Genomic DNA, 72,089 nt, shown 5'->3' with positions numbered 1-72,089 from the left:
TTAACTTGTAACTTAGTCCAGTTTTTGTACGAGAAGCACTCATCAAGAAGGTTGCTAGGTATCGGGTTGCAAGCTGGATCCGGAGAGGGGCTTATTAACTGCAAGGTGCTGAAATCTCAAGTCTTGATCAGAACCTGGCTTTGGCAGTGTGGGTGTCATTGGCACAAAGGGCTGGTTGATGATCAGAACTTCACTTTGGCTGGAATTGCAGGGTGGTTTTGGTCAACTCAGAGAGCTCCAGGTGGTGAAGTTGGGGGTCGGTGTCCAGGATGGTGGCATCAGCAAATGAGTGCAGGTTCCGTATTGACCTCATTGAAGTCCACTCACTTTTGCATAGGGACTGGAGATGAGTGTTTTGTTACATAGGGAGCCCAGAACCTCTTGTTTTTTGCTTGTAGACCAGATCTTGATATTTTAGGGTTGGAAGAGTACAGTTTTTACACCAAGGATTTTGGACCTGGGGGCACCACGTGGGGGGTAAGGACGTATTGGAGCACAAGACAGCAGCAGGGTTCAGGCAGGCCCACTTCATGCTGGTCAGATTAGCAGTTTCCGTGAAAGTCCTCTGAAAGCTTGTTGTGTCCCTGTCGTTCAAATGGATTGTCAGCCAATCGACTCATGGAGCTTACAGAGAAGCAAACTCACTTTACTTGTTTTGCACATCAGAGATAATACTATTGAATACTTTTCCATAATTTAGGAGCTAAATCTCATCAATTACATACCAATGTCTTAAATGTAGATATTAATTTAACACATAGTATGCTGGGGAATCGTGGCTTGGAACATCTGGGACCCATGTGAGGACTTTAAGGTTAGACTGCCCTATCAACACACATATTTATCGCATTCTTGATTTTTGCATGTACCATACAAGTACAAACAATCATTTTTAAAAACCCCATTTAAACCAAGCTGTCATCAATAGATTACATAAAATACTTCTAAATTAAAAGAAGCAAGATCATAATAGATTCATAAAAAGATAATCAAACTTCAATCATGCTAAGGAAGTTAAGGCAGCCACCACCAATCATAAAACTTAATTCTTTTGCCGAATCAGCCACATGTTTAATAAAAACCGAGAAACTGCAAAGACAAGCGGTTGCGATGTATCAGTTCTTAGTAGCCTTAAAGCAGTCTTATAGTCTCTAGCCCCAAGATTCTGACATAGTGGAACAAACCACCTCCTCCTGTAAAAATCATACGTGGAACAAAAGATAAGAATATGCTCAATAGAATCTGGTACTTCAGAGCAAAAGGGACAAGGCAGGTCGAGATCAAATTGATACCATTTAGTGGCTACTGTATGTAAAAGCAGAGTCCCTAATTGAAATTTCACGTACAGTGGCCTTGCTAACGGTGGCTCGATCTCATCCATGTAGCCTTCCAATTTAAAATCATCTTTAATTTCCAGAAAGGGAGCAGTAATTGATCCCCCTGCTGCACCTAAGGAATCTATCATCAGTATACTGCTAAAAAGCCCCCTTAAGCTCAGACATAGAGAGTACACAAGAACTCACTGGGGCTGTTCATAGCTCTTCATATCCAATTTCAGTGAGGTGGCTTTTAATAAACTGAAACCAAGGTATCTTGGTGGCATCTGGTAACCTCACAATTTCCTCCAGCCCCTTCTGAAATGTCAACAAGTCGAGGGAAGCCCAGATCTGCTCCTAGTACAGCAGGGGTCTAAGACAAATTTTTTGTGCTAATGATCTACTCCCCAATTCTAGCCTCAGAGCAACAAGCCGGGTAATAGATGGAAGTTTAAGCAAGGAACTAAGAAACCTCTTCTCCCCAAGCTCCAATTTACCCACATTAACATGGCCCCATAGTCCCCCCCAATAAGAAGATGCATCAAGGGCCTGCATGTTATAAATTTGTAAGACAGGAGAGTTTGGGTGAAAAGAGGAGCCTCTTAAAACTCTTAGCAGCCCACCCTCTATGTTGCTCCATTTTTAATCTATTCTTTTGAATTTGCATCAACCAACTACATTTATCTGTGAACAAGAACCCCAGGTACTCAAATGTGTGTACTCTCTCTAAGGGAATTCCATTCAACACAGGATGGGAACGAGATGACAACAAGGATTGAACACCATATACTTGGTTTTTGTGATGTTGATTTCCTGTCCTCTCTACTTGCAACAAACTGGTTAACAGTTTTTGAATACCCATTGGTGTCTTAGAAACCAGCCGGGTATCACCAGCAAACAAGAGTGCTGAAACCTTCCTTTTGGCCAATGTCAGGGCATCATGGTTACAACACTCAAGCTGAGCCACCAAGTTGTTAATATAGCGCAAAAATAAAGTTGATATTTCTTAAATTTCATGCAAAGCAGAGCTTTATGAAAATATCTCTGCATTGCAAGAAGTCAAAATATATGTTCTGCGTCAAACATACTATATATCATGCAAATAACTTCACATCACACTCTCAGGTGCTAAAAAATAGCAGTGTGCCCCCTATGCATCAAACAATTGATAAAGAGCATTGTAAAATTACATTAGAGCCATAAAATAAGGAAATATAACTGGAAATGTGCAAGAGAGCTATTCTTGAGTCAGTACTTAAAAAAGTCAGAATCGGGGCAGGGGGATGCCCTAGTGCACCAAGAAACATATAGCACAAAAGTGTAAAATAAAAATCACAGAAGAGAAGGGTGAAATCCTCTTTACTGAAGTCACTACATAAAAGACTAACTGTATGGATCCTCCAAGAATCCTCCCAGTAAGAAAGCTGTCTTATTGAACACGATTGGTATCATGGTAAATGCTTTGGCACCCATATCTAGCACAGTCCAAAAAATAAAAAAGGTGTCACGACATGAAGTGGCACCCTGACAAATTAGCGCAAATCCACAAGACAGCCAACACAGCTGATGCTGAACCAAAGGGCTTAGGACAGCAGATGCCATTGAGGTGCAGTTATGATTGCCTCTGAGTTGGTCCATAGACTGGAAGGTCTGAACACAAACACGTTATAGAACAATCATTAACCCCCCATAAACAATACATTGCACCACAACGTGGGATTAGGAACACTCCAAAGCACATTATAAAACCAGCTTCCTCCCCATGTTAAATTTCATATCTTCAGCTATGCAAGATAAATGTTACAAATGGGACACTCACCCCCTACACATGAACCGTGCATCACAATGACATGGATAGAGATGTTACGCATTGTGTAGGTTGTTACAGTAGACATGTGAATTGTGATATCTTATGACATTGAGTTCTTGCACAAGTGACAATTATATCCACACAGGAGCAACACAACTGTCTTTTGCTGAAGACACTGTTGTAGAATGTGAAAGAGCATGACTGGCCACATCAGCCCTGGAGCAGCAACAGCTATAATTTAATTATTCATGTAATTTTTGCCTGCCTTCCACAGAGGTCCGATCGGCCCTGGAGGGTCATCAGTTATTATTTAATTGATTTATGTTATTTTTGCGAACATGTCATAGGGATCACAAGGGCCTATGGAGGTATACAAGATTATCTTTTCATTTATAATGTCTACTGAAACTAGTTAGTTTATTCTTGGGCACACTATTGTCAACATTTGTGATCATTAAGTTTCTTAGACCTGACAGCCTTAGGGTGGTCACCCTCCACTTCTGAGATACTGTTTTTGTTGGTTTTTAGACTCTGCACACTTTACCACTGCTAACCAGTGCTAAAGTGCATATGCTCTCTCCCTTTAAAGATGGTAACATTGGATCATACCCAATTGGGCTATTTAATTGACTTATAAGTCCCTAGTAGAGTGCACTATATGTGCCCAGGGCCTGTAGATTAAATGCTACTAGTGGGCCTGCGGCACTGATTGTGCCTCCCACTTCAGTAGCCCCTTAACCTTGTCTCAGGACTGCCATTGCACGGCCTGTGTGTGCAGTTTCACTGCCAATTCGACTTGGCATTTAAAAGTGCTTGCCAAGCCTAAAACTCCCCTTTTTCTACATATAAGACACCCCTAAGGTATGCCCTAGGTAACCCATAGGGCAGGGTGCTGTGTAGTCAAAAGGCAGGACATGTACCCATGTAGTTTACATGTCCTGGTAGTGTAAAACTCCTAAATTCGTTTAACACTGCTGTGAGGCCTGAGCCCTTATAGGCTAACATTGGGGCTGCCCTCATACATTGTTTGAGTGGTAGTAGCTGATCTGAAAGGAGTAGGAAGGTCATATTTAGTATGGCTAGAATGGTAATACAAAATCCTGCTGACTGGTGAAGTTGGGTTTAATATAACTATTTTAGAAATGACACTTTTAGAAAGTGAGCATTTCTCTGCACTTAAATCTTTCTGTGCCTTTCAATGCACGTCTGGCTGGGCTTAGTTGACAGCTCCCTTGTGCATTCACTCAGACACACTCCAAACACAGGATACTCAGCCTCACTTGCATACATCTGCATTTTAAATGGGTCTTCCTGGGCTGGGAGGGTGGAGGACTGCCCTCACACAAAGGACTGCCACACCACCTACTGAGACCCTGGCAGACAGGATTGAACTGAAAGGGAACCTTGTGCACTTCTAAGCCACTCTTTGAAGTCTACCCCACTTTAAAGGCACATTTGGATATTTAAACAGGGCCTCTGCCCCTACCAACTCAGACACTTCCTGAAGAAGAAACCTGAACCAGAACCTGCATCCTGCCAAGAAGAGTTGCCTTGCTGCTCAAAGGACTCACCTGTCTGCTTTCTGTGAAGGACTGCTGCCTTGCTGTTGCCCTGCTGCCTTGCTTCTCTCTGGCTATGGTGAAGAAGTGCTCTCCGAACTGGAACGACGCAGCCTGACTTCGCAACGAGAAGATCAACGCAGCGCCAGTGTAGCGACTGGAAATTCGACACACGGCCTTACCGGATGGACGCACAGCCAAGCGGGAACGATACAGCCCGACTTCCAGAGAGGAATCGACACAGCACCAGCCATGCGGTAGAAAAGTTGACGCAACACCTACCTGATCGACGTAGCTCCTGTGGATTCGTCATAGCAGCGCAGGAAATCCACGCATCATCCCCGGGGTGTCTGAAAACCCCGCAACCCGAAGAGGATCCATGACCGAACGCCGGAAATCGACACACAGCCGTCCCTGCGTGAAAACTAAATGACGCATCGCCGTGTGCGGCCCGAGACTTCAAAGCACACCCCTTTGTTTCCATGCATCTCCTCCTCTGCGATCCTTTGCGGAGATTTGGCATGCGAACCAGGTACTTTGTGCTTGAAAGAGACTTTGTTTGCTTTAAAAAGACTTAAGACACTTTATATCACTTTTCACTGATATCTCAACATATTCTCATTGCATTTTAATTGTTTTGACCTGCAGCTGACCAGATAAATATTAGATATTTTTCTAAACACTGTGTGGTGTATTTTTGTGGTGCTATATTGTGTTATTGTATGATGTATTGCACAAATACTTTACACATTGCCTTCTAAGTTAAGCCTTAATGCTCAGTGCCAAGCTACTAGAGGGTGGGCACAGGATAATTTGGATTGTGTGTGACTTACCCTGATTAGAGTGAGGGTCCTTGCTTGGACAGGGGGCAACCTGGCTGCCAACCAAAGACCCCATTTCCAACAAAGTTGATGACTAGTATTATCTTGACTAGATTGTCCAAATCTTACTGACTTACTGCTGATTTTTTTTTTTTTGTTGGTAGGTGTAGAATATGTCACACACAATACTGAGACAGAAAGAAATCTGTAAGTTGGCTGACAGTGTCACCAGAGTCTTCTTCTAAGTGCTTCTGCTTGTTCTACGTGCTAAGTCATAAAGAATGAAAGAAGATAGCAATAAAGAAGGAAATTCTTTGGTGCCAAGAAAGTGGCCAGTGAAAAAAAGATATCTGTTGTAAGTGCCATCACTGGCTTAAGGCCCTCATTTTGTTTTCAGAAACATGATGTACCAGCTGCACCCTCCTCTGAGCAAGAAGAGCTTAGGAGAAGAACTGGTGCTTGGTAAACAGCACTACCACCAAAATCAAAGCATCAAGTCTCTCAGTGCTGCAATGACTGCAGTCACAGAGAGGGGAGAGTTTAAAATCTATTTATCCCTGTAGTGAACTGAATCTTCACAGGTAAATCAACCACAGGAGCCACAGTCTACAACATCTAGTTTCCAGAAGTAAGAGCACAGCAAGAAGTTGAGCTTGCTGCAGAACAGGATGTTGTTTTGACTTCTCTTCCATAGGACACAACAGCATCACTATTTCCAGCAATTAAAAGAAGAAGCACTTCCCCCTTTTCTCTAAATTCCCCTTCCGATGATCTTGACATGGATTGGACAAACCTAAGAACCATCATGACAGAGGATGGAAAAAGTAGGTTCCAAAATCCTTTGAAGTGAGGAAGATAATGATGAGCCAGTGATTATTAGTTTGGAGAGTGACACAGAAGACATGCAGATCACCTCTATTCAACATTCTCTGAACAATGTATTTCCACCAAAACTGCCTGCTTTTACCTTTTCAAGATCCAATGAAACTGCAGCAATCACCTCTCGTACTTCAGCTATAGTCCACCCTATCAAAAAGCAAACAAAACACTGTAGTGCCACCACAGCAAGTTCTTCAGGTTTTGGCACCATAAGAAAGCCTTCCTCCTAGGTTTGGGACTTAGCTATACTCATGCCACCAAAGGAGCACATCATAGAATACTTGGGACCATATTTATACTTTTTGATGCAAAACTGCGCAACCGCAGTTTTGCGTCAAAAACGTTAACGCAGGCTAACGCCATTTTTTAGCACCACTCGGGCACCAAATTTATACTTTGAAGCACGGTGGCGCAAAGCACAGGTTAAAATCATTTTTTTTACTCTAACCATTGGGCCACGTCGTAAAGCAAAATGGCGTTAACATGGAGAAAATTACTCTAATCCGGTTTGCTATGTCGCAAACCGGATACGCGCCGTTTTCCACCGCATTAGCGTCAAAAAGCGGCGCAAATGCAGCAAACAGTGCTAAGGAGCTCCAAAATGGATCCCAGAAGCCAGGAGAGACCCCCAGGGTGACCCCAATCAACCAGGAACCAGCCAAGAGGACTCAGACAAGACCCAGGGGAGGGAGAAGAAGAAAAGGAATTGTTGTTTCAGTGCAGAGGAGCATGAAATACTGGTCAGAGAGGTGACGGAACACCAGCATCAACTTTTTGTCACCTCAAAATTGCCACTTTGGAGGAGAGAGGCAATTTGGCAACAAATTGTCGACAAGATCAACAGTGTGGCAGAGGTCTGTAGAACAGTCACGAAGTGCAAGAAATGCTGGCATGACTGCAAGCGCAGGACTGAGGATAAAATGGCAAGGAACAGGAAGGCAGCACAGCAGACTGGAGGTGGAAGTCCAGCACCGAAGGAGGCCCTGGACCAGATGGAGGAGATGGTGGCAGCCGTCATCCCAGAGGAGATCGTCAGAGGAATTCGAGGGCAGGACAGTGCAGACTACCAGGAAACAACACATATGAAGGGTAAGTTGCATGGGGGACAAAAATGCCTAAATGTTAACTGCAAGCAGGGGAGGTACATACCTACTACACCATGCATGTCAGCCATGGAAATCAGGCAGTGGAAAGGGCACGGGACGGGTGCATGGGCTGTGCAGGGGAAACCAGGGGCACAGCACAACACTACACCAACAACCTTTGCCTGGGGTACTCTGCCATGCCAAGGCTGTTGTTAAGGCAAAGCCAGTCCAGGAGGGCAGGCTAGAATGTAAAACTGGGCTGCTGTCACAGGACAGCTGGTATTGTCACAACATGAACTAGGGATCAATGTCCAGTCTCAGGCCATTTCCACAAGTGGCATTTACCATTGACAACAGTTGCCACTACCACCTATGCTGTGTGTGCTGGTCAAGTAGCAAATGGTAGTTAGGTGCCCATGGAACAAACACACCCAAAATAGATGGTTCAGAATCACGACGTGATCAATCCCCTTTAATTCCTAACAAAGTGTAAATCCTGTCAAATGCTCATGTCTATAGGGGCAATAAACATTGTGTATTGTTACTTACATTATGAAGTACACAGCAGGTATGTCATACTCATGCTGCCCATTCCAGGGTCCACCCCGTTCCTGTGTTACAATAGCTGCAATGCCACCTTGCAACAGCTCAACTGTCATACTGTTAAGACAACAGCATTGAGGGGGAGGACATATGTGTCTCGCTAGTGAAACACACCCGCACAGTCATAAGAGGAAATGGAACACTGCCAGGCCCATCAGTGCAATGCAATGTAGCACACATTGGCAAACATCAACATGACACACTACCGGTGCTGACACCTGTATCGTGCCATGCCAATGCTATACATAGTATGTGCTAGGTCTTTGCAACATTTAGGTGTATGTGAAATATCAGAGACTGGGTCAGTCCCATATTGTTAAGTGTGGTGCAAGTGGCATCAGAACACCCTCTGCCATTACAAGGCCTAACCATGCTAATGGAAGTAGAGGGAGGGTTGAGTAGGACAAGAAGGTGGCAACACACAATTTGGACAGAACCTACACCTAGAGGATGTGATGCTGACAATTACCCAAACTACCCACACTACATGTGACATGCAGGTGCGGCATAGGCCTGTGAGAATGCTAATATTAATGGCAGGAACAATGAACAGGAACCAAGATTACAATGTCCCACTGATAGGAAGTCAGTGATGTCACATTACAACTGCCACAACACAGATACACTAATTATACAAGATCTCATTGCAGAGGACGATGGCTCTACTGTGGATATGCCCTGATGACATTGAGGACGAGCTGACAGCCATTAGCCAGCAACCCCTCCAAGTTGTCCTTGGAACCCTCCAAACCCCACCTTCAGTCACAAGGAGGAGCACAGATTTATCAGGCCAAGGAGATGCGGATGGGGATGCAAAATATGGCAGCCAGCCTTGAGGGGATGCGCATGTGCATGATGATTTCCAAATAGTAGTGTAACCCACTCAGAAAATCAATATTGTCAAAATTCCATCAGTTTGAAGTGAAGCGTGGAGTCATTCCAGCGTTATTGTCAAATGGATTTAATTTATTAATATCAAAACGTAAATGTCATAGCATTCCACATGAAGAGTCTTGAAACTTCGAGATGAAGATACAAACATTAACAGTCTATGACATATAGGCCCTTATTAGATCCCTGGCGGTCGGTGATAAAGCGGCGGTAATACCACCAACAGACCGGCGATAACATAAATGGAATCATGACCACAGTGGAAACCGTCAACAGATACAGCCACTTTAACACTCCGACCGCCACAGAGGTAGTAACAAAAAATGCGGCGGTAACCGCCAACAGCCAGGCAGAAGACAATGTACCGCCCACTGCATTACAACCCGCCCATCCGCCAGCTTTTCCGGGGCAGTACCAAAGCCATCATAAGCACGGCAGAAACAGAACACAGAAGGGAAATGACTCACCTCTCGACACTCAAGGAAGAACCACAACCCATGGAGCCCGAGCTGCAGGTGTTTCCCATGCTGGTCTACCTTCTCATACACCAGGAACATGAACACTGGCAACGATGACCACAGTGAGTACTGCACCTAGCACACAGGGGAGGGGGGGAGGAAAAAGACAGTGACACACACACGCAACACCCCTATCCTCGCCACCAACACCATACACAAAAATCCATGCAACAACATTACATATACCCCCTCGGGAATAACGCAAGGACAAAATGAGTGTAATAGTAGTAATTTTAAGAAATACGTTCATAAAGAAAAACAGTACGTACAATATATACAATATATGCAAAAGGGGGGCAATGTCCACTCAAAAATGTCCGTGGCCCCCTGGGCCAAAACACATAGGCCAAGGCCACACTTGACTCCTTCCTCAATACGGAGAGAACACTGCAGGGACATCAGGTCGAAAACACACAGGCACCTTAGGGGGACGAGGAATGGGGGGGCACCTCAGCCTGAAGATGGTACAAGGCCACTGCTCCTGGAGGGGGCTCCATGCCCACTGCTTGGTCCTCGGGAGTGCAAGGCCACAGTCTCTCAGGTGGGTGGTTTGTCCACTGCTTGGTCATGGGGAGAGCAAGGCCACAGTCTCTCTAGTGGGTGGTTTTCCCACTGCTTGGTCCTGGGGAGTGCAAAGCCACAGTCTCTCAAGTGGATGGCTTCTCCACTTGTTCTGGAGGGGGCCATGTGCTCAGTGTGCTTCATCCTGGCAAGGCGGGCTGAGTGGATGCCTTGTTCCACTGGTTCTGGAGGGGGCATTGCACCCTGTGATGCAGATCTTTTGGAGTGCTAGGTCACAGTCTCTTATCTGGGTGTCACAACAACAGGTTTTGCAGGGGCCAGGACGCACTGGAGTCCATGTAGTCACCACCACACACTGCTCTCCGGCGGTGATGCCTGCTCAGTGTATGCCAGTTGCACTGCAGGTGGCGGTGCAGGCAGTTGTGGTGGTAGCCTTCAGGCCTTCACCTGCAGCCTCGGGCGGCTGCCCACTGGGGCTGCTGCTGTTGGCAGGTGTGCTGCTAGCGGTGGGGCAAGTGGCGGTGGGGCAGGTGGCAGTGCTGGCAGTGGTGGTGCTAGCCTCCAGGCCTTTACCTGCAGCCTCCGACGGCTGCCCACAGGGGCCGCTGCTGCTGGCAGAGGTGCTGCTGGCGGCGGGGCAGGTGGCAGTGCTGGCCACAGTGCAGGTGGCGGTGCTGGCCGCGGTGCAGGGGCAGTGCTGGCTGCGGTGCAGGTGGCAGTGCTGGCCTCGGACAGCTGAAGTGCCATGGCTGGTGTTCTGGGCCCCTTCCTGCCCTTGGCAGATGGTGGTGTCTCCTTGCTTCTGCCAGCTGGAGTCTTAGATTTGCCCTTGCTGGCTGGGTGTGCCTCCTTCCCCTTGCTGGCTGCTGTCCCCTTGTTGCCCTTGCCATGTGGCGGACCCTTCTTGGACTTGGCAGGTGGTGCTGGCACACTGGCTGGGCTGACGGGTGCCTCCTTGGAGCCTCTCACAGCTGCAGAGACCACAGTGACCATGGACTGGGTGACTGAGGTGCTGGGCTGCGTTCTGGCCACCCTGGCCCAAGGTGGAGGATGGGGGGAGGGGTAGGGAATAGGTCAGTGTTGGCAAGGAAAAGCTTCTTAGGGCCACTGGGGCGGGGAAAGGGTGAAGGTTTGGGAGTGGAGGAAGAGGGAGTGGTTGTAGGAGGTGTCAGTCTGCTCTGCTGTGTTTGGGTGCAGGTGCATGGGCTGGATGCTGTTGTGAGGTGGATGCCTGTTGGGTGTGTGTGCGCTTGCGTACTTTGGGAGGAGGGGTCACTGACACAGTGGGAGAGTTCACAGGGGACGTGTACATGGATGTGGGTGTGGTGACTGCCAGTGAGGGGCGTGTAGTGATGGGCGTGATGGTGATGGAGGTAGTGGATGAGGATGTAGTGCTTGCAGGTGTGAGTGGAGACACTACTTGGAGAGGGGTGGACGACGAGGAGGAGGGGGACACAGTGGAGGCAGTGGATATTGGTGTATATGCATGGGGATGGTACTTGTGTGAGTGCCTGTGAGATGAATTGTGGTGCTTGTGTTTGCCTGAGCCACTTCTGTGTGTTGATATGGGTGATTGCTGGTCTAAAGGTGTTCTTGGGATAGGCTGGAGTTGAGGGGATTGAGACTGGGTAGAGGAAGTTGGAGGGGGAGGCTGGAGACAGGGACAATGGCTGCTATCAGTGCGGAGTCCAGAGCCTGGAATGCTCTCTGTTGGGCCACCACGCCAGAGTGAATGACCTCCAGGTATGCATTTGTTTTTTGTAAATGCCCTGCTACACCCTAGATGACATTCAGTATGGTTGACAGCCCAACAGAGAGGGATCTCAGGAGGTCAATAGCCTCCTAACTGAGGGCAGCAGGACTGACTCCGGCAGGGCCTGAGGTGCCTGGGGCGAAGGAGATGCCCACCCTCCTGGGTGAGCAGGCACGGGAAGCACACTGAGGGGCTGCTGGGAGGGTGGTGACAGGGTGACAAAACAAAAAGAGGGGAGAGACAGAGGATACACTTGGTCAATGCCAGCAACAACACTACCCTTGGCCTACACAACACACAGGGAACAGCCCTATGCACTAGGCCATGCACTACCAGTTACAATGCTAGTCACCAGGCCAGGGGGTACAATGCCTAATGCCATTAGCTGCACACCTGAAATCCACAGGACCCTTCCCAGTAGTAGATGCCCACTAACACTATTGGGGTTGGAGTGCATCTGATCTTGCCCATCATTGAACATACCCTGCCATGTTCTCCCAGGCCTATCGGCACCCACAGCCCATATCCCCCACCCACGTAAAACCTTAACACGCGCAAAGTCATGATTTTGATTCTGTACTCATCCCCTTGTGGCTGCTGTGATGCCTTAAAGCGCCCATCCAACTCCAGATAGGCCACCGCCAGGATGCGGAGCATCAGGGGGGTCAGGGTACGATGGGCACCCCTTCCTCATTGGGAGGCCAGCCCCAGCTGGGCCTCTGCCGTCTTCCTTGCCCATCTGCGCAGGTCCTCCCACCATTTGCGGCAGTGGGTGCTCCGCCTGTCAAAGACCCCTAGGGTCCGCACCTCCTTGGCGACGGCATGCTAAATACCCTTTTTCTGATGGGCGCTGACCTGCAGAAAAAATACAGCAGAAAAGGGGTCAGTCATACCATCCGGACTGTCATACTCATGGCCCACCATTTCCCTGCCAATCCTCTTATGCACATACATTCCCCACCATACATGCAGCACTCTGCCCAGGACTCCTCAGACCCCCCCTACACGGGACTTACACACACAGCAATCCACACATTCATGGGCCACGCATCATGCTCACAGTGTACTCACCTGTTTGTCTGGAGGACCACAGAGTAAAGTGTACTGGGTTAGGACCCCATCCACTAATCTCTCCAACTCCTCCGAAGTGAAGGCAGGGGCTCTTTCCCCAGACACTTCAGCCATTGTCGCTTCCAGACACAGGTCACAGCAGCACTTGCAGTGTAGGTCCTCTCTTGTTGAAGGTCAGGTAGCAAGTGAGTGAACAGATAGAAAATGGCTGTCATGTCCGCGGCGGTGCGTACCGTCACTGCTGGCGTACATCACCATTGGCTCCTGGAACCCATAGGGCCCAATGATAACCAATGCGAGGTTGCACGGTGGTCGTCGACCGCCGACCGCAACGGCACACAGCGCCAGTGGAATTACCTCATTTCGACTTGTCCCTCCTCACAGGTCAGGCAGCCGCCATTTCAGGGGGTCACAGGCCATGGCATCTAACTGCGGCACAGCAGACATTGGTATATCAAATAACTCTTGAGTTCACATACTGTTTCTGTAAATGAAGAAATGCATATTAATATTGACATATGTGTGAATATGACCCTCTGCTCACCGTTTTTCACCCTAGAGTTCAAACGCTGAGGATGAATAGGAGATGGAGACATCCCCCGTGTACAGGCCCATAGAGGACCTGGCGACAATGGAGGACAGGCACATTATCTTCACCTACAGACTTAATAGGGCCACAATCCAAGGACTGTGTGCCCAGTTGGAGCCAGACCTGATCTCCGCTATCCGCCAGCCCACAAGTATCCCCCCTCTAGTGCAGTTCCTGTCAGTGCTCCATTTCCTGGCAAGTGGTTCCTTCCAAGCGACAGTGGCCATGGCATCAGGGATGTCTCAGCCAATGTTCTCAAACATGCTGAGCAGAGTGTTGTCTGCCCTGATGAAACACATGTGCAGCTACATCCTATTCCCCCAGGTGGAGGATTTGGCCACAGTGAAAGCTGGCTTTTATGCACTGGGACATATCCCCAACATCATTGGTGCCATTGATGGTACACACATTGCATTTGCCCCCCACCCGGAGAAATGAACAAGTGTTCAGAAATAGAAAAAGCTTTCACTGGATGAATGTGCAGATGGTGTGTTTGGCAGGACCAATACATCTCCCATGTCAATGCCAAGTATCCTGGCTCTGTGCATGATGCCTTTATTGTGAGGAATAGCAGCATTCCATATGTGATGTCTGAATTCCAGAGGCACAGGGTGTGGCTAATAGGTAAGCCCATGGTCCCCACCCAGTTGATTTAGGTATATGGGTGTGGGTTTGGCCCTATGGGTGAGTGTGTGGCTAACAGGTATCCCTCGAATATTTGCAGGTGACTCTGGTTACCCCAACCTCTCATGACTTCTGACCCCAGTAAGGAATGCCAGGACAAGGGCAGAGGAACGTTACAATGAGGCACAATGGCAAACAAGGAGGATCATTGAGAGAACCTTTGGCCTCCAAAAGGCCAGATTCCGGTGCCTCCATCTGACAGGTGGATCTCTGTACTACTCACCCAATAAGGTATGCCAGATCATCGTCGCATGTTGCATGTTGCACAACCTGGCCTTGAGATGCCAGGTGCCTTTTCTGCAGAAGGATGGACCTAGGGGTGGTCGTGTGGAAGCGGTGGAGCCCGTGGATAGTGACGAAGAGGAGGCAGAGGAAGAAGATGTGGACAACAGAAGTACACTAATTCAACAGTTCTTCCAGTGACACACAGGTAAGACACTGTAACTTCACCTTCCATTGCAGTTTTGTGTTTGACATTGAACATGGCAGCCTGATTTCCCTATTACTATGGCCACTTACTGTACCCTTTAGCATCTCTATTGTCAGATCCCTGTGCCCCACTCTGGTTCCTGGTGTGTTTACTGCTGCCCACTGCAGATCATACCTATGTGAATATTACAGTACATTTGAAGTGCAATGTTTACAGTTTGTTAAACTAATACATTTTTCATAGAATTCACAGACTCAATACTTTAATTTGTTCCAAGGGTGTTTATTTATGTGCTGATAAGTGTAGGGGGTATTGAAATGGGCTGGGTTGCTGATGGAGGAAAGTACAGGGTAGAGTGTATTCTATTTGTATCCCAGGTGCATTGTCCAAGGGGGCATTGGAAGTGGATAAATGGCAGTGCAAGGTGGACAGGGTGACAGAGTAGGACAGAGGGTGACAATCAGGAGAGTCTTATTTGCTGGTGGGGGTCCTGGCAATATTCTCTGCCTTCTGTCTGGATTGCAGGGACTGTTTGTGGGGTGGTTCTCCTTCTGCAGGGGGTGGGTTGCTGGTGGCGTGTTGTTCCTGAGGCAGGGGCTCCTGTCCACTAGCGCCGGCGGAGGTGGAGCGATGTTCTTCGGTTTGGCTAGTGTCAGGAGCCCTTTGGTGTGCCACTGCCTCCCTCATGGTGTTGGCCATGTCTGCCAGCACCCCTGCAATGGTGAACAGGGTGGTGTGGATGTCCCTCAGGTCCTCCCTGATCCCCAGGTACTGTCCCTCCTGCAGCCGCTGGGTCTCCTGCAGCTTGGCCAGTATCTGGGCCATGGTCTCCTGGGAATGGTGGTATGCTCCCAGGATGTTGGTGAGTGCCTCGTGGAGATTCGGTTCCTTGGGCCTGTCCTCCCTCTGTCGCACAGCAGTCCTCACAGCTTCCCTGTTGTCCTGTGCCTCTGTCCGCTGAACCGTGTGTCCACTGCCACTGACCCCAGGTCCCTGATGGTCCTGTGTTTGTGGGGTTGCCTGGGGTCCCTGTAGTGGTGGACACACTGCTGATTGACGTGTCCTGGGGATAGAGGGATGGGCCAGCTGGGTGGGTGCTGTGCTGGTGTTTCCTGAGGGGGGAGACTCTGTGGTGGTTTGGGACTGTGGCTGGGTCACCAAATGTTCAGAGGTCCCTGATGGGCCAGGTTGGTCATCGTGATCCAGGCGTGCAGAGCTGCTTTCTTCACTGTGGGCCTCTTCAGGGGGGAGACTGGATGTGGATGGCACCTCCTCTCCGGTGACATTGAGGGGGGTCCTGTGGGGATGTAAATGCAGTGTTATTGTATCTGTGTGTGCCATCTTGTGCATGGATATGTGTCCCTTTATGGTTGTTATTAGCAGGCAGCTTTGGCTTGTGTGAGTTGTGCTTGGTTTGGCTAAGTCATTGTCATTAGTGTGCATGCTTTAGTGATGGGTGTCCATGCAGGTCTGTGATGGGGGTCTATGCATTGTTGTTGCAGGCAATGCTTGGTATTGGGATGGGTCGGTTGTGATGGTGGGGTATATGTGAGGTGGTGGTGTGATGGGGTGAGGGTAGGGGTTGTTGTTTGTGATGGCATGCAGGTAGGGTGGGGGATGAAGTAGTAAACATTTGACTTACCAGAGACCAGTCCTCCTGCTACTCCTGCCAGGCCCTCAGGATGCATGATCGCCAAGACTTGCTCCCACCATGTTGTTAGTTGTGGGGGGGGAGGTAGGGATCCACTGCCAGTCCTCTGTACAGCTACCTGGTGTCTTGCTACAACAGAGCGCACCTTTCCCCGTAGGTCGTTCCACCTCCTCCTGATGTCATCCCTTGTTCTTGGGTGCTGTCCCACAGCGTTGACCCTGTCCACGACTCTCTGCCATAGATCCATCTTCCTAGCAATGGACGTCTACTGCACATGTGATCCGAATAGCTGTGGCTCTAAGCGGATGACTTCCTCCACCATGACCCTTAGCTCCTCCTCTGAAAACCTGGGGTGTCTTTGTGGTGCCATGGGTGTAGTGTGAGTGGTATGTGTGAGGGTGTGTGGGGTGGTGTGTTGGGGTGTGTGCTGTGAGGTGCGTGAATGGTGTATGGGTGATGGTGTTTTGTGGCTCAGATTCAGTGGGTGTTCCTTGCTTGTCTCTCTCTCACTTGCCAAAATGCTTGGGTCGTAAAGGGTTGTGGGTATTGTGGGTATGTGTTTATAATGGTGTGGGTGTGTGGGAGTGGTGTGTGTATGTGTGTCAGGTGTGTGTATTTTGAATTGTCCAATGTGGTGGAGTTTTTTATGTGTTTGGGTGTTTTGAGAGCGGCTGTGTGTACCGCCAATGGTTTACCGCGGTTGAATGATTCGTGAGTCATGATGCTGTGGGCGTATTTCTGTTGGCGTAACAGTGTGGGTTTTGGTACCGCCAGTTTATCACTGACCTTTGGTCTGTCGGTCTTGTGTGGGTGTCTGTATTGTGGGAATTTCTTTGTTTGGCTCCTAATACCCATAAAGGTGTACCGCTGCGGTCACGGTATGTTGGAGGCAGTCAGCATGGTGGTAGGTGACATTTACTGCCAGGACTGTAATGAGGGCCATAGTGAAGAACTGCCGACACATGTTTTGACCCTTTTGTTTGGTCGGTTAACCCTGGGGATTTTCAAGGCTGCAATAAAATATGTGCATGATGTCATCCGCAGAACAGTCAGCAGCCATGCAAGTCCAACCATCCCTACTGCAAGGACTACAACAGTGTGTGAGGGATTTCACCACAGCAGTTAGGGAGTAGCCACAACACCTGGCATCTCAAACATTTCACAGCGTGCATGACTGCAATCACGACCCCCTCAGGGCTGACCTGGCTGCCTACCACAGCGATGAAGCTGCTATACTCAAGAACCAGCAGCTCCTCCTTGCTGCAGTAATGCCTTTAATAGCCCCACAGTTGGCAGCTACTGGGAATTTTGAGTCCACGTCTTCAAACACTGAAGTGTGCTTTGCCCCTTCAAACCCACCACCACCAAGGGCAGAGGAGACGACACACACATCAGAATATGAAGACATGGAACAGATCACCCGTAGGAGTACCAAGTAGCACCAGTCCATGCCACATGGGCACTGTTTTCTTATGTCTTGTGCTTGTTAAAATGCCAGTCTTGCTACAGTTGGTAACATGCACTGTTGTCCAGCACACTGTTTACCTTACCACTATGCACTGCAATTGTCTGTCACTACCTAATTGGCAATTCTTCTTCCTCTGCACTGAATGACACTCCATCACAGCATGTCCAATGAGATGTCCCTCACCATTGTACTTGTGTTGCGTCATAATAGAAGGTGTCATACTAATGGACTTACAATCCGGGACTATGTAAATATTGCACTACAGCACTTTAAAATAAATAGCACTTACACAACCACTTTGTCTCTGTGTAATGTGACACATCAACTGTGTCGGAGATTTGTAATGCATGTAACAGGTCAATGGCCACAGAATGTCTATACAATAGTTTAGAAAGAATATGGGCTGATAATTATGCACAAGGGTCTGGATTTTATCATCATCTGTGCTTCTCAGGCTTATTTCTGAAGTTAAAGGATCACAAACAGTATAATGCTGTGTAGAAATGAATATGTCAGGTCCAAAGTATGTACAAGATGAAACTCAATGTGGCCCACATTCCCTGCAAGACAATAATTATGTATGTGACATCTGACTCTAAACTTTAATCACACACCCACATCATACAGCAGGAATGGATGTGTACGAGTGTATGGACAATAATGTTACCCGGGAGTACCATGTAAGAAATCATAGGTGTGATTTATGTATATTGAACTTCATAAGATTATGACACCACTCAGTTTCTCAGAGTTCACATGAACATCAGGCTGCAGGCAGATGTCCCACAGTGCCCAAAATTCCAATACAGGACTCAGACGATGACAGTTTGAAAATCACACCAACCTTTACAACACATTGGGAACCATAGGTACCTTGAGTGGTGGGTGAAATGGATGGAAAATGCATAGAGAAGTAGCGTTCTTGTAGCTGCCAATGTGACAGCTCATTTGGAAGTGGAAATAACCATGTCAAGAATGGGATTTGGATGCAGGATGGAACACAAATGCAAATACAAAATGGACACTGTACACTCATGCAAAGGCCCTGATCTCCAAGCATATGACACATACTGTAAAGAAGTACAACAAACTTTATTATAACTGTATGAAAGGAAACAAACACCAAAACTAACCTAACCTATCCTAACTATACATTACCAACAACTGGCCCTAACTACCCTGATCTGAACCTACTTACCACATGTAATTAAACACCCTAAACATCAACCCCCCACACCCCTTATATGACAGGACACATGTAGGACAACATATACTAACCTAAACACATACTAACTTATCCTAAACAAGTATATATTGTTTGTATTTTTTTATTTTATGTGGATATATTTGTTTTTATACACATAAACCCCAACATCATCCCCTACCCACCTACCCACAAGCAAACCTGTAATAATATAACTCCCCCACCCCCAAGCCACTTATCCTAACTAAAATAACAGCCCACTCTAACCTAACACTAAGCTCCCTAAACCCACTAAAGCAAAGAACGAGGAAAGAGGAGGGAGGGGACGGAATTATGGGTGAGGATCAATAAGTCACAGATTGGCCCTCCTCAGGATTTTCTCAATCCCTCACAGTCTCCTGCTATTGCGGGCCACCTCCTGCTGCAGGATGTCCATCCGGGGCAACATACGTTGCATGTCACGTTGTAGTGTCCTGAACTCTGTCATGTCCATTACTTCGTCTGGGTAGCATTTGTTGTAGCTGGTGCTGGTGGCGTGGTTGGAGGTGGAGGTGCTGAAGGTGCTGCTTGTTGGCCTAGGGCTGACGAGGTCAAGGGACCAGCTGGAGTGGCTGTTATCCCTGTGTCCACTGTGGTCTCAGCTGTTGTGGTGGTGGAAGTTGTGGGCAATGCTGGCCCTCTTGGCTAAATGCCCTCCATGCCCCTGTGGCTCTCTCATGACGATATCCCCTAGCCATATTATGGAACCCAGCCTCCACATCGAGGATGTGGCGGTACCGCACTGCCCCCCTCTGAAATTCACATATCTCTTGGGCATTCATGTTGGCAGCTGTAAAAATAGAGACAGGCAAACATTAGTGACATCATTGTGTGACACATGTGCAGATGATATTCTAACACTTCATCAAAAATAGCACATGCAGTCCAAATCACAGTACAGATGATAGAATATCCCTGAGGAATGACATGCCAATGCAGCCTACCCATCAACTATCCAACAGCACAGCAATGCACAACGAGGTGTGTACTTAATTGAATGATCTGTGCATATTTGTAGTGCTATTTGTCACTTAACAAATGCTGCAAGTACTTAACATGTACCAAGCCAACTAATCACTATTTTCTGGATCAAATTCAAGGCACACAAGACCTGTGATTTGTATGTGGAACTGCCAGGACGGTATGCAGTTGGTAATCATAAGGGGGCATTGTAGTTTGGCACACATGAATGCTTGAATTACATGTCTTTCATGTACACTGTGGCCATCACACCTAGCTGCACATATTTTCTAGCCCTAACCCTGTGCCCCAGGGGGGGATGGACATGCAAAACATACTTTCAAACATCAAGGACGACCACAAAGCTTTGTACAGCTGTACATGGGTTTATTCAGTCTACCACAGGTAAGAAGGCCTGCCAACTAGGATTGAGTCAACCATTGGACAATCACATCTACATTCATGTTTCTATTTGCAGACAATCGTCAACATCAGATCTCACTGACACATTTCCAAAATCAACCACATTGATGCAAGCTCCCATCTGGCCTTGACCTGCATGCACGCCTATGACATTTCACTCAAGTGCCACGTAAACGGAGTACAATATGTGGAGCTAGATGCTGCTGGACAGTCACCCATACAGTCCTACATGTTCATTACTTAACAGGGATGCGCAAGTCTGTGTGTAAAACTGATGCATCACTGTTCTGTGTGAATTAGGGTATGACTTGCTGACTAAATTATGACACTGGCCACCTCCAAATCAATTTTTGGCATACATGTAGCAACAAATCACCTTGTTCACCTGCCCATGCCTATTGTGCAGCACTCGACTCCCAACATATGAATCTCCGCCACTGAATGTCTAACTCTTCCATGGAACACTATGTCAACATCCAATCAAGTCACATATCAGATCACATGCCAGCTCATCATATCTTGCAATGAGTCCAACACACAGGAACAACAGCTACAAACACAACAAAGGACAAACATATTAACACTTACTGGATATGACTGGGGCCGCAAATCGATCCACTTCACCTATTGTGTAGGGGGCTGGTCCACCTGTAAAACATGGAAGGGTGATATGTGCTCAATGTCGGCTCACTGTACAAAAGTTGGAACAACAAATCACTGTGTGTGACATTTTATATGATAGAGCTGCACATCAGGCATGTAGACACCCCAACAGACATACCACTGTAAATATGCATTGACATTGTCACTCCAGTGAGTGATAGATACACATATGCACACACGCACTGGCCCTAACAATCATGTGGTGCCAAACGTGATTACTCAATTTTGTGCTTAATTCATTCCAGAGGGTACTCAATTTCATCTTTTGTAATTGGGAGACACATGCAATGCCACATTCCTGGTGCACTGCAATAGCAGTGACTCAGGTATTGTGGCTTGTGCATGAAGGGCCAATGAGTAACTGTGTGATTCTCATGTGGGTTGATTTGCGTTCACGAATTATTGTGCTTTTAGTGGTCAATAATAGGTGTGCCAGTGTTGTATGTAGTTTACATATGCCACATTAGCAGTGTACCCTGAGCCGTATATGCCCCCTATGACAACATGATGGCAGGGAACCTGTGTGTTACTTGATGACAATGTTACGCTAAACATGGATTGGCCACTTTTATGATTCAAAACAGCAAAAAGATGTATGCTGACAGTGTCTTAGTTGATCACCCTTGACAGAATGCATGGACACAGGTGTAGTCATTGCACCTGAAATGTGTTACTCTGGCCCCTGTGTACCTATATCAGGTATTGTAAATCACACATTGCCAGAATCAGCAACTTAGAATTGCCAAGTTGGGTGATCAGTGGTAGTACAACCAAACTGACACTGTCCGCTAATAAAAACATGGGTTAGCAGATGTCCTACTTCTGCAATCATGATGAGGTAGGTCTCTATTTGAAAGCACCTTGGGAATGGCGGCACTCGCAGGAATGCTGACCTGCTGCTCTTAGTAGACCACCATGTCTGTGACTGCCTTCATACTGAGAAGTTAACATTTGTAGAAATGCTGCAATATATCAGCAGGGGTGTACCAAAAGTAAAATAACAACCTATTTCTTCACTAAGACAGTATCCTGGAAGCAGTCAGTGGTCCCTTGCACAACATCATGCTCAAAAATAGTTTGTGACCATGCATTCACAAAGAGCAGTCCCATGATGACCCTTTCACTTTACAAAATGGGTTTGCACAAAAGTGACACAGATGGTAACTGCACTAGCTCAGTCCCAGCAACTGCGCCCAAGCTAAAAATTTTGTTGGGCCCTGCTACTCAATGATAGGATTTCGACGCCTACTCTGAAAAGCCACGAGATGAACCTGTTTTGTGCTACTGCAATCTAGTAGCATCATGACCCATTTGGGTTTGGCCATGTGAAAGATTATCTGTCCAGACGTAAACACACAGAAACAGTGAACTTAGGGCAGATGTGTCATTTTTTTGTGTTGCATTTGCTTCATTTGTTTACGCTACTGCTATGGAAATTAGCAAAATATATTTGAATGTAGCAAGTGTGCAATGCTTTTGCGTCTAGAAATAACGCAAATGCAGCACAAATAAAGTAGAAGTCTGGGCCTAAGATAATAGCGGAGGTTATGAAGAGTTTGGTATGTAAGACCATGAATACTGTTCGGACATGGTTCCACAAAACGTGGGACTACATTGTTTCCATGTATTACCATGTGAAATACATCTCATTCCTGGTACACTCACAAGCCATGAGTCATACTTTTGTTTGTGCCGTATTACAGTCATCTATTGACGCAAAAGCGGCACTAAATTACAAATTACAATTGTATTTTGTAAATTTGTGCGGCTTTTGTGCCAACAAATGACAGTAATGCGTTGCACAAATTGTATAAATCAGGGACACAGTTTGTTCAACTTCCATTCCACATGTCTACAAACATTGAATGCAGCATGTCACAACATCTGCTACCGTCACTCCAGAGCATTGTACTGTACACATTAGTCAATTTTGTACTCACCAACAGTGCCACCAATCACCACACCCAAGTGGTCCAGCAGGTCCTGCTCTCGGGCCACCAGGTCAGCCCAGCAATGCTTCAGCTGATGGTTGTTGCGCTGGCTGTTGAATATGTACCACAGGTGAAACAGCACTTTTGCCCACCTAAGCCTTCTTGCCTCCGTGTGATACCCCTGAATCACAAGGTCCCGAGGCTCCAACATCAGGGGGAGGACATGGCACACCAGCCATATAAATGCCCCTAGCTCCTCCTCACCCATTCGCCCCAGCCATGGCCTTCCCAACATCTCAACAAAATTTGAAATGAAAAAGGTAAAGAGGAAAAACAGGGAAATGAGGTAGGAAAAGGAAACTTATCTAACCCACAGATAGCCCAACAATACCCCAACTAACACTACCCACAAATAGACTCCCAACAGTACAAAGACAAACTAAATACAATAAATGACAAAAGAACACTTACACAGGATACAACAGACACTTACAAAACACCAAAAGACAATATAGAGAGCATACAGGAGACAAATTCACAGTATTCACAGAGAGACAAGTCAAAACACAGCCACACATTCTAGAATAATCACAGACTGCAAAGTGAAAGTGAAATTACACCCACTGTACCATTTCTGCAAACAGGATAACCTATTACATCACTTCCTGTCTCAATTGTGGCCCTTTTTTTGTATTGCGTGTACATTTATGACGCTTATGGGGTCTGCTTCAATATATTTTTACGCATATGTGTAAAAATTCCCACGCATTCAAGGATCAATACATTTTCAATGGATAACCCCATTCCTGGGTTGCGTTGGTGGAATTACGCCAGGGACCAATTGATGTATAGTGTGTGTGTGAGCGTAATTTTTTAACGCATTTGTGTCATTTTTTAACGCATGTGCGTCTTTTTTCACGCAGATGCGTAATATTTTGATGCATATGCATCTTTTTGACGCATTTGCATCAAAAAAATCTGTCTTGAACAGTTTTTTAATGATTTTTCAATTTTTAACATGCATGCGGGCATATAACTATACAAAGATAGGATGTTATGACCTGCAGTGTGTGTTCTAGTATTTGTGCACATGTGGCAGGCCATACTACTGCAGCCCGTAATACTCATGTTGTTATGCAGGATTACCTCTCTTAGCTGACGCAACAGCAACACAAACTTTGGAAATAAAATAGGATTTTACTAGTCTGAGCAGGTGTTGCATCAATAGAGGACAGCAAGGCTAGGCTACTAAACAAATAGACTCCTCATGGCCTGTGTGTTTATGTGTGTGACTTGTCTGTTCAAATTATTGTTGTGCCTCTGTGGGAATGGCATGCAAAACATTTGGCATAATGTGCATGTATGAATGTGTTACAAATGGGTATAACCATCAGATGCCATTCAATGAGGTACATCAGTCATGATATGTGTTTCTAATATCTGTTGCCTCTTATGCTGTGCATACTTGCTTGACATTGTAGACAAAACATTTCCATGACTAACTATACACAGGAAAGATCGAGGACTGCTAATAATGGCTATGTCAGATATGTTATCCCTCACATGTAATCAAATGTTGGATACCACTTCATGGTCACTTGTATGTATACTACCCAGGAGTCAAGCATTTGAACATGCTAGGTAGGTACATTGTTTTTGACACAGAGTCTCGAATCCAATCCTACAATGGTTATGTACACCACAGTTTGACTTATGTGAATGACCTATGTTTCTCCTGTGGCTGTGGAGGACCAGCAGACCATGCTGCATGTGTTCACATATTTCCAGTGTTTCATTGCACAAAGTTGTCCAGTTCAAGTGAGTGGCTATGTGTACCCTGTGTCAGTATTGGCCTCCATGTTGTCACAGTTACATGCAGGTGTAGTCATGAGTCTGTGGAGCCAACCCTTGAATTAACAGAGTATCCTTCAAAGCACATTTTACCAAAAGCCAAAGATCAACTAACGGCATTCATGGGGATAGTCCAGCTATGGCACAGCAGAAATTTCAGAAGGCTGACGACAGAGCAACCTTGGTGTGCTCAAATATGTTATGGATCAGTAATAGGACACAGGCAGGTTTTATCGCAACATTTGTACACAGGGTGGGCTCTAAAATTCCCACTGCAACAGGAAACATTCAGTGCCTCTGTGCTGATTAATCTCACAGCTAGTCACCACGCAAGCCCCATCAAAAAGTGGCGGCAGAAGTGAATCTGTGTCTGGACCATCAGGGCACACACATATTTTGTCCTTACATACACATTAGCAGCCCTTGTTTGTTGTACTGGAGGCACAGTGCCCAATCCATACATACAGCCATAGCACACTGTCACTGTTTGGCACTAATGAATACACGCAAAACCAGAAAAGGGACGGGGCTGGATTAGCCCATTTGAATGCATGTCCTAGAACAAATACAACACAATCCTGCAGCTGTGGTAGGATGTTCCCCCTCATTTTCCCGGAGAGCATCCTCCTCCTCCTCCTCTTCAGGCATTTGTTGTTCCGGTTCATAGAGGGGAATGTTCCTCCTCACACAAATGTTGTGCAGGATGGCACAGGTCAAAATGATCTTGCAGACCATTTCAGGGGAATATAGGAGGCTGCCTCCAGTGATGTCCAGGCACCTGAATCTGGACTTCAGGATGCTAAAAGTCCGCTCAATTATGGTGCGTGTCCTACGGTGTGCCTCATTATAGGCACGCTCTGCTGCTGTGATTGGGTTGGCAAATGGGTCATGATCCATGGCTGGATCCCGTTACCCTGATTAGGTGAAAGAGGAAATGTGGGTAAGTATTTTGTTGTTGGTTGCACCGTGATTGTCACTTTGCATGGCAGTTGTTATCTTGTGTTGTCTGTGACTCATATGTGTTTGTGGTATTGTGTGGGATCCTAGGCTTCTGTGATGTTCTTTCTGCATTGGGTTGTTTGACTAGCAAAACTGGTGTTTGGCTGATTGACATGATATCTGTGGTATACTTGCAGTTCAGTGTGTATCTCCCATGCGTTATGTGGTGAGAAAGATGTGTCCATGTGCATTTACTGGAGGTGACATGATACTTCTACACACACAATAGATTCCACTGTGGTGGTAATATGGTTGCACTATATGGCCTGAACATCCCATCCAATTAGACATGTGTAATTGCAGGAGAAATGCAACAGTGAGGCCCTTTGATTTGGCTAGGTGACAATGCACAACACATCTCCATACGTTGGCAGCACTGAAGTGTTCGGTATTTACAATGCACAATTATCCCATGTGTGACAAGTTCTATGCAAACCTATTTTTGTTCCCTTAACCAATTGGCTCATGTGCAACCGTGCACCTACACTACTGAACTTGCTCCAGGAGAGCTGGTTAACTTGGTTGTGGGAGTGAAGGTTTTAGTGTAGGAAGGTCCATCTCCCTGTACATCTGTTATGAATATGGGGAATTGTCTCAATCAGTATGTGTAGCAGTGTGCACTTTGCATTAGTGCCACATCCACATGCTTTCATAGCACAGTCCACTTCCTTATTGCTAGCTGGAAATGTCACTCAAGGAGTGATGTGAGATGTTGGTACTGCCTCAATAATTCCATGTCACCTTCATTTGAGTCAGCGTCATCAAGCTATGTGTCTCATGGTGTTTGACCTGCAGCAACACACATTACACACCCCTTACACAGGACGTATTGCTTGGAAGTGTGTGGGATTGACTGTAGCCTTATGTGATATTGAAAGGTTCTGATAATGTAATATAATACACTGTTCCAAAACTGACACAAGGAAAAAGGGAAGGAGTCCTGATAATCAGGAGCACAAGTCCTCACACACCACATTTGGTGTCATGCTTCATCATCGGACAGCTCCTCGTCAGGCCGGCACTGCAATGCCTGACGGGCACCCCCCGAAGGGGGGCTCTTTGCCGGAGATCTTTTAGTTAATGATGAAGCCGCGGAACCAAATGTGGGTCCGAGAAAGAGGAAGGAAAAAAGAAAAGAAAGAGAATAAAATTGGCTCAAAACCCTCACTAAATAGTTTATTATTTCCTGTTGGGAATTGGTCAAGATTAAAAAAGTAGCAAGGGAGTGAAACAAGAGGTAATGCTCAGGCACTCGTACAAAAATCAGGACAAAGGAAGACGGTAATTATCCGAAATCCCTCAGTATATGGTGAATATACGGTCGACATGTTTCGCGTCTCTCATGGTCCAACAGGATCCCCTGACGCTTCTTCAGGACCTATTTAATCATTGGACTTCTCCAATTGAAAGCAAAGGGAAAAAAATCATCAGCTCCTGCAATCTAACGCTCACAGTCAAGACGTCGTCGGTCACTTACTAGAGATAAACCGGACTGGCTTTCCTTTCCTATCAGTCACCCTAGATACATGGGAAAAAAACTGAGGTTAATATATTGCATAACTACTTCATCTACACTCTGAGAGTAGTACATATAAGTGAAGATTAAAAAATAGTGACAAACTGTGCAACTCATAGTGATAAAGTGGATGGTAGCAACCCATGCTCGTGATGTGTAGGGGGGCTTACCAACTCCATTATGAGAAAGGGTTTCATGGGATCACGCAGGCCTGTTGCCCGGTTCACAATGAATCTAGTTGCGAGATAAGCATAGAAAAAATAAAACAAAGGGACAGGATGTCTCTGTTTCTAAATCATCAGTCAGACCTACAACATGGTCACTGGAAATAAGCAAAAATTATCTGTAGTAAGAGGTGCAAAACTGGGTACAGATAAAGTGTAGTATATATCCACACGCATGCAATAAAACCGAAAATGCAGCAGTGTAGTTTACAGATATATCATCATAGGTTACAAGGTGATAATGATAATCACCCTCGTATTAGATATATGTACATGAGGTTTGTAAAGAGATAACCTTCAGGGGAGAGACCTACAGCAAGATAAGCAAGTACTCAAATTACTTAAGTTCAATTTGCGAGTGTATAAAGAATACTCAACAGTAAGTATAAAAGGCAGTGATAGGGGGGCCAGGGTATCCTGTCTGTACCGGCTACCTTCCTATTCCATGCACCATTACCTCTAGATGTAAATAACAGAAGGCCCAAGTAGTAGGGGGATATATGTTCCATAATAAATAACAAGCCGATTACTCCTCCGAGTCACTAAACGGGCAGCTTTACACAACCAGGCTGCTAAAGAGCACGTACGGGAACAAGAGCTCTAAATGTCACGTCCAAAAACGCTGTGAACGGACCCGGAGCACTTACTTGTGAGGTTGCCGGCGATCAGTGATGCACCTACCCCCGCGGCTGCGTTCCCGAATGTGAGACGAGCCGGGGATCCGAAGTATAAATAACCCGTATGCAGAGCGCGCGTGGTGCAATTAATCAATCTGTTGCCAAGCGACTTCGTCGAGCTTGGTGAGAGCGATCTGAAAGGGAGAAAGGACTTCACCCATCAGATTGCTGTAGTCCAGATCACTGCGGCGGCAATCTTAGACTATTTTATAAAAATAAAATGATGACTCTCCACCCACATATTTTTATAATTGTGACTGGAGTATCTATTTACTCTTCTGGTGACTATTCACCAGTCTAAGATGGCCGCCGCAGTGATCTGGACTACAGCAATCTGATGGGTAAAGTCCTTTCTCCCTTTCAGATCGCTCTCACCAAGCTCGACGAAGTCGCTTGGCAACGGATTGATTAATTGCACCATGCGCGCTCTGCATACGGGTTATTTATACTTCGGATCCCCGGCTCGTCTCACATTCGGGAACGCAGCCGCGGGGGTAGGTGCATCACTGATCGCCGGCAACCTCACAAGTAAGTGCTCCGGGTCCGTTCAGAGCGTTTTTGGACGTGACATTTAGAGCTCTTGTTCCCGTACGTGCTCTTTAGCAGCCTGGTTGTGTAAAGCTGCCCATTTAGTGACTCGGAGGAGTAATCGGCTTGTTATTTATTATGGAACATATATCCCCCTACTACTTGGGCCTTCTGTTATTTACATCTAGAGGTAATGGTGCATGGAATAGGAAGGTAGCCGGTACAGACAGGATACCCTGGCCCCCCTATCACTGCCTTTTATATTTACTGTTGAGTATTCTTTATACACTCGCGAATTGAACTTAAGTAATTTGAGTACTTGCTTATCTTGCTGTAGGTCTCTCCCCTGAAGGTTATTGTAGGAGGCTGGACTGGCTTGTAGTGAGTACCAAGGGGTACTTGCACCTTGCACCAGGCCCAGTTATCCCTTATTAGTGTATAGGGTGTCTAGCAGCTTAGGTTGATAGATAATGGTAGCTTAGCAGAGCAGCTTAGGCTGAACTAGGAGACGTGTGAAGCTACTACAGTACCACAAGTGTCACTTGCACAATATCATAAGAAAACACAATACACAGTTATACTAAAAATAAAGGTACTTTATTTTTATGACAATATGCCAAAGTATCTTAGAGTGTACCCTCAGTGAGAGGATAGGAAATATACACAAGATACATGTACACAATACCAAAAATATGCAGCATAGTCTTAGAAAACAGTGCAAACAATGTATAGTTACAATAGGATGCAATGGGACCACATAGGGATAGGGGCAACACAAACCATATACTCCAAAAGTGGAATGCGAACCACGAATGGACCCCAAACCTATGTGACCTTGTAGAGGGTCGCTGGGACTATTAGAAAATAGTGAGAGTTAGAAAATGAGCCCTCCCCAAGACCCTGAAAAGTGAGTGCAAAGTGCACTAAAGTTCCCCCAAAGACAAAGAAGTCGTGATAGAGGAATAATGCAGGAAAGACACAAACCAACAATGCAACAACTGTGGATTTCCAATCTAGGGTACCTGTGGAACAAGGGGACCAAGTCCAAAAGTCACAAGCAAGTCGGAGATGGGCAAATGCCCAGGAAATGCCAGCTGTGGGTGCAAAGAAGCTTCTACTGGACAGAAGAAGCTGAGGATTCTGCAGGAACGAAAAGGGCTAGAGACTTCCCCTTTGGTGGACGGATCCCTCTCGCCGTGGAGAGTCGTGCAGACGTGTGTTCCCGCCGAAAGAATGCCAACAAGCCTTGCTAGCTGCAAATCGTGCGGTTAACGTTTTTGGACGCTGCTGTGGCCCAGGAGGGACCAGGAGGTCGCAACTTGGACCAGGAGAGAGAGGGGACGTCGAGCAAGACAAGGAGCCCTCTTAGCAGCAGGTAGCTCCCGGAGAAGTGCCAGAAACAGGCACTACGAAGATGCGTGAAACAGTGCTCACCCGAAGTTACACAAAGGAGTCCCACGTCGCCGGAGACCAACTTAGAAAGTCGTGCAATGCAGGTTAGAGTGCCGTGGACCCAGGCTTGGCTGTGCACAAAGGATTTCCACCGGAAGTGCACAGGGGCCGGAGTAGCTGCAAAAGTCGCGGTTCCCAGCAATGCAGTCTAGCGAGGTGAGGCAAGGACTTACCTCCACCAAACTTGGACTGAAGAGTCACTGGACTGTGGGAGTCACTTGGACAGAGTTGCTGGATTCGAGGGACCTCGCTCGTCGTGCTGAGAGGAGACCCAAGGGACCGGTAATGCAGCTTTTTGGTGCCTGCGGTTGCAGGGGGAAGATTCCGTCGACCCACGGGAGATTTCTTCGGAGCTTCTAGTGCAGAGAGGAGGCAGACTACCCCCACAGCATGCACCACCAGGAAAACAGTCGAGAAGGCGGCAGGATCAGCGTTACAGAGTTGCAGTAGTCATCTTTGCTACTTTGTTGCAGTGTTGCTGGCTTCCAGCGCGGTCAGCAGTCGATTCCTTGGCAGAAGGTGAAGAGAGAGATGCAGAGGAACTCGGATGAGCTCTTGCATTCGTTATCTAAAGTTTCCCCAGAGACAGAGACCCTAAATAGCCAGAAAAGAGGGTTTGGCTACCTAGGAGAGAGGATAGGCTACTAACACCTGAAGGAGCCTATCAGAAGGAGTCTCTGACGTCACCTGGTGGCACTGGCCACTCAGAGCAGTCCAGTGTGCCAGCAGCACCTCTGTTTCCAAGATGGCAGAGGTCTGGAGCACACTGGAGGAGCTCTGGACACCTCCCAGGGGAGGTGCAGGTCAGGGGAGTGGTCACTCCCCTTTCCTTTGTCCAGTTTCACGCCAGAGCAGGGCTAAGGGGTCCCCTGAACCGGTGCAGACTGGCTTATGCAGAATTGGGCACATCTGTGCCCAAGAAAGCATTTCCAGAGGCTGGGGGAGGCTACTCCTCCCCTGCCTTCACACCATTTTCCAAAGGGAGAGGGTGTAACACCCTCTCTCAGAGGAAGTCCTTTGTTCTGCCATCCTGGGACAGGCCTGGCTGGACCCCAGGAGGGCAGCTGCCTGTCTGAGGGGTTGGCAGTAGCAGCAGCTGCAGTGAAACCCCAGGAAGGGCAGTTTGGCAGTACCAGGGTCTGTGCTACAGACCACTGGGATCATGGAATTGTGCCAACAATGCCAGGATGGCATAGAGGGGGCAATTCCATGATCTTAGACATGTTACATGGCCATATTCGGAGTTACCATTGTGAAGCTACATATAGGTAGTGACCTATATGTAGTGCACGCATGTAATGGTGTCCCCGCACTCACAAAGTTCAGGGAATTGGCTCTGAACAATGTGGGGGCACCTTGGCTAGTGCCAGGGTGCCCTCACACTAAGTAACTTTGCACCTAACCTTTACTAGGTAAAGGTTAGACATATAGGTGACATATAAGTTACTTAAGTGCAGTGTAAAATGGCTGTGAAATAACGTGGACGTTATTTCACTCAGGCTGCAGTGGCAGGCCTGTGTAAGAATTGTCAGAGCTCCCTATGGGTGGCAAAAGAAATGCTGCAGCCCATAGGGATCTCCTGGAACCCCAATACCCTGGGTACCTCAGTACCATATACTAGGGAATTATAATGGTGTTCCAGTAAACCAATGTAAATTGGTAAAATTGGTCACTAGCCTGTTAGTGACAATTTGTACAGAGAGAGCATAACCACTGAGGTTCTGGTTAGCAGAGCCTCAGTGAGATAGTTAGGCACCACACAGGGAACACATACATATAGGCCACAAACTTATGAGCACTGGGGTCCTGACTAGCAGGGTCCCAGTGACACATAACAAACATACTGAAAACATAGGGTTTTCACTATGAGCACTGGGCCCTGGCTAGCAGGATCCCAGTGAGACAGTGAAAACACCCTGACATACACTCACAAACAGGCCAAAAGTGGGGGTAACAAGGCTAGAAAGAGGCTACTTTCTCACACAACCCCCACCCCCCCAAACGAAGGACAATAAGGCTAACCTTGGCCAGTTGAGACTTTATTGTCTAAGTGGTGATAAGTAGAGACTAGCTCTGCAATAGACTGGTTACTCCCTTTATCATCCACTATATGGTTACTTCCCTGTGGGGATGTAAACCACCCTGTTTGAAGTTTTTTAGCTAAGCAACAATGTGAAGATGTATTTTCAGAGTTTCTATCAGTAAGTTTTAGTTTAGAGCAGTGGGAATTGTCCACTGAACCTATTTGTAGTGATGGAAATGCCAGACAGGGATGCTGTCTCAGAAAAGCCATAGCTGGGCAAAAACTTTGTCCATATGGCTGGAAGAGAGAACAGGGATGCTGTTTCTCTTGAGTTGGAGCATGGCAGGGATGCTGTCCTATGAGCTCCACACTAGGGCAGGGATGCTGTTCTAAGTGTTGTGAGGCAGTGCAGCGTTTCTGCACTAAAGTTTCTCTGGGAGGGTTGGAGGGATGCTCCATGTTAACTAAAATGGTGCTCTTTTTCTCACCAATGTTAGTTATCCCACAGAGAGGTACTTCTACCTCAGGGAGTCCAGCTTTGCCAGCTGATGATTCCCTTGGAACAGGTGCCACCCCAGGAGAGGTTTCTCCCACCACAGGAATGGTATCCTGAATGGTAGAGTGGTTAGGGAATACTGTGATACCCTTTTTACCTGTTGATGGAGAGGGATCCTGAGTTTTCAGGCCTTCTCTCCTTTGCTTTTTCATTTCAGTAGAAATGAGAGGGAACAATTCCTCAGGGATGCCCAGCATGGCTGCATGGGCATGAAACTCTACATCAGCCCAACCTGAGGCCTCTAGGTTATTACCTAAGAGACAGTCTACAGGTAAGCTAGGTGATACCACCACCTGCTTAGGGCCAGTAACTCCACCCCAACTAAACTGAATTATAGCTAAGGGAAGAAACTTAGTGGAGTTATGGACATCAATAATCCTATACTGTTGTCCAATGATGTGTTGATCAGGGTGCACTAGGTTTTCAGTCACCAAAGTGATACTGGCACCTGTGTCCCTGTAGGCCAAGGCCTCAACACCATTTATTGAAACTGTCTGCCTGTACTTATCCATTGTAAGGGGACAAGCAGCCAGTGTGGCAAGGCCAATGCCACTAGGTGTGACAGAAACTGTCTTGGGACTGACTACCCCAGTTTCTATGATGGACCCATAAGTGAACCCAACTACACCCTTTGCTTGACTGTTACCAGCAGTCCCACCACTAGTACCACTACTGCTAGGGGCACTAGAGTTTGATGTATTAGTGGTGGTAGGCTCAGGGGGTTTACCTGGACAGGACTTATCCCCTGGCCTATGGCCTCTATTTTTACACACAAAGCACCAAGGCTTTTTAATGTGTGTGGGTTGAGAAGAAGAGGAAGAATTAGTTTTATCCCCACCCTCTGAAGAGTGTTTAAGATTTGAAGTGGGATCTTTGGTTTTACCCTTATCCCCATGCTTATCTTGAGATTTTTCACCATCTTTCTTTTTATTGCCATCTTTGTCACCCCCTGTATGAACTTTTCTGTTCACCCTTGTTCTGACCCATTTGTCTGCCTTCTTTCCCAATTCTTGGGGAGAGGTCAGATCAGAGTCTACCATGTACTGGTGCAACAAATCAGACACACAATTATTAAGTATATGCTCTCTCAGGATTGTGTTATACAGGCTTTCATAATCAGTAACTTTACTGCCATGTAACCACCCCTCCAAGGCCTTCACTGAATGGTCAATGAAATCAACCCAGTCTTGTGAAGACTCCTTTTTGGTCTCTCTGAACTTTATCCTGTATTGTTCAGTGGTTAAGCCATAACCATCCAGGAGTGCATTCTTAAGAACTGTAAAATTATTGGCATCACTTTCTTTCACAGTAAGGAGCCTATCCCTACCTTTTCCACTAAATGATAGCCATAGGATAGCAGCCCACTGCCTTTGAGGGACATCCTGTACAACACAGGCCCTCTCAAGTGCAGCAAACCACTTGTTAATGTCATCCCCCTCCTTATAAGGGGGAACTATCTTGTGCAGATTCCTGGAATCATGCTCTTTTGCAGGATGACTATGGGGAATACTGCTGCTGCCACCATGGGATTCTAAACCCAACTTCTGTCTTTCCTTCTCTAGTTCAAAAGACTGTCTATCCAAATCCAGCTGTTGCTTTTTAAGCTTCAGTCTGGTTTGTTCCACCCTCAACTTATTGAGTTCCCTCTCTAACATTCTGTCATCAGGGTTGGTGGGAGGGACATTCCTAGAGACAGAGGTATGATGGGAATGAACAGAAGGAGACCTGTCCCTTACAGAAGCCACCCTAACAGCTTGGCTAACAGAAACATTACTACCAGTATGGTGAGAATAAATGCTTTTGCTATGATGTGAGACAACACTATTTGTATGGTGTGGCTCATCATCATTACCAACTATGCTAGACTGTCTAGTAATGGGCAGGCTAGGAAGTTTCTTTCCTGAATCTTTTCCTGGGGGAGTCCCTGAATCAGATTGGGAACTATTAGGTACTTTTTCAACAGATGGGGCACCTATAGCCTTATCTTGTTCTCTAAGCATGTTAAGTAACAGTTCCAAGGAAGGATTCTTCCCTACACTCAAACCTCTCTCTATGCAGAGACTCCTTGCTCCTTTCCAGCTAAGGTGATCATATGCAAGTTTGGACATATCAACATTTTGGCCTGTGCCAGACATTTTTAGAGAGAGTTAAAGTGATAGAAAAAGAGAAAAAAGTTTTCAGAACTTTTTAGAAAGACAGAAAAAAAACTTTTTAAACTTTTAAGAACTTTTTGAAAGTTTAGAAGTACTTTTCAGCACTTAGAAAAGAGTGAAAAGAGGAAATGCAAAACTTTTTGGCTATGTGTATATACACTGACCTTGTTTTGTATATTTTTCTCTTATGAAAAGTACAATGACAAGAGTGGTAAGTAGTCTCAAAGCACTAATCCCACCACTGCACAACCAATGTAGGAGGCTGGACTGGCTTGTAGTGAGTACCAAGGGGTACTTGCACCTTGCACCAGGCCCAGTTATCCCTTATTAGTGTATAGGGTGTCTAGCAGCTTAGGCTGATAGATAATGGTAGCTTAGCAGAGCAGCTTAGGCTGAACTAGGAGACGTGTGAAGCTACTACAGTACCACAAGTGTCACTTGCACAATATCATAAGAAAACACAATACACAGTTATACTAAAAATAAAGGTACTTTATTTTTATGACAATATGCCAAAGTATCTTAGAGTGTACCCTCAGTGAGAGGATAGGAAATATACACAAGATATATGTACACAATACCAAAAATATGCAGTATAGTCTTAGAAAACAGTGCAAACAATGTATAGTTACAATAGGATGCAATGGGAACACATAGGGATACGGGCAACACAAACCATATACTCCAAAAGTGGAATGCGAACCACGAATGGACCCCAAACCTATGTGACCTTGTAGAGGGTTGCTGGGACTATTAGAAAATAGTGAGAGTTAGAAAATTAGCCCTCCCCAAGACCCTGAAAAGTGAGTGCAAAGTGCACTAAAGTTCCCCCAAAGACAAAGAAGTCGTGATAGAGGAATAATGCAGGAAAGACACAAATCAACAATGCAACAACTGTGGATTTCCAATCTAGGGTACCTGTGGAACAAGGGGACCAAGTCCAAAAGTCACAAGCAAGTCGGAGATGGGCAAATGCCCAGGAAATGCCAGCTGTGGGTGCAAAGAAGCTTCTACTGGACAGAAGAAGCTGAGGATTCTGCAGGAACGAAAAGGGCTAGAGACTTCCCCTTTGGTGGACGGATCCCTCTCGCCGTGGAAAGTCGTGCAGAAGTGTTTTCCTGCCGAAAGAATGCCAACAAGCCTTGCTAGCTGCAAATCGTGCGGTTAGCGTTTTTGGACGCTGATGTGGCCCAAGAGGGACCAGGAGGTAGCAAATTGGACCAGGAGAGAGAGGGGACATGGAGCAAGACAAGGAGCCCTCTTAGCAGCAGGTAGCACCCGAAGAAGTGCCAGAAACAGGCACTACAAGGATGCGTGAAACGGTGCTCACCCGAAGTTACACAAAGGAGTCCCACGTCGCCGGAGACCAACTTAGAAAGTCGTGCAATGCAGGTTAGAGTGCCGTGGACTCAGGCTTGGTTGTGCACAAAGGATTTCTGCCGGAAGTGTACAGGGGCGGAGTAGCTGCAAAAGTCGCGGTTCCCAGCAATGCAGTCTAGCGAGGTGAGGCAAGGACTTACCTCCACCAAACTTGGACTGAAGAGTCACTGGACTGTGGGAGTCACTTGGACAGAGTTGCTGGATTCGAGGGACCTCGCTCGTCGTGCTGAGAGGAGACCCAAGGGACCGGTAATGCAGCTTTTTGGTGCCTGCGGTTGAAGGGGGAAGATTCCGTCGACCCACGGGAGATTTCTTCGGAGCTTCTAGTGCAGAGAGGAGGCAGACTACCCCCACAGCATGCACCACCAGGAAAACAGTCGAGAAGGCGGCAGGATCAGCGTTACAGAGTTGCAGTAGTCGTCTTTGCTACTTTGTTGCAGTGTTGCAGGCTTCCAGCGCGGTCAGCAGTCGATTCCTTGGCAGAAGGTGAAGAGAGAGATGCAGAGGAACTCAGATGAGCTCTTGCATTCGTTATCTAAAGTTTCCCCAGAGACAGAGACCCTAAATAGCCAGAAAAGAGGGTTTGGCTACCTAGGAGAGAGGATAGGCTACTAACACCTGAAGGAGCCTATCAGAAGGAGTCTCTGACGTCACCTGGTGGCACTGGCCACTCAGAGCAGTCCAGTGTGCCAGCAGCACCTCTGTTTCCAAGATGGCAGTGGTCTGGAGCACACTGGAGGAGCTCTGGACACCTCCCAGGGGAGGTGCAGGTCAGGGGAGTGGTCACTCCCCTTTCCTTTGTCCAGTTTCGCGCCAGAGCAGGGCTAAGGGGTCCCCTGAACCGGTGTAGACTGGCTTATGCAGAATTGGGCACATCTGTGCCCAAGAAAGCATTTCCAGAGGCTGGGGGAGGCTACTCCTCCCCTGCCTTCACACCATTTTCCAAAGGGAGAGGGTGTAACACCCTCTCTCAGAGGAAGTCCTTTGTTCTGCCATCCTGGGCCAGGCCTGGCTGGACCCCAGGAGGGCAGCTGCCTGTCTGAGGGGTTGGCAGCAGCAGCAGCTGCAGTGAAACCCCAGGAAGGGCAGTTTGGCAGTACCAGGGTCTGTGCTACAGACCACTGGGATCATGGAATTGTGCCAACAATGCCAGGATGGCATAGAGGGGGCAATTCCATGATCTTAGACATGTTACATGGCCATATTCGGAGTTACCATTGTGAAGCTACATATAGGTAGTGACCTATATGTAGTGCACGCGTGTAATGGTGTCCCCGCACTCACAAAGTTCAGGGAATTGGCTCTGAACAATGTGGGGGCACCTTGGCTAGTGCCAGGGTGCCCTCACACTAAGTAACTTTGCACCTAACCTTTACTAGGTAAAGGTTAGACATATAGGTGACTTATAAGTTACTTAAGTGCAGTGTAAAATGGCTGTGAAATAACGTGGACGTTATTTCACTCAGGCTGCAGTGGCAGGCCTGTGTAAGAATTGTCAGAGCTCCCTATGGGTGGCAAAAGAAATGCTGCAGCCCATAGGGATCTCCTGGAACCCCAATACCCTGGGTACCTCAGTACCATATACTAGGGAATTATAAGGGTGTTCCAGTAAGCCAATGTAAATTGGTAAAATTGGTCACTAGCCTGTTAGTGACAATTTTTACAGAGAGAGCATAACCACTGAGGTTCTGGTTAGCAGAGCCTCAGTGAGATAGTTAGGCACCACACAGGGAATACATACATATAGGCCACAAACTTATGAGCACTGGGGTCCTGACTAGCAGGGTCCCAGTGACACATAACAAACATACTGAAACATTGGGTTTTCACTATGAGCACTGGGCCCTGGCTAGCAGGATCCCAGTGAGACAGTGAAAACACCCTGACATACACTCACAAACAGGCCAAAAGTGGGGGTAACAAGGCTAGAAAGAGGCTACTTTCTCACAGTTATCTCTTTACAAACCTCATGTACGTATATCTAATACGAGGGTGATTATCATTATCACCTTGTAACCTATGATGATATATCTGTAAACTACACTGCTGCATTTTCGGTTTTATTGCATGCGTGTGGATATATACTACACTTTATCTGTACCCAGTTTTGCACCTCTTACTACAGATAATTTTTGCTTATTTCCAGTGACCATGTTGTAGGTCTGACTGATGATTTAGAAACAGAGACATCCTGTCCCTTTGTTTTATTTTTTCTATGCTTATCTCGCAACTAGATTCATTGTGAACCGGGCAACAGGCCTGCGTGATCCCATGAAACCCTTTCTCATAATGGAGTTGGAAAGCCCCCCTACACATCACGAGCATGGGTTGCTACCATCCACTTTATCACTATGAGTTGCACAGTTTGTCACTATTTTTTAATCTTCACTTATATGTACTACTCTCAGAGTGTAGATGAAGTAGTTATGCAATATATTAACCTCAGTTTTTTTCCCATGTATCTAGGGTGACTGATAGGAAAGGAAAGCCAGTCCGGTTTATCTCTAGTAAGTGACCGACGACGTCTTGACTGTGAGCGTTAGATTGCAGGAGCTGATGATTTTTTTCCCTTTGTTTTCAATTGGAGAAGTCCAATGATTAAATAGGTCCTGAAGAAGCGTCAGGGGATCCTGTTGGACCATGAGAGACGCGAAACATGTCGACCGTATATTCACCATATACTGAGGGATTTCGGATAATTACCGTCTTCCTTTGTCCTGATTTTTGTACGAGTGCCTGAGCATTACCTCTTGTTTCACTCCCTTGCTACTTTTTTAATCTTGACCAATTCCCAACAGGAAATAATAAACTATTTAGTGAGGGTTTTGAGCCAATTTTATTCTCTTTCTTTTCTTTTTTCCTTCCTCTTTCTCGGACCCACATTTGGTTCCGCGGCTTCATCATTAACTAAAAGATCTCCGGCAAAGAGCCCCCCTTCGGGGGGTGCCCGTCAGGCATTGCAGTGCCGGCCTGACGAGGAGCTGTCCGATGATGAAGCATGACACCAAATGTGGTGTGTGAGGACTTGTACTCCTGATTATCAGGACTCCTTCCCTTTTTCCTTGTGTCAGTTTTGGAACATTGTATTATATTACATTATCAGGTTGACTGGAGGGTGTACACTGGACCATATAATCCTCCGATCCCTTCTCTTTATTTGAAATATTGAAAGGTTCATCTTCCAAGTTGTACTGCCAGTTAAGGCCATATCATTGTCACTGTGTGTTTTTAAATTGGTCCTGGGTGGCTCTAGAGTGGCATCTATTGTTATTTGCATCCATCATTTGCCCATAGGTGTGTATCCCATTGGGTCAGGGTATCAAACATGACTACCAGTGTCACACCTAAGCGTCTTCCTGGCCACGTGTCAATGTAGTGGTGTATGTGTTGGGTGTCCTACAGGGTTGCTGTGCTGTGTGCAAATTACTAGGTTTCTGTACTTACCAACAAGAAGGCCATTGCCATATCGTCCATCTTGGAAGTGCCGATTGATGGTGCAGTGGCGGAAGATGAATGAATCATGTACACTCCCAGGATACTTTGCCATGATGTTGGTGAACAATCCCTGGTGAGCCACAATGGCCTGCACATTGATGGAGTGTGTGTGCTTCTTGTTGCGGTACAGGTGCTCGGTTGCAGCAGGTGGCACAATCCGGACTTATGTGCAGTCAGTGGCACCAAGCATGTGCGGGAAGCCATTAATTTGATAAAACCTCTGTTTGGTCTCCTGCTGCTTCTGCTGTGTGTTGGGGCAGCTGATGGGGCGGTGTGTGAGGGAGATGATGGCATCAACTACCTTGGGAAGGAAGGCAGAGAATGAGGGCTGTGAGATCCCGTCAACCAGGGCACCAATGGTTTGAAAAAAGCCACTTTCCAACATGTGGAGGACAGCTAGCAGCTTGGTCGCTGGTGGAATGATGTGGGGTGTCTGCAAGGTGGCTGCCAACTGTGGCTCACTGTTGCGCAGCAGCTGCTGTATGGCTTGCCAGTTTAGACTGTACCTCTGGATGATATCATGTTCCCTGAGGCCCTGAAGGGTTGTCCTGGTCCTGAATATCCTCTCCTGCCTTCTGCGTTGCCTTTGGGGTCCATGTTGGTTTGGTGGTAGCTGCTGCTGTTGGTCCTGTGCTCTGCGTCTTCGAGCATGCTGCATGAGTAGCACCTCCATGTCTTCCTTCTTGAGCAATGATGTTGCTTGTGTGTGTTTTCCTTAAGTAGTGGTGTGTTTGCCCTATTTTAACTCCTGCCCTGACCCAGGCATTAAAAGTTGACGCAAATCGGGATTTGCGTCATTTTCCAGTTCCGCCTCCCAGCACCATTTTTGCCCGGTTGGATAAATATGTGCACAGGTGTGTAAATAATTTTTGGGACGGGAACGCTTACCTTGCATCTCTTTGACACAAGGCGGTTTCACACATCCAGAAAATGACGCACACTCAGATATTTTGACGTTAGATGGATCTAGCCTCAAAATATAAATATGGTGTTAAATTTGTGCCGGATTAGTGTAAAAAAAATTACGCTAATCCAGTGCAAAGGGAGTATCAATATGGGCCTTAATGTGCCCCAAAAGTGTTCACTGTGGAAGCCGGGTGGCCATTACAGTACCAGGGGCCAGCTGGTCGAACTGAAAATTTTACATACAATTGGGGGGGAATAGCAAGTCAAAAAGATAGCTGCTGGTGAAAGAGAAGAAGAATTTGAGGTGATAGAAGGAGTTGGTGGTGAGGAATAAGAAGTGGATGTCAGCACCATGCAAAACAGCCCTGTTACTGTTGCTCATAGTATTCAGCCATCACCCACAGCAACTGCAGAAGGGCACCAGACATAGATGGTTACAGTCACTCTAATGCACCCAAGCAGCCTACCTGCTCTTCATAACTCACTAGTGGAGGTATCACAAAGAAAACAGACACAACAACTAATTATGATGGGTATGTTCACCAAGGAGTCACTGTACCACAGAGGCCACGATAAAAACCACTTATATGATGGGAAGATTATACACTAGATCTCCTCTGAGGGAGTACAGCAAATGCTAGCAGCCAGCTCTTCATCATTGATGATGCTTCTCTAGGCATTCAGTGACATGCAAAAGTTGTGATTGATACAAAACCTGAGGGATTCCTCAAGCTTCAGGAGTCAGGTTTCTAATCCTAACACAAGATCACTGTGCAATCTTGCACAAGCTGTGTTTTTTAAGTTACAATCAGCCCCACTAGATGAGTTCAGGAACACAACTGCAACCCAAACAATATTTTGTTGATGAATAACACACTTGAAGATAGCACTAAGAAATTGGAACATGCAGTTTTTTTTATTTTAAAATTCTCAGTCTAGTGCATAAAATTGGTACAGTAACCACACAGAATGCAAAAATAAAAGCAGTTATGCATGCAACGATCAGCAAAAACAATAAAAATGTTTCTAACATCATTAGCGAGTGTCTGACATCCGAACACGATTTATAACTATTTCTGAGAGCTATGCTAAACCTTAGCTAAAGCATTAAATTGCAAACCTGCCTGTTTAATGTTAGAGTTTCTCAGGATGGATTGCACAGCATACCTTTGAATTGTTGGCTTTAGCTATTCCCTTTCATAGTTCTGCTGAAGGAGCAGAGTATGTGCTTTGGGTGAAGGGCAGTTCTGCACTGCTTCTGGATTCAACTGTTTGACTGGAAGTAAGGGGCCTCAGCAATCTGATATGACCTCTGGCAATAATTCTGACACAAAGACCTCTCCTAATCAATTGTCATATCATAGTGTTAATATACAATTTGACCACTGATTTAATCTTAGATTTACTAAACAAAAAAGGCTCTGGAGACTATACAGCTTCACTATGATTAAATTACATGGGACAAAATGCATTAGCTCCATCTAAATGTTGACATTAGGCTTTTATCTTTGTGAACAATAAGCTTACACTGTAGGGAGGGGCATCCTGTGATGGCTGCACCCATTAATACAAACAAAAAACATTTCGGCCTACAAGGTTGTCAATTATTAGAATATCTGCATTTTTAGCTTGTTCTCAAGGAACCTCATACCTTCTAATAGAGATAAATGAAAGGCTAACTGCATTCAAGGTATAAAATCAGACTGCCTAAAGGAGAGCTGTCATGTTGTTCACTGCACGATATTCGCATGAAGAAGTTGCATACTGCTGGACTTGGATGCACTTCATGCCCATGTCTATGAATTGCTTCAACCCAGAGGTCTCAGCACTGGATTCATTGCCACTGACAATGACAGTAACATTCTCAGAGCCATGGCTAACAAAGGATAATTCAGAGCCCCTTGTTTAGCTCAATGCATAAACCTAGTTTTGCACAACTTCCTGAAAAAAAGATAAAGTAGTCAAAAATATACTAGTCACCTGTTGTAGATTTTGCTCTCTTTTTAGTCATTCCTTCAAAGGCTGAAGCTAGACTTAGTTGAGGATCATTCAGTATGATAATAAAGTCCCTGCACAGGCCATCATACAGAAGTTGCCAACATGTACTACATGCTGCAACATTTTGTTTTTAGCAAAAAATTATGTATTTTTCTACTTATTGAAAGTCAGCGAGGAGAAGAGTACCATGAACTAATGATCTAGTTGATGCACCTGATGGAGGGACATTTTCAAAAGGTGGAACAAATATTTAGCAATGCAAACAAAGACACAGCTTCTTAGATCAACAATTCAATCCTTTGCTTGAAAACAAAAGACTACAAAAGAGAATGTGTCCTCCACAGAGAACATGTCTGCCAAGATACTGGATCAACAGAACAAAAGAACTGGACACTTACTTCCTTTCTCACCATATGTTGTCTTGGTTTCCAAACATTGGATCATCAGGAAAGTGGGTGATCTAGAAGATTGAAGATTGAAGGTCATGACAGACCTGGTGTGCAGCATTCAAACTCCAGAGAGAGTAGTGCTGTTGGCTCTCGGTATTCCCAAAACCTGTCACAACAGCAGCAACAGCACATAACAACATAGTCAGCCACTATTAACTTGACAGCATAAACAGCTTTACTTCAAAATCTGCAATGTAAGGTTTCATACAGCAGGATTTAGCAATTGCCCAGGCCCATGCAATACAGAAACAGCAAGTGTCAGCAACAATGACAATTGACAAGATAATCCAATATGGCCTGGCTGACCCAACAGAGATGAACCTGAATCAAAGCTCATTGACCTGCTGGCATGAGATGAAGGAAAACTGGCTGGCAATTAAGTATCCACTATTTCCGGTAGCCAGTTTAACTCTGGAGTGTGTGTTCAGTACAGGCTGTACAGTTGTCACAGTCAGAAGGATCAGTCCCTCTCCTCAAAATATCAACAGGCTAGCATCATTAAAATGAATAAACAGATCACCTCAAAAGTTATCAGGCTCCAGAAGACACATCTCTTTATTAGGGTGTAAAATTACAATCATTTATAATCAGTGGCCTACGGCAAATGGGATCCTTATGGTTTCTTTTATTTAAATAAGCTGAAATGTTTGTGACAATGAAGTGCGCAGGTTTCACAATAATCAATGGGAATAATAGAACATGTGCACATGCGGAAAGTTCTTGATTACAGTCATGATAGCTAGAAGTCACCTTTCATTGTTTTTTCTATAGATGTTTGTAAACTTTTTTGTACCCACAGAACAAGAACAGTGTGTTCTCCAGTTCTTCCTCTCTTGCTTCATCTGTATCCAGGACTTGTCTCTTGTGTAATACACAAAGCTTTCTCCTGATTAGGCCCCTTGAGAGTGTCTGTGGTCTGGTTTATGCATTCAGTGGCCATCACAGCATATCGAGGAATAAGAGCAAAGGATATTCTGCACAGAAGCTTCTCTTAGGTGGAAACGTCTGCTCCCACCTGTTTGAATTAATTTTTAAACTAAAAAAGATGGTCTAGTTTTCTTTTTTTTTTTACAATTCTCTTTTCTTTTTAATACAAAATACAAACAAAGGATACACATATGTAAAACAGAAGCTCTGGGGCTGATACATGGCCTTAACAACGCTTCAATAAAAACAAAGCAATTTTATTTTCTTTGCAGGTACACAGACTGCAGAATGTGAAAAGTAAAACTATCACAAAGACAAGCACACAAAATACAAAGTAAATGCAAGGGTTACATCTAAAATTTTACAAACTTGGCCAACGTAACTCTGATTTACTTTATCCCCATCTAGGATGTTTTTGCATGTAATTATATAGTCTTTATAGTCTATATAGTCTAATTTTTTAAATAAAATCATGACATTGCACCTGATCTCCTAGTACCATGCGTCAAGATTTCAGCACTGCCAAGGTATCCCCAGTTATCCTGCCCCACCCCAGACTTCAAACACTTCCACTGCCACCAGCACAAATAATGTTAAAAGTATTAAACCAAAAAAAGCAGACCAGTCAATATACATTCTCTCACAGAAAGCGGGGCAAGGAATCCCTAAACTGGTAATTGTTCCCGCTAGGTCACAGGCCCAGCCTCAAGCCTATCTCACAACTAAAGGTGTAACATTAGAGGGATCACTCATGAAACCAAGAGGTTTCTAGGAATATATATTGCATCACTTCAATAATGATGCCTCTGTTCAGAAGATAAAGCAATAATTAAAGCTGGTGCAGACAGATACAGTTAGAGAGCGTATAGTTACTCACAACCACTTCTCCAAGTCAACATCTAAACCTCTCCCCAGGACGCACAGAATTGCATGTGTTACAGATTAACATCACCACAGAAAAGGCAAGTCACTTTTTTTAGACAGCTAATCAGTGTTGGGGCATCTAGAGAACACATCATGAATGCCACCCAAAGCCAGAGACTAGTTACGAACTGGAAAATTGCCTGTTTGATTCAGTCTCTCACCACACAGTTTTGAAGAGCAATGTACATAACCGTATTCAAAAACCTAAAATGGTTTACAAGTACTCAAACCACCACTAACAGTGAGGCCGTCATCTTTTTTGGGGAGGGCTGGCTCGAGAGTAATACCCCAAAATGATTTCTTACACTAAATAGAATAATCCTACATCTGCCAAATCACATGTTAATAACGCTTGCCTATTTGCTCCGAATGGGCCATTTTTTGCCTTGTAACTGCACACACATAAACACAACGTCACACACACCGTCGGGTATTGTAAGAGACGTCTGATTTGCAAAGTTAAACTAACATGATCTGCTTTAATAGGGTTAAATCAGGTTACAGAGTAGCTTCTAACAAACAATTAAGGCCTTGAATAATCTGTAGCGAGTAAACTTGATCAATGACAGATTAAAGAAATCCTTAATAATCGTTCCATGATTAAATTTGTGCTTCATGCTAAATCTCCCCTCCCCAATGTACACACTGGTTACAAAAATCAATTCAATTTGAGCACACTCCATAAATTGTAGCCTGGAAATCAAGGCCCATTTCAAACATAAGAAAGTCCAAAAAAGATCTGCTCACATTTAGCTAATAGGTACTTGTAGAACGACAAGCACATTTCCATCACTTCTCCCCGTCCCCAAATTAAAAAGTAGATAAATACAACAAAAAATAAGATAGGATCAGTTACAGTTCTGAGCTGAGATCAGAGAATCCAAATGCGTAACACCCCCTTCTCCCCACCAAAAAGAAAAACAAAACAGAAAGTGGCCACACAGATGGGCCTGACTAACCGAGGAGTTGCCTGACCAACTATTATCAAAGCTATGCAACCTTATTCACAAATTCAGTTTTTACCATGTGACTAAATAACAATTCAGTTTTATGTACACAGGTGCTGGATGGAAACCGGTTCTTCGTATAAGAAAAGCTAATGTATGTTAACCTGAAAATTTTGCACCACACTCCACAGCCTGCAGAAGAAAATTTCGTGCTACGTGTTACAGTAGCAGTTTTTGAATATACTGAAAAAGGATGGAAACATTGGTAGTCCCATTACAAGAGCGTGTTTCCTTTGGAACTGAAGTAGAAAACAAGGAACAGGCTCAGAAGGAGGGGTGTGGGGATGGTTATTCAGTTTTACAATTGAGACTGGACTAAATCGTTACCTTTATTGAGGTCCCCCCATCAAAGTCAAAAACAGCAAGCAGAAACCTCAAAAGGCAACATCTCATGAGTCAGCACACATTTGTCCAAAGGAAGCAAACGGAATCTTTATCAAGAACGTCTGAAGAATTCTCTTGAAATTTACCGCCTCTCAACTTGCACTTCATGTATGATGGAAAATAATAGCCTTCCAATAGTCTGCCCAAGTATCTTTAGCACAAAAAATATATAACAACAAATAAGCAATCTAAACAAGACATTTAACAGGCTTTGATTGGCCATCGAGAGAAGCAATGACAGCCATCAGTAAATGACCACTGGCATCATTCCACCACTTGAGTAGTCTTTTTATCAAAATAAAAAATATATATACAAGAAAAGATAAGCATTTAAAGCCCAAATGTCAAGTCAAAGCCAAGTCATCATTTCCCCTCCGATATTTTTTTTTTATATATATAAAACCCCCATCTGTTGCTCAATGTGGCTTCTTAATCTTCAGCCGATGGGGGCTCTTCTTCTGAGCCTTCCTCTTCGTCTCCGGATTTCTCCGCTGGAGGGTCGACAGATTTCTTTTTTTCTAAGGGGCTCACAGCTTTCTTCTTGTGGGCTTTCTGGTTCTTCATCTTCTTCTTCTTCCTCTTCATCCTCTGGTTTATCCTCCTCTTCATCTTTTGGATGAGGAGACTTCTCTTTTGCAGCCCTGGGAGCAGGAGCTGGACGTGCTTTCACTTTGCTTTTCACTGGACTGGGTGTCACAGTGGCTTTTATCCGAGGTTTCGGCAACTTCTTCTCCTTCCGCTCTTGTTTAGGCCACCTAACCACTTTCTTACTCCTCTTCTTGGATCCCCCGTAATCACTGTCATCATCATCCTCAATCATGAAGTCATCATCATTGCCAGACTCCTTGTCCAGGAACTGGGCTTCATCTTCATCTTTCTTCTCTTCACTTCCTGCATCATCAATTAGCATCTCCCGCTGCTTGGATACTGCTTTGGAAGCAGCGTGACGCTGCTGGCGCACTATTTTCCGGTCCGTATTCTCATTGCTGTCTTCTGTGTCAGCCTTTTTCTTAGTCTTGGAGACCGGTTTCTTTACTTTTTCAGGATTAACTTTCTTTTCTTTTGTTTTAACCTTCTTGGGGCTTTCATAGTCGCTGTCACCTTTCCATCACCTGCCAAGTCTTCCTCATCACTGCCAAATCATCTGCTGAGTCATCGTCTTCCTCCTTAGACTTCAAATCTTTTTCCTCAGTCTCCGACCCTTCACTTTCCTCCTTTGCGTTCTTAATGGGCCGCTTCTTAATTTTAGAATCCCGGGTGGATGCTCTGACCTTCTTGGCAGGTGGTGCAGTGTCCTCATCATCAGAATCCTAGTACATCGAGTAATCAACCACCTTCCTGTTCCTGACGGGCCTTGCCATGGCGCACGCTGGTTTCACGGTGGCTGGGGAGCTGCAAGTCCCTGCACGATCGGTTGGACGCTAATCAAGTCTCTGAGATTACCAGTAAGACGGTGGGTCCTAAGATGGTCTAGTTTTCAGTAGATTGCTGCTGAACTTTTCTGACACACATACATGAGCCACATTCCTGCATCAGAAAGAAGACTGCACATTTGACTATGAAATATTTTCACTGGGACCTCTACTCACATAGAACATTTTGACCTTTGTGGATAGTTTGTGATTTAAAATAAAGCAATGGTCAGAAGAATTGCATTTTAGAACCTTGCACACCCCTACTTAGTTGTCCTCTCAACAGTGGCCTACAGTAAGACCAAAGATGGGTCCAGTATGTGACCGACCCTGTGATCAACCCCAATTCATGAGGACTCTATTTCAATGGGTGTTCACTTCCCAACATGTACAGAAAAAAGCATACTCTAGAATTGTCACAGTTGACCCCTTGATTGGCATTGTTAACTGAGTGAGGTCCTGTGCTGAATGAACCAACAGCATCCCACTGGGATTTTCTGCATCTCTCCTCTACAGGCTTTGCTGTTTCATGAGGCTGTGCCCCATATGATTCTAGACTTACCCTGACACCTCCAGACCCAATATGGACCAAGCATCTGAGTGCAACAAATATATCTACTTCACTAAAGTTCATCCACCTCAGCACCTTCCTGGAAATATTTGGGGTGATCCATCAAGTGGGGGCAGAGAAAAAAGGGAGTGTCACAAAATGTAACAACCCCATTCATTTTCCACAGACTTCTTTAAAATAGGCTACAGCAAAAACTGCTAGACAAAATTACACCAAAGGAAGGTAGAACCTCCACAAGTTGTGCTTTTTGTGATTTGGTGCAAAACTATTCAGATGTTTTTGAGTAATTAAAGGTCCAAAATAAATATATATGTTGGCAGTTGAGATTCTCCAAGACTTTCACAGGAGCTCCAGTTTAAAAATAGAGCCTTATGAGGGGGAGCTATATTTTGCCTTGGGCCATCCTGCTCCTGCAGGAGTAAGACTCAAGTGAGAGAAAGCACTCTGATTGGCTGTCAGCAACATGAGAAAAATGTTGCTGGCAGCTATTACAGGACTCAGGGACTTAGGGCCAGATGTACAAAACGTTTTGCGTGGCGCAAACAGCACAATTCGCTATATGCGCCATGCAAAACGCGCATCGCGATGCTCATTCCCATTTTGCGAGTCGGTAACTTGGTTACCGACTCGCAAAATGGGAATGCGACTCGCAAATAGGAAGGGGTGTTCCCCTTCTTATTTGAGATCCGCATCGCGATGCAGAATTGCTTTGTGACCGGGAACGCGGTCGCAAAGCAATTCGCAGTTAGCACCCCTTTGTGAATGGCTCTGAAAAAATTAAACCAAATGGTTTAATTTTCTCGAGTGTATTGCAACTCGTTTTCCTTTATGGAAAACGAGCTGCAATACAAAAAACTAAAACTGCTTTATTAACAAAGCAGTCACAGACATGGTGGTCTGCTGTCTCCAGCAGGCCACCATCCCTGTGAGTGCAGGGAATTGCAAGGGGGTCGCCAATTGCGACCCACCTCATTAATATTAATGAGGTTGGTCTTTGTGACCCCCTTGCGATTTGCAGATGGTGTCAGGGACACCATCCTGCATATGGGTTTGCGACTCGCAATTTGCGAGTCACAAACCCAATCATACTTACATCTGGCCCCAAGTCAACTGTACTAAAGTTCTGAAAGAAAAAAGATGTATGGGGCAGGGTAAGGAAACCTTGACTCTGCTAGGCCCCATAGAGGGCACCCAGAGGGAGCCCCCTCTTCCCCAAGGCTGAAAAAACCCATAAGAGCCTACCCCACAGCATATTTCTTTGAGGGAGGGTAGACACACAACGCTGGCGCCATCAGTGATGTCATAAATGATGTCATGGAACATGTCATGCGTGATGTCATATGTGATGTCATAAGCAGTGCATGGCGGGGGTGCAAGTTATAGTTAGCGCTGGTGAATATCTGTCTTTTTTTAGTTGAAAATGTTAAACATGTTAATGTTGTCACTGACCAATTCATCTAACTACACCATTACTTTAACTTATTTTTTTTCAGTAAAAATAAATATATATATATATATGTATATATATACACACACAGATTGATAGGTGGTGTAGACACTAGGTAGCTATAGTTAGGACCTAGTTTTTATAGAGAAAAGGCTTTTTTTGGAAATAACTTTGGCGCCGCTTCGCAAAACTTTCTCGCTCACATCAGCTGCTGTCTGGAAAGTTTCAGGGTGATCCATGTAGCAGGGTCGAGAAAGAAGGCGAGTCCCATGACATGTTTTCTCCCAATTATTTTTCCATAGGGATTTTGACCAGCGATAGTGCCAAAACCACTGGACGGAATTACACCAGCTTTGGCAGAAATGTAGCTCTTGGTCCAGAAAGAACCCTTTTTGTTATTTGGTGTAAATCTGTTCAGTAGTTTTTGAGACATTTAAGGAAATCCAAATTTGTATATGTATAGGGATACATAGGGACCCCCCACAGGGCTAAAAAGCATTTTTTTTAAAAGATTTACGGTGGAGGTCATGGTGGATCTACGGATCTGCTGTAAAGTTAAAAAAAAACAAAGCACAGGCTCCTGTGGTTTGTCTTTTTTAAGCCCCCGGGTGGACCAAGTCCTGGGAGCATTTTTATGATAATTCAGGGGGACTGTGAGGCCCTCCTGCAGCCCCAGGGGACTACCACCTACCCGGGGCATCAAACAACATTAATGCAGGGGGCTGTGTGGCTCCCCTGCAGCTGCGGGGACCATCACCTCCCTGGGGCTATATTTAATTTATACACAGGGGCACCCAATCCCCCTGCAGCCCTGGGGACCAACACCTCCTTAGACCTATAAAAATGAAGTGAAGGGGGTATTTTCTGATCTCCATAGTCTCGGGGATCACCACATCTCGGGTCTTCTTCCATGTTGGAAGGAGGCTGTGTGGCCCCCTCAAGGAGCCACTGATGGCCCTGGGGATCAACAAGCCACAGGCCGGCTCTTGTTTTGTACCGGGCTGCCCGCTCCTGGGACACAGCTCTTTTCTGTGGCTTGGCTACAGCTTGGCATTTTTAAAGCTCCCACTTGCTGAAAGCACCATGTTTGCTTTCGCTTGGTGGGAGCTGTCACAACTCCCACCAAGCAAAATAAAACAGCTACCTCATGAGGGTGGGCACCACAGGAGGTAGCATGAGCCAACCCTGGAGGGGGTAGTGGTCCCCAGGGCCATATATGGCCATGTGGTCCGCCTCCTTTGATAGTCATGGGCAGGGCTCCGGGAAGGTGGTAGACCCCAGAGCCACAAATGGCCAAGGAAGGGGGTCGCTCAGCCCCCCTCCTTCTATTTAAAATAGCCCCAGGAGTCCATGGGACACCTGATAAATAGGTAAAATATGTAAAATTGCCCTGGGGAAGAGGTGGTCCCCAGGTGGTCCCCAGGGCCTGGGGGGGTCCATGCAGCCCCTGCAATTTTCGATTAATTTAGCCATACGGAGGTGGTGATCCCCTGGGCGGGGGCTTGCAAGGAACCCCTATATTTATTTTTCATTTATTACCTCAGGGATGTTGTGGTCCCCAAGGTCTGGGGGCGCGCACAGCCACCCACATCTTTCCTCATTTATCACTCTGGAAGGTGGTGCCCCAGAGACTGGGGAGGGGTCCGTGCAGCCCATCTACATTTATTTCACACATTGCCCCTAGAGTTGGTGGTCCCCGGGTTTTTTCAAAGGCCTAGCGCTGGGAGCATCATGACCCCTCTCCTTCATAATTATGCAATGCTCCCAGGACCTGGCCCACCCGGGGACAATAATAAAAGCAAGTGCGGTCACCTGCACTCATGTTTTTTTTATTCACTTTAAAATTTGCGAATCTGGACCAAGGCTAGGGTGTTAGGGTAACGGTACCATGCCCACTTTTCTCTTTTTTTAAAGACCTTCTGGGACCCGGCTATAGCTGAGTCCCAAAATGGCTGCCAATACTTCTTGGTTGAAATATTGACAACCAATAAAATCTCTGCACGAGATCGGGAGTATTCACTAAGTCGTTGCAAATTCAGATTTCCTTGAATTTCTCTTAAATTACTGAATGGATTTACACCAAATAAGAAAGAGAGTGATTTGGTGTAATTCCGTTGAGTGGTTTGAGGTGCAGGTGTATCTTAAGAGTTTAATGAGAATTAAAATGAGAAGTGCATTTTTTTTACCCCTCCTCCCCTTTTCTTCACCTGCATTTGACAGACTACTCATAAACCTTCCATGCACAACAAGACCCTAGAGGGCACTTTTTTTGGACAATTTCATGAAGTTCATCAAATGGTGTCCAAGATATAGGCACTTTCTCTGTGGAACCTAGGTCCTAACTATAACTACCTGTTAGGTTTCTGAATTTATGGATAATACCATAGAATTTCAGCTGTTATAGTTAGTTGTTTCAAGTAACTATAACTCGTGCCCTAATGCAACTATAACTTGTGTCTCCGCCATGCACAGTTTTTTCACTAATAACTTTATTGCCAATGTTGCAGTAATAATATCAATGATGCCATAAAAGATGTCATCAATTATGTAATATGTGGGGTAATGAGCTGTAGGTAGGTAGCCAGTAGTAGTTAGGACATACTTTCCATTGGAAAAGCTTTTTTTGTTTTACCAATAACTTTGGTGCCATTTAACGATTCTTCACAAAATCTTTAAAACTTGTACCATACCCAGATCAGCTGCTGTCTTAAAAGCTCTGGGGTGATTTGTCAAGTGGTGGGCGAGAAAAAGGGGGGGTTCAAAAAGCTTTTCCCCGTGCAATGTCCATACGGATTTTTAGATGTGACTGCATCCCGAACCGCTGGACATTACTACACCAAATTTGCAGAAAGGTGACTCTTGGTACAGAAAGTGCTCTTTTTGTGATTTTGTGTAAATCCGTTCAGTAATTTTTGAGATATTTAAGGGAAAAAAACATATATATGGGGATGTGGTTCCCCCGTGGATCTACTTGTCCAAGCAAGGCCCTGCTTGGCTGGCCACAACCTGAGAGAAAAGTTGTGTCTGCCATTTTATGTATCAGGAAGCAATCCTTGGGGCTCAATGTGAGCTTCAATTTATATGCAGAGATTCCCTGACCCCATGGTTGTGTTGCATAGGTATGATGGAGAATAAATGACCTACAAATGTGTGAGATCACAGATCTGTTGTGGATTTACATAGGCAGCTGCGCTGAGCCTTGTGACAGATCCACACATCCTGTCATGGATTAAATAAATATATTTACACTCACACACACCCTGACAGACCCACACAGACATTTGCACACCCACTCACAGATCCACACAGACACTCACACACCCACTCACAGAACCACAGAGTCACTCTGAGTCTTACTCACAGACACTCAGACACCCACTCACAGACCCACAAAGACACTCTCAGGCCCCCTCAGAAGCCCTCAGAGATACTCTCATACCCACTCAGAGACAACACAGAAACACACACACTCACAGACCCACACAGATACTTTCAGACCCATTCATACATAGGCCCACACAGATACTTACACACCCACTCACAGACCCATAAGTACACATTCAGACCCACCAAAGATCCACACACACATACACACACCCAATCACAAACCCACATAAACACTCACACACCCACTCACAGACAACACAGAAACTCACACACCCACACAAACACTTTCAGACCTATTCATAGACCCACACAGACACTCACACACCCACTCACAGGCCCACATGTACACACACACAATCACAAACCCACATAGACGCTCACACCCACTAAGAGACCCACAGAGACAGTCTTAGACCCACTGTAGGAAAGTACCATCTTGCCTGGCATGTTACCCCCATTTTTCACTGTATATATGTTGTTTTAGTTGTATGTGTCACTGGGACCCTGGTAACACAGGGCCCCAGTGCTCATAAGTGTGCCTGAATGTGTTACCTGTGTAGTGACTAACTGTCTCACTGAGGCTCTGCTAATCAGAACCTCAGTGGTTATGCTCTCTCATTTCTTTCCAAATTGTCACTAACAGGCTAGTGACCAATTTTACCAATTTACATTGGCTTACTGGAACACCCTTATAATTCCCTAGTATATGGTACTGAGGTACCCAGGGTATTGGGGTTCCAGGAGATCCCTATGGGCTGCAGCATTTCTTTTGCCACCCATAGGGAGCTCTGACAATTCTTACACAGGCCTGCCACTGCAGCCTGAGTGAAATAACGTCCACGTTATTTCACAGCCATTTTACACTGCACTTAAGTAACTTATAAGTCACCTATATGTCTAACCTTTACCTGGTAAAGGTTAGGTGCAAAGTTACTTAGTGTGAGGGCACCCTGGCACTAGCCAAGGTGCCCCCACATTGTTCAGGGCCGATTCCCCGGACTTTGTGAGTGCGGGGACACCATTACACGCGTGCACTACATATAAGTCACTACCTATATGTAGCTTCACAATGGTAACTCCGAATATGGCCAGGTAACATGTCTATGATCATGGAATTGCCCCCTCTATACCATCCTGGCATAGTTGGCACAATCCCATGATCCCAGTGGTCTGTAGCACAGACCCTGGTACTCCCAAACTGCCCTTCCTGGGGTTTCACTGCAGCTGCTGCTGCTGCCAACCCCTCAGACAGGCAGCTGCCCTCCTGGGGTCCAGCCAGGCCTGGCCCAGGATGGCAGAACAAAGGACTTCCTCTGAGAGAGGGTGTTACACCCTCTCCCTTTGGAAAATGGTGTGAAGGCAGGGGAGGAGTAGCCTCCACCAGCCTCTGGAAATGCTTTCTTGGGCACAGATGTGCCCAATTCTGCATAAGCCAGTCTACACCGGTTCAGGGGACCCCTTAGCCCTGCTCTGGTGCAAAACTGGACAAAGGAAAGGGGAGTGACCACTCCCCTGACCTGCACCTCCCCTGGGAGGTGTCCAGAGCTCCTCCAGTGTGCTCCAGACCTCTGCCATCTTGGAAACAGAGGTGCTGCTGGCACACTGGACTGCTCTGAGTGGCCAGTGCCACCAGGTGCCGTCAGAGACTCCTTCTGATAGGCTCCTTCAGGTGTTAGTAGCCTATCCTCTCTCCTAGGTAGCCAAACCCTCTTTTCTGGCCATTTAGGGTCTCTGTCTCTGGGGAAACTTTAGATAACGAATGCAAGAGCTCATCCGAGTTCCTCTGCATCTCTCTCTTCACCTTCTGCCAAGGAATCGACTGCTGACCGCGCTGGAAGCCTGCAAAACTGCAACATAGTAGCAAAGACGACTACTGCAACTCTGTAATGCTGATCCTGCCGCCTTCTCGACTGTTTTCCTGGTGGTGCATGCTGTGGGGGTAGTCTGCCTCCTCTCTGCACTAGAAGCTCCGAAGAAATCTCCCGTGGGTCGACGGAATCTTCCCCTGCAACCGCAGGCACCAAAAAGCTGCATTACCGGTCCCTTGGGTCTCCTCTCAGCACAACGAGCGAGGTCCCTCGAAACCAGGAACTCTGTCCAAGTGACCCCCACAGTCCAGTGACTCTTCAGTCCAAGTTTGGTGGAGGTAAGTCCTTGCCTCACCTCGCTAGACTGCATTGCTGGTAACCGCGACTTTTGCAGCTACTCCGGCCCCTGTGCACTTCCGGTGGAAATCCTTTGTGCACAGCCAAGCCTGGGTCCACGGCACTCTAACCTGCATTGCACGACTTTCTAAGTTGGTCTCCGGCGACGTGGGACTCCTTTGTGTAACTTCGGGTGAGCACCGTTTCATGCATCCTCGTAGTGCCTGTTTCTGGCACTTCTCCGGGTGCTACCTGCTGCTAAGAGGGTTCCTTGTCTTGCTCGACGTTCCCTCTACCTCCTGGTCCAATTTGCGATCTCCTGGTCCCTCCTGGGCCACAGCAGCATCCAAAAACGCTAACTGCACAATTTGCAGCTAGCAAGGCTTGTTGGCATTCTTTCGGCGGGAAAACACTTTTGCACATCTCTCCACGGCAAGAGGGATCAGTCCACCAAAGGGGAAGTCTCTAGCCCTTTTTGTTCCTGCAGAAACTTCAGCTTCTTCTGTCCAGTAGAAGCTTCTTTGCACCCACAGCTGGCATTTCCTGGGCATCTGCCCATCTCCGACTTGCTTGTGACTTTTGGACTTGGTCCCCTTGTTCCACAGGTACCCAAGATTGGAAATCCATCGTTGTTGCATTGTTGGTTTGTGTCTTTCCTGCATTATTCCTCTAACACGACTTCTTTGTCCTTAGGGGAACTTTAGTGCACTTTGCACTCACTTTTCAGGGTCTTGGGGAGGGTTATTTTTCTAACTCTCACTATTTTCTAATAGTCCCAGCGACCCTCTACAAGGTCACATAGGTTTGGGGTCCATTCGTGGTTCGCATTCCACTTTTGGAGTATATGGTTTGTGTTGCCCCTATCCTTAGGTGTCCCCATTGCATCCTATTGTAACTATACATTGTTTGCACTGTTTTCTAAGACTATACTGCATATTTTTGCTATTGTGTATATATATCTTGTGTATATTTCCTATCCTCTCACTGAGGGTACACTCTGAGATACTTTGGCACATTGTCATAAAAATAAAGTACCTTTATTTTTAGTATAACTGTGTATTGTGTTTTCTTATGATATTGTGCATATGACACTAAGTGGTACTGTAGTAGCTTCACACGTCTCCTAGTTCAGCCTAGGCTGCTCTGCTAAGCTACCATTATCTATCAGCCTAAGCTGCTAGACACCCTATACACTAATAAGGGATAACTGGGCCTGGTGCAAGGTGCAAGTACCCCTTGGTACTCACTACAAGCCAGTCCAGCCTCCTACATTGGTTGTGCAGCGGTGGGATAAGTGCTTTGAGACTACTTACCACTCTTGTCATTGTACTTTTCATAAGAGAAAAATATACAAAACAAGTTCAGTGTATATACACATAGCCAAAAAGTTTTGCATTTCCTCTTTTCACTCTTTTCTAAGTGCTGAAAAGTACTTCTAACTTTCTAAAAAGTTCTAAAAAGTTTTTAAAGTTTTTTTCTCTGTCTTTCTAAAAGCTCTGACAAACTTTTTATCTTTTACTATCACTTTAACTCTCTCTAAAAATGTCTGGCACAGGCCAAAATGTTGATCTGTCCAAACTTGCATATGATCACCTTAGCTGGAAAGGAGCAAGGAGTCTCTGCATAGAGAGAGGTTTGAGTGTAGGGAAGAATCCTTCCTTGGAATTGTTACTTAACATGCTTAGAGAACAAGATAAGGCAAGAAGTGCCCCATCTGTTGAAAAAGTAGCTAATGGTTCCCAATCTGATCCAGGGACTCCCCCAGGAAAAGATTCAGGAAAGAAACTTCCTAGCCTGCCCATTACTAGACAGTCTAGCATAGTTGGTAATGATGAAGAGCCACACCATACAAATAGTATTGTCTCACATCATAGCAAAAGCATTTATTCACACCACAGTGGTACTGATGTTTCTGTTAGCCAAGCTGTTAGGGTGCCCTCTGTAAGGGACAGGTCTCCTTCTGTCCATTCTCACCATACTTCTGTTTCAAGGCATGTCCCTCCCACCCACCCTGATGACAGATTGTTAGAAAGGGAGCTCAATAGATTGAGAGTGGAACAAACCAGACTGAAGCTCAAGAAGCAACAGCTGGATTTGGATAGACAGACTTTAGAAGTAGAGAAGGAGAGACAGAAACTGGGTTTAGAAACCCATGGTGGCAGCAGCAGTATTCCCCATAGTCATCCTGCAAAAGAGCATGATTTCAGGAATCTGCATAAGATAGTTCCCCCTTATAAGGAGGGGGATGACATTAACAAGTGGTTTGCTGCACTTGAGAGGGCCTGTGTTGTACAGGATGTCCCTCAAAGGCAGTGGGCTGCTATCCTATGGCTATCATTTAGTGGAAAAGGTAGGGATAGGCTCCTTACTGTGAAAGAAAGTGATGCCAATAATTTTACAGTTCTTAAGAATGCACTCCTGGATGGTTATGGCTTAACCACTGAACAATACAGGATAAAGTTCAGAGACACCAAAAAGGAGTCTTCACAAGACTGGGTTGATTTCATTGACCATTCAGTGAAGGCCTTGGAGGGGTGGTTACATGGCAGTAAAGTTACTGATTATGACAGCCTGTATAACTTGATCCTGAGAGAGCATATTCTTAATAATTGTGTGTCTGATTTGTTGCACCAGTACTTGGTGGACTCTGATCTGACCTCTCCCCAAGAATTGGGAAAGAAGGCAGACAAATGGGTCAGAACAAGGGTGAACAGAAAAGTTCATACAGGGGGTGACAAAGATGGCAACAAAAAGAAGGATGGTAAGTCTTCTGACAAGGGTGGGGACAAATCTAAAAATGAGTCTTCATCAGGCCCACAAAAACACTCTGGTGGGGGTGGTGGGTCCAAATCCTCCTTTAATCAAAACAAAGAAAAGAAACCATGGTGCTATTTATGTAAAGTAAAAGGCCATTGGACAACAGATCCCAGTTGTCCAAAGAAAAGCACCAAGCCTCCTACCACTACAACCCCTACTGCTACACCTAGTGTCCCTACTAATAGCAGTGGTGGTGGGAGCAAACCTACTAATAGCCAATCCAAGGGAGTAGCTGGGCTCACTATTGGTAACTTAGTTGGGGTTGGCCTTGTTAGGGAGGCCACAGAGGCTGTGTTAGTCTCTGAGGGGGCTATTGATTTAGCCACCTTAGTTGCTTGTCCCCTTAATATGGATAAGTACAAGCAGCTACCCCTAATAAATGGTGTTGAGGTTCAGGCCTACAGGGACACTGGAGCCAGTGTGACTATGGTCATAGAGAAACTGGTCCACCCTGAACAACACCTACTTGGTCACCAGTACCAAGTAACCGATGCTCACAACAACACACTTAGCCACCCCATGGCTGTTGTAAATCTCAACTGGGGGGGGGGTTACTGGTCCAAAGAAAGTTGTGGTAGCCACAGATTTACCTATAGACTGTCTACTAGGAAATGATTTGGAGACATCAGCTTGGTCAGATGTGGAGTTGGAGGCCCATGCAGCAATGCTGGGCATCCCAGGGCATATTTTTGCTTTAACCAGGGCTCAGGCCAAAAAGCAAAAAGGACAGGGAAGCTTGGATCCTGGAACAATGGACCAAGTGCTCCCTAAAGCTAGGGCTAGTAGAAGCAAACCACTTCCTACTATCCCTCCATCTACAGTGGATTCAACTTCAGAGGAAGAAGAATTCCCTCCCTGTGCAGAACCTACACCAGAGGAGCTTGAAGCAGACACTGCTGAGCTTTTGGGTGAAGGGGGGCCTGACAGGGAGGAGCTGAGTGTGGCACAGCAAACCTGTCCCACATTAGAGGGTCTAAGACAGCAAGCTGTCAAACAGGCTAATGGGGATGTCCGTGACTCTCACAAAGTTTACTGGGAGGACAATCTCTTGTACACTGAGCATAGGGATCCTAAACCTGGAGCTGCCAGGAGATTAGTGATTCCTCAGGAGTACAAAAAGTTCCTCCTAACTCTAGCCCACGACATTCCCCTAGCTGGACACCTGGGACAAATGAAAACTTGGGACAGACTGGTCCCCTTGTTTCATTGGCCTAGGATGTCTGAGGACACAAAGGAATTTTGTAAGTCCTGTGAAACCTGTCAAGCCAGTGGCAAAACAGGTGGCACTCCAAAGGCACCCCTTATTCCACTGCCTGTGGTTGGGGTTCCCTTTGAAAGGGTAGGGGTTGACATAGTTGGCCCCCTTGACCCTCCTACTGCTTCAGGCAATAGGTTTATCTTGGTGGTAGTGGACCATGCCACAAGATATCCTGAAGCAATTCCTTTAAGGACCACTACAGCATCTGCAGTGGCAAAGGCCCTCCTAGGAATATTTTCTAGGGTGGGCTTCCCAAAGGAAGTAGTATCAGACAGGGGAAGCAATTTCATGTCTGCATACTTAAAGGCCATGTGGAAGGAGTGTGGTGTAACTTACAAGTTCACAACACCCTATCATCCACAAACAAATGGACTGGTGGAGAGATTTAATAAAACTCTCAAAGGCATGATTATGGGTCTCCCTGAAAAAATCCGCAGGAGATGGGATATCCTATTACCATGCCTCCTTTTTGCCTACAGTGAGGTACCCCAGAAAGGAGTGGGCTTCAGCCCCTTTGAACTTCTTTTTGGACACCCTGTTAGGGGTCCACTCACACTTGTAAAGGAGGGTTGGGAACAACCTTTAAAAGCTCCTAAGCAGGATATTGTGGATTATGTACTTGGCCTCAGATCAAGGATGGCTGAGTACATGAAAAAGGCCAGCAACAACCTTCAGGCCAGCCAAGAGCTCCAGAAGCAATGGCATGATCAGAAGGCTGTTTTGGTTCAGTACCAACCAGGGCAGAAAGTGTGGGTCTTGGAGCCTGTGGCCCCAAGAGCACTCCAAGATAAATGGAGTGGACCCCACACAATTGTTGAAAAGAAGGGAGAAGTCACTTATTTAGTTGACTTAGGCACTGCCAGGAGTCCCCTTAGGGTGCTCCATGTCAACCGCCTGAAACCCTACTATGACAGGGCTGATCTCACCCTGCTCATGGCAACTGATGAGGGACAGGAAGAAGACAGTGATCCTTTACCTGATCTCTTCTCTTCCACAGAACAAGATGCTCTTGTGGAAGGTGTCGTTTTGGCTGATTGTCTTACTGCTGAGCAGAAAGACCATTGCATAAATCTCCTAGATCAATTCTCTGAACTCTTCTCTACTGTGCCAGGTACCACTTCTTGGTGTGAGCACACTATAGATACTGGAGACAGTTTACCTGTCAAAAGTAAGATCTATAGGCAGCCTGACCATGTCAGGGACTGCATAAAGCAAGAGGTGAAGAAAATGTTAGAACTAGGAGTGGTTGAGCACTCTGAAAGTCCATGGGCTTCTCCTGTGGTACTTGTACCAAAACCCCATTCCAAAGATGGAAAGAAGGAAATGCGGTTTTGTGTAGACTATAGAGGTCTCAACCTGGTAACCAAAACTGATGCTCACCCTATACCCAGGGCAGATGAGCTCATAGATACACTGGCATCTGCCAAGTATCTAAGCACTTTTGATTTGACTGCAGGGTATTGGCAAATCAAATTGTCAGAAGATGCTAAACCTAAGACTGCATTTTCAACCATTGGAGGCCATTACCAGTTTACTGTAATGCCTTTTGGTTTGAAAAATGCACCTGCCACTTTTCAAAGGTTGGTGAACACAGTCCTGCAAGGGCTGGAGGCTTTCAGTGCAGCATATTTGGACGATATAGCTGTCTTTATCTCCAGCTGGGATGATCACCTGGTCCACCTATGGAAAGTTTTGGAGGCCCTGCAAAAGGCAGGCCTCACTATCAAGGCTTCAAAGTGCCAGATAGGGCAGGGTGAGGTGGTTTATCTGGGACACCTTGTTGGTGGGGAACAGATTGCACCACTTCAGGGGAAAATCCAAACAATTATTGATTGGGTTCCCCCTACCACTCAGACTCAGGTGAGAGCCTTCCTAGGCCTCACTAGGTATTACAGGAGGTTCATTAAGAACTATGGCTCCATTGCAGCCCCTCTTAATGACCTCACATCCAAGAAAATGCCTAAAAAGGTATTATGGACAGCAAACTGTCAGAAAGCTTTTGAGGAGCTGAAGCAGGCCATGTGCTCTGCACCTGTCCTGAAAAGCCCTTGTTACTCTAAAAAATTCTATGTCCAAACTGATGCATCTGAATTAGGAGTAGGGGCAGTCCTATCACAACTTAATTCTGAGGGCCAGGATCAACCTGTTGCTTTTATTAGTAGGAGGTTGACCCCTAGAGAAAAGCGTTGGTCTGCCATAGAGAGGGAGGCCTTTGCTGTGGTCTGAGCTCTGAAGAAGTTGAGGCCATACCTGTTTGGCACTCACTTCATTGTTCAGACAGACCACAAACCTCTACTTTGGCTAAAACAAATGAAAGGTGAAAATCCTAAATTGTTGAGGTGGTCCATATCCCTACAGGGGATGGATTGTACAGTGGAACATAGACCTGGGAGTAGCCACTCAAATGCAGATGGACTCTCCAGATATTTCCACTTAGACAATGAAGACTCATCAGGTCATGGCTAGTCTTATTGTCCTTCGTTTGGGGGGGGTTGTGTAGGAAAGTACCATCTTGCCTGGCATGTTACCCCCATTTTTCACTGTATATATGTTGTTTTAGTTGTATGTGTCACTGGGACCCTGGTAACCCAGGGCCCCAGTGCTCATAAGTGTGCCTGAATGTGTTACCTGTGTTATGACTAACTGTCTCACTGAGGCTCTGCTAATCAGAACCTCTGTGGTTATGCTCTCTCATTTCTTTCCAAATTGTCACTAACAGGCTAGTGACCAATTTTACCAATTTACATTGGCTTACTGGAACACCCTTATAATTCCCTAGTATATGGTACTGAGGTACCCAGGGTATTGGGGTTCCAGGAGATAACTATGGGCTGCAGCATTTCTTTTGCCACCCATAGGGAGCTCTGACAATTCTTACACAGGCCTGCCACTGCAGCCTGAGTGAAATAACGTCCACGTTATTTCACAGCCATTTTACACTGCACTTAAGTAACTTATAAGTCACCTATATGTCTAACCTTTACCTGGTAAAGGTTAGGTGCAAAGTTACTTAGTGTGAGGGCACCATGGCACTATCCAAGGTGCCCTCACATTGTTCAGGGCCAATTCCCCGGACTTTGTGAGTGCAGGGACACCATTACACGCGTGCACTACATATAAGTCACTACCTATATGTAGCTTCACAATGGTAACTCCGAATATGGCCAGGTAACATGTCTATGATCATGGAATTGCCCCCTCTATACCATCCTGGCATAGTTGGCACAATCCCATGATCCCAGTGGTCTGTAGCACAGACCCTGGTACTGCCAAACTGCCCTTCCTGGGGTTTCACTGCAGCTGCTGCTGCTGCCAACCCCTCAGACAGGCAGCTGCCCTCCTGGGGTCCAGCCAGGCCTGGCCCAGGATGGCAGAACAAAGGACTTCCTCTGAGAGAGGGTGTTACACCCTCTCCCTTTGGAAAATGGTGTGAAGGCAGGGGAGGAGTAGCCTCCCCCAGCCTCTGGAAATGCTTTCTTGGGCACAGATGTGCCCAATTCTGCATAAGCCAGTCTACACCGGTTCAGGGACCCCTTAGCCCCTGCTCTGGCGCAAAACTGGACAAAGGAAAGGGGAGTGACCACTCCCCTGACCTGCACCTCCCCTGGGAGGTGTCCAGAGCTCCTCCAGTGTGCTCCAGACCTCTGCCATCTTGGAAACAGAGGTGCTGCTGGCACACTGGACTGCTCTGAGTGGCCAGTGCCACCAGGTGACGTCAGAGACTCCTTCTGATAGGATCCTTCAGGTGTTAGTAGCCTATCCTCTCTCCTAGGTAGCCAAATCCTCTTTTCTGGCTATTTAGGGTCTCTGTCTCTGGGGAAACTTTAGATAACGAATGCAAGAGCTCATCCGAGTTCCTCTGCATCTCTCTCTTCACCTTCTGCCAAGGAATCGACTGCTGACCGCGCTGGAAGCCTGCAAAACTGCAACATAGTAGCAAAGACGACTACTGCAACTCTGTAACGCTGATCCTGCCGCCTTCTCGACTGTTTTCCTGGTGGTGCATGCTGTGGGGGTAGTCTGCCTCCTCTCTGCACTAGAAGCTCCGAAGAAATCTCCCGTGGGTCGACGGAATCTTCCCCCTGCAACCGCAGGCACCAAAAAGCTGCCTTAGCGGTCCCTTGGGTCTCCTCTCAGCACGACGAGCGAGGTCCCTCCAATCCAGTAACTCTGTCCAAGTGACCCCCACAGTCCAGTGACTCTTCAGTCCAAGTTTGGTGGAGGTAAGTCCTTGCCTCACCTCGCTAGACTGCATTGCTGGGAACCGCGACTTTTGCATCTACCCCGGCCCCTGTGCACTTCCGGCGGAAATCCTTTGTGCACAGCCAAGCCTGGGTCCACGGCACTCTAACCTGCATTGCACGACTTTCTAAGTTGGTCTCCGGCGACGTGGGACTCCTTTGTGTAACTTCGGGTGAGCACCGTTTCACGCATCCTTGTAGTGCCTGTTTCTGGCACTTCCCTGGGTGCTACCTGCTGCTAAGAGAGCTCTTTGTCTTGCTCGACATCCCCTCTATCTCCTGGTCCAATTTGCGACCTCCTGGTCCCTCCTGGGCCACAGCAGCATCCAAAAACGCTAACTGCACGATTTGCAGCTAGCAAGGCTTGTTGGCATTCTTTTGGCGGGAAAACACTTCTGCACGACTCTCCACGGCAAGAGGGATCCGTCCACCAAAGGGGAAGTCTCTAGCCCTTTTCGTTCCTGCAGAAACCTCAGCTTCTTCTGTCCAGTAGAAGCTTCTTTGCACCCACAGCTGGCATTTCCTGGGCATCTGCCCATCTCCGACTTGCTTGTGACTTTTGGACTTGGTCCCCTTGTTCCACAGGTACCCAAGATTGGAAATCCATAGTTGTTGCATTGTTGGTTTGTGTCTTTCCTGCATTATTCCTCTAACACAACTTCTTTGTCCTTAGGGGAACTTTAGTGCACTTTGCACTCACTTTTCAGGGTCTTGGGGAGGGTTATTTTTCTAACTCTCACTATTTTCTAATAGTCCCAGCGACCCTCTACAAGGTCACATAGGTTTGGGGTCCATTCGTGGTTCGCATTCCACTTTTGGAGTATATGGTTTGTGTTGCCCCTATCCCTAGGTGTCCCCATTGCATCCTATTGTAACTATACATTGTTTGCACTGTTTTCTAAGACTATACTGCATATTTTTGCTATTGTGCATATATATCTTGTGTATATTTCCTATCCTCTCACTGAGGGTACACTCTGAGATACTTTGGCATATTGTCATAAAAATAAAGGGGCATATTTATACTCCGTTTGCGCCAAATTTGCGTCGTTTTTTTCGACGCAAATTCGGCGCAAAACTAACGCCATATTTATACTTTGGCGTTAGACGCGTCTAGCGCCAAAGTATGAGGAAAGACCGTCATTTTTTTGCGTGAACGCCTTCCTTGCGTTAATGAGATGCAAGGTAGGCGTTCCCGTCCAAAAAAATGACTGCGACACAAATGCGTCGTATTTATACTCCCGGGCAAAAATCACGCCCGGGAGTGGGCGGGGCAAAAAAAACGCATTTGCGCCTCTTTTTAACGCCTGGGTCAGGGCAGGCGTTAAGGGACCTGTGGGCTCAAAATGAGCCCACAGCTGCCCTCCCATGCCCCCAGGGACCCCCCCTGCCACCCTTGCCCACCCCAGGAGGACACCCAAGGATGGAGGGACCCATCCCAGGGACATTCAGGTAAGTTCAGGTAAGTATAATTTTTTATTTTTTTTTATTTTAATTTTTGGCATAGGGGGGCCTGATTTGTGCCCCCCTACATGCCTCAATGCCCAATGACCATGCCCAGGGGACATAAGTCCCCTGGGCATGGCCATTGGGCAAGGGGGCATGACTCCTGTCTTTACTAAGACAGGAGTCATGTAAATGGCATCTGGGCGTCGTTAAAAATGGCGCAAATCGGGTGGAGGCGATTTTTTTGCGTCAACCTGACTTGCCCCATTTTAAGACGCCCTAACGCCATTTTCCCCAACGCCGGCGCTGCCTGGTGTACGTGTTTTTTTTCCACGCACACCAGGCAGCGCCGGTCTGCTAGCGCCGGCTAACGCCATTCAATAAATACGGCGCCCGCATGGCGCTTCAGAATGGCGTTAGCCGGCGCTAAACTTTTTGACGCTAAACTGCGTTAGCGCAGTTTAGCGTCAAAAAGTATAAATACGGGCCAAAGTACCTTTATTTTTAGTATAACTGTGTATTGTGTTTTCTTATGATATTGTGCATATGACACTAAGTGGTACTGTAGTAGCTTCACACGTCTCCTAGTTCAGCCTAGGCTGCTCTGCTAAGCTACCATTATCTATCAGCCTAAGCTGCTAAACACCCTATACACTAATAAGGGATAACTGGGCCTGGTGCAAGGTGCAAGTACCCCTTGGTACTCACTACAAGCCAGTCCAGCCTCCTACACCCACTCACAGAACCACAGAGACACTCTCAGACCCACTCACAAACCCACATAGACACTCTGACATCCACTCAGAGACCCACACAGACACTCCCAGACCCACTCCCAAACCCACAAATTTACACACCCACTAACAGACCCACACAGACATTTTCGAACCCACTAACAGACCAACACAGACACATACACACACCAACAGACCCACACAGACACTGACACACCTAGTCACAGACCCACAAAGACACCCACACGCCCACTCACAGATCCAGACAGACTCTCTCAGACCCACTCACAGACCCATGCAGATACTCACACCCTCTTGCAGAACCACACAGACACTTTCAGTCCCAATATTGACATGCACACACACTCACAAACCCACACAGACACTCACAGAACCACTAAAAAAACACAGAGGCACTCTCAGACCCACTCACAGACCCACACAGACACTCAGACAAATACTCGGAGGCCCACAGAGGCAGTCTCAGACCTACTCACTGACCATCACAAACACTAAGACACCCACTCACAAACCCACACAGACACTCTCGGAGATACAGACCTACACAGAAACTCACAGACCCACTCAGAGATGTACACACTCACAGGCCCACACAGACATTCACACACCCACTCACAGTACCACAGAGAGACACACACACACACACACTCAGAGACCAACACAGATACTGACATAGCTACTCTCACACACACACTGACAGACCCACACACACTCATGCACCCTTTCATAGAACTACAAAAGCACTCTCAGACCTACTCACAAACCTACACAGACACTCACACACCCACTCACAGTACCAGAGAGATACTCTCAGGCCCACTTACAGACCCACACAGATACTCAGACACACACTTATCAACCCACAGAGAAATTCTCAGACCCATTCACAGACCCACACAGACACTTTGAAATCCACTAACAGACCCACACAGACACACACACTCACAGACCCACACAGATACTGACAAACCTACAATAAAAGCACTTGCAAACCCACTTACAGACCAATAGGCACTCAGACACCCACTCACAGTACCACAGAGATGCTCTGAGACCCACCTACAGACCCACACAGATACTCAGACACTCACTCATTGACCCACAAAGGCACTCACATAGCCACATGCAGAATCTCAGACACTCTCAAACCCATTCACAGACCCACAATGACACTCACACACCCACTCAGACCCCCACAGACTCTTACACACTCTTTCGCAGACCCACACACACTTTCAGACCCACTCACAGATCCACACACTCACAGACACTCACAAACCCATTTATAAAACCACAGAGGCACTCTCAGACCTTCACAGACATCCACACCCACTCACAGAACCACAAAAACACTCTCAGACCCGCTCATAGAACTACACAGGCACTCATACACCCACATACGGAACCACAGAGACACTTTCAGACCCACTCACAGTCCCACGCAGACACTTTTGGGCCCACTCACAGACCCACACAGGCACCCCCACACACACTCACATACCCAGAACATACACTCACACCCTTTCACAGAACTACAAAGGCAGTCTCAGACCTACTCACAGACCCACACAGACACTCACACATCCACTCACAGTACCACAAAGACACTCTCAGACCCACTTACAGACACACACAGACACTCACCACTAATCGACCCACTGAGACAGTTGATGAGTGGTGAGACACACACACACTCACAGACTTGCACTCACACACCGTTTCACAGAACTACAAAGATACTTTCACACCCATGCACAGGCCCATACAGACACTTACACACCCACTCACAAGACCACATAGACACTCTCGGAGATACAGACCCACACAAAAACTCACAGACCCACTCAGAGATTTACACACTCACAGGCCCACACAGACATTCACACACCCACTCACAGTACCACAGAGAGACCCACTTACAGACCCACACAGATACTCACTACTCATCGACTTACTGAGACAGTCTCAATCCCACCCACACAGGCAATCAGACACTCACTCACACATCCACACAGACACTCTCAAACCCACTCACAGACCCGCACAAACACTCACATGCCCGCTCACAGACCCACAAAGACACTTTCACACCAACTCATAGACGCTCACGTACTCACACACTAACTCCTAGACCCACACAGACACTCAGGCACCCACTCACAGAACTACAGAGACACTCTCAGACCCATCCTCAGACCCACACAGACACATACATCCAATCAGTCCCACGCAGACACTCACACACCCACTCATAGGCCCACACAGACCCTCACACATCTACTCACAGAACAACAAAGACACTCTCAGATTCACTCACAGACCCACAAAGACACTGAGAAACTCACTCACAGACCATACTTGACACTCACAGACCCACACAGACACTCATACACCCGCTCACTGACCAAACTTTATACTCACAGACCCACACAGACACTCATACACCCACTCACAGACTCACACACCCAATCACATACCCACTCAAACACTCACCCACCCGCTCACAGACACACACATCAACACACCCGCTGTTACAGTGATTAAACCACTCATATTTCCAATGAGACATCCTATAGTGTTGCTGGTGTGTATTGGATGACTGTTTTTGGTTTGTGAATCTGCGACAGATCCATGGGTCTGAATTATATTTAAAAAAATTGACTTGAAATAAAGAAAAATCTGTTGAGTGAAAGGATTGGCTTGGAAAAGAGCCTTTGTGTTTATGATGTACAAGTGATAGTTACACATTAAACAGGACACAATCTTTCAAATTGTGGAGGAACACCTTGTTGCCTTTTTCCATCAAGTGAACTCCATCATTTCTAGATGTACCACCCATATCAAAGTGTAAATTGTTGTGGCATGTAGAGCCCATATTGTGGTCTCTGGAGGAATTCAGAAACAGTTTTATTAAAACAAATTCCTGGATTTGTCTGTCTGTGAACAGAATTCACTTGACCACTTCCACTTCTACCTTTGGCAAATGTTGGAAAATCCCAAGGCAGTGTGTGGGAAAAATGTAATTCATTTACCAAAGATCTGTCTCATCTGGATTTCCAGTCCTACCCCAGTAATTGTGTCTAAGTCATTACCACCGCAGTGCAGAATCATGAGCTCTAGATTTTGGCAATCCATAATGCTTTTAACCAAAGTGAGCAATTGATGCCACATTAACCCTCCTTGGCCAGCCAACACAAGCAATCTCCACATTAGGTCAACTCAGGTCCTTGTAAAAACCACTGTTTCTAGCACTCTCTCTGGCCCAAAACACAAAGCTGTGACCCACAATCCACACTTTGAGCGTTTTGAAGGAAAGCAAGAGTAGCACAAAGGAGAAGGCTGTAGCTGAATGAGAAATATTTGAAATGAAAGGCAGTTAAAATAGAGGATAGCATTTACCTTTGAAAAGATCATTTTGATTGGATGGTATAAATATGTTGATGGCTAAAACTGGGTAGTAATAGCAAAATGAAAGTATGTAGTTGTGTGATTAGTTTTGGAGAAATAAGAATAAAGTAATGGTGTTTGGGATATGCCTATATTTCTGAACAATCAACCACACCTGCTGCAGTTGGTTTAGATCTTAGTATGCTGTTCTTAGAAAGTGTTCTGAACTTTTGATCTACTGCTACCAGAGAATGTTTCAAACCTGGTCATTATGGGAACAGAGCCACAGGAGCATGGGGGAAGAGAAGAGAAAAGACTAGACTGCTACCTCAACATGAGATTGGTATTAAAAGAAAGGGTGAATAAGGAGATTAAGGTTTTACATTTAGCTAATTATTCCAAGTCGAGTATAAATGAGATTGTTTAGCAGTACCTTTGTGAAATATGTTTTCAGGCCCCTGTGTGGATCCACCATGATGACTGCTGCAGCGGATTTGCATATCTGCCCAAATCCCCTTTCAAATTGGGCTTCTTTAGAGCAGTCTCAGAAAGGGTTAACAATATTGACCATTCAGAAGGAGTATGACATAATTAAAAAATGAAGGTTGTGGTTTGTTTTATGCCTGAGTAACCTTGACAGCAAAGTTGAAAAGGTTGCCATTAATGGTTCTTTTGTATGAGAGTGGTTTACCATTTTTATGCTTGATTATCCACATTTTTAGTGACAAGAGATTTTAACTGACACTGACAAAAAAAATTGCAGAGCAATAAAGACATTTTACAGGTATGTGAATTAGGCTGTACTTGAAAGAAAAAGGGGCATATTTATACTCTGTTTGCACCGAATTAGCGTCATTTCTTTTAACTCTAATTCGGTGCAAAACTAACTCCATATTTATACTTTGGTGCTAGACCCGTCTAGTGCCAAATTTATGGAGTTAAAGTCATTTTCTGGAAGTGGAAACCTACCTTGCCTTAATGAGATGCAAGGTAGGCGTTACCGTGCAAAAAATGACTCTATGGCCTTAACTCCGTATTTATACTCCCATGCAAAAATGGTGCAAGGGAGGGAGGAGGGGTCACTGTTCAAGTCATTTTTTAGTGTGGGAAGAATTTTTTTAAAAAAATTTCAACACAAAGGAAGTGCCACAGAAACTCAAAGTTCCTGTTCCTGTCCAGCAGCTGCCCCCAGTGCTTGTCTATCTCCTGGTCACTTTTCACTTGGATTTTGAGGTGGAAGGATCACTCTCTTTGTCTGCTGGATATATACATTTGGATTTATGGACTTTATTTTTGTGATATCACACAAATAAGTTTAAAAACTATAGTATAAGGATGGAATTTGACTGATAGAGCATGCAGCATTATTTCTTTGCACTTATATTTGATTTTGATATTTTAATGTGGTGTGTGGCTGGAGTTTAAGTAAGGGCCTAGTTATTTTTTTTGCATTTACTTTTTACCTTTTGAAAAGGGAAAGTGTAGCATAGATCAGTACCTTTTCTCCATGTTTGTTACATTCCCAATATTCACTTATTTTGCTATGTGGCGTAGTCTTTCATCCAGCCAGTAGGCACAGTACTAGACATCAGTGCATGAAAGAAATTCTGGCCCTCATTACAACCCTGGCAGTCAAAGACCACCAGGGCTGTTCTGACGATTGCACCGCCAATAGGCTGGCGGTGCAATCCTGCTCATTACGACCACGGCGGAAGCGCTGCGGTTGCACCGCCGGGACTAGCGGTTTACCGCCACGTTGGTCCCGGCGGTTGTAATCCCCCAGGGCAGCACTGCTTGCAGCGCTGCCCAGGGGATAACGAGTCCCCCTCCCGCCAGCCTTTTCATGGCGGTAGGAACCGCCATGAAAAGACTGGTGGAAAGGGGAGTCGGGGGCCCCCTGCAACAGCCCCATGGAGCTTTTCACTCTCTGCATAGCAGACAGTGAAAAGCTTGACGGGTGCAACTGCACATGTCGCACCGCCACACACCGCCGGCTCCATTTGGAGCTGGCTCCCGTGTTGCAGCCGACATCCCCGCTGGGCCGGTGGGCGGAGACTAGGTTTCCGCCTACCAGCTCAGCGGGAATCTCGTAATGGTCACCGCAGGAGTGCGGCCGCATTGGCGGCCGCACAGCGGTTACAACTTTGCGGGCGGCGGTTGACGCCCGCCAATGTTGTAATGAGGGCCTCTGTGTTATAAGTTTTTTAAACACCTTTTAGGGAGGAATGTCAATGGATCAAAATAAAAATGATGGTATGTTTTTTTAGCAAAAGGTGGATATGTGGGGTAATATTTGATGCTAAATGAGGATGTGTGTTGTAAATTTTTTATACCTCATCCTCAGTAAAATTTTTGTGTTTTGCATTGATTAATTAATGGTATGTTTTCTTCACTTTTACTACCATATCTCCTTTTTCTGGTCAGTGTGTGCGCGCGTGTGTTTGTCATTGGCCAACATTTGTCTTTGTCTTTCATGCTGTGTGGGCAGAGCCATTTTGTGTAGTCTGTGTCCATAGGACTTTGGGGGTTATTACAACTTTGGAGGAGGTGTTAATTCGTCCCAAAAGTGACGGTAAAGTGACGGATATACCACCAGCCGTATTAAGAGTTCCATAGGATATAATGGACTCGTAATACAGCTGGTGGTATATCCGTCACTTTACCGTCACTTTTGGGACGGATTAACACCACCTCCAAAGTTGTAATAACCCCCTTAATGTGTTCTTTCTTATCTATGCCTCCTTGCTTATTGTTGTTGTTGGATCATGTGGCTGGTGGGTATTTCTTTAGCCAGCCAGTGTGCCTTTTGCCATATGCTTGCATGTGTTCTTTGTTTGACATGCCTCCTTGCTTGATGTTGGTGTTTGATCATGTGGCTGGCAGACATTTATTTTCCATTCAGCCA

General features: G+C 46.1%; 1 pseudogene; it reads right to left on the bottom strand.

Annotated features, from left to right (window-relative positions):
- Positions 1-46,710: 46,710 nt before the first annotated feature.
- On the bottom strand, positions 46,711-47,775 carry LOC138295568 (nuclear ubiquitous casein and cyclin-dependent kinase substrate 1-like; annotated as a pseudogene).
- Between the last annotated feature and the right edge of the window lie 24,314 nt (positions 47,776-72,089).

The sequence above is a fragment of the Pleurodeles waltl genome, chromosome 1_2, assembly GCF_031143425.1.
Source record: "Pleurodeles waltl isolate 20211129_DDA chromosome 1_2, aPleWal1.hap1.20221129, whole genome shotgun sequence".
NCBI classification, from domain to species: Eukaryota; Metazoa; Chordata; class Amphibia; order Caudata; family Salamandridae; genus Pleurodeles; species Pleurodeles waltl.
The sequence above is the reverse complement of the archived record's forward strand: the minus strand, read 5'-3'. Positions and strand labels throughout refer to the sequence as shown.